The 72,089-nt window shown below is 34.9% G+C and overlaps 3 protein-coding genes across 3 annotated transcripts; 1 reads left to right on the top strand and 2 right to left on the bottom strand.

Moving 5' to 3' along the window:
* The first annotated feature begins 14,940 nt into the window (after positions 1 to 14,940).
* LOC132279155 (uncharacterized) lies at positions 14,941 to 17,123 on the top strand. Its single transcript, XM_059781086.1, has 3 exons — positions 14,941 to 15,753; positions 16,028 to 16,119; positions 16,634 to 17,123. Exons 1-3 carry the CDS (start codon positions 15,384 to 15,386, stop codon positions 16,757 to 16,759), a joined length of 588 nt encoding a protein of 195 aa, XP_059637069.1. The 5' UTR covers positions 14,941 to 15,383; the 3' UTR covers positions 16,760 to 17,123.
* Positions 17,124 to 21,019: 3,896 nt separating this feature from the next.
* Positions 21,020 to 24,519, bottom strand: LOC132277860 (uncharacterized). Its single transcript, XM_059779701.1, has 5 exons — positions 23,212 to 24,519; positions 22,942 to 23,110; positions 22,482 to 22,860; positions 22,077 to 22,385; positions 21,020 to 21,506 (listed from the first exon to the last, which is right to left on the bottom strand). Exons 1-5 carry the CDS (start codon positions 24,517 to 24,519, stop codon positions 21,020 to 21,022), a joined length of 2,652 nt encoding a protein of 883 aa, XP_059635684.1.
* A 6,314-nt stretch (positions 24,520 to 30,833) lies between these two features.
* LOC132277859 (uncharacterized) lies at positions 30,834 to 48,740 on the bottom strand. The gene is made up of 9 exons (XM_059779700.1): positions 48,539 to 48,740; positions 48,018 to 48,226; positions 47,435 to 47,933; positions 47,232 to 47,315; positions 46,992 to 47,117; positions 46,816 to 46,874; positions 46,575 to 46,716; positions 45,869 to 45,986; positions 30,834 to 31,008 (listed from the first exon to the last, which is right to left on the bottom strand). Exons 1-9 carry the CDS (start codon positions 48,738 to 48,740, stop codon positions 30,834 to 30,836), a joined length of 1,614 nt encoding a protein of 537 aa, XP_059635683.1.
* Between the last annotated feature and the right edge of the window lie 23,349 nt (positions 48,741 to 72,089).

The raw sequence follows: 72,089 nt of genomic DNA, 5'->3' as shown, positions 1-72,089 counted from the left end.
ACAATGCCCCAAAATTCTCCAAGCTATCATAGCAACCTAGGGATGTTGTGCATCCCAAAATAACTTTTCCTTACCTGAAAAATAACCCAAACCATTAGGTTGAGTAAACAAGTTACTCGTAGGAAATGAACATGCGTATAAACTAAAGTTTTACAAGTTTTGCAAATTGATATAAATCGATCCATGTGGTTCATGCCACCTAACATCAATGTTCCAAGGTGAACTGAGGGATCATCTTAAAATACATAAGCGGTTGAAATGAAATACACAACAAGCAAGCATACAAGGTACAAGCATGCTAAATGAAATTTAAATATACCCAAAGCAAATATATAAGGTACAAGTATACTAAACGGAGTAGAAAAACACACGAAGTGAGTATATAAGGTACAAGTATACTAAATGGAGTAGAAAAACACATGAAGCAAGTATACAAGGTACAAGTATACTAAGCAAAATTTAAATACACACAAGACAAGTATATAAGGCGCAAGTATACTAAATATAATTGAAAACGCAAGCATCAAATCACAAGTTACAAGTAATCAATGATTAACAGCTTAGAAATTAAATGCAAAATCAAGTAGTAGGAAAGACTAGGACATGTGGTTGCTAGACCAAGTAAGTATTTTCAGGTAATTACGACCCACAAGGTACCATCTAATGCGCACTCTAATGATGTAGGGAGAACTCGTATCTCTCGTACTAGGACCAAGCCCTAGCCGTATCATTTTTCAAGTCCTTACAAAATTTCCAAAATCAACAAGTTCAAGACATATATTCAACAACAATACATGAACTACCTACCAAGCACAAGTAGGGTGAAACCACACAAACCATGTCCTAAGGATTCAAGACTACAATGGCATACACCATATCGAATCTTCAATGTGTGATTCGTTACACATACAAATATATACAATATTGAATCTTCAATGTGCGATGCATTACACACTATAATGACATTATAATGCAACGAAATCAAGTCACCATTAAGCAAACTACAATTACTAAGCATACTACAACTTAGTAATAAGTTCTGAAGGTAAACATAATTAATATTCAACAAGAGCTTATCATTTCAACAAGACAAATCTCTAGAATTAAATAACTAGTAAATGAAACAATTAGAACCTCAAATCTGATCGAATATAATTTCTGACTTGCATATGCATATACATCATCGAACAGATGCCTACCCATGTAAATGTGGATGAATTAGATATATTAAATGATTATATGTTTTTCTTTAGTAACCAAATGTAGTCTAATTCATCCACATTTACATGGGTAGGCATCTGCACTTCAATAACCTCGTTGCTCGGGCTATAGAAGCTGGGATTTTTATTAGGGGTCTACTGGAGATGGATTCCCGAGTTGTTTAACTTATGGAGGTTTTGGATTATTGGGATTTAAGTATATTTAATATTAAACGATTTTATATTTTAGTTTCTTTTAGCTCTTAAAATTTTAATTCTTATTTCATTATGAAATCTGTGTTCGTTATAAATATTAATTGTTCGATATCCCTCGGGTTTGGGCCTGAGCCTGATCAACCGGTGTCTCGGATCAGAAGGGTATCACAAATGTAATACCCCTAATTTTACAAAGGATAGTCCTGGAATTTTCATTAATTAGTAATTGCAATTTTTAAATGAATAATTGTTTAATTGCTTTGATGGTTGTTACTTTATGTACTTGTTTTAATTATTGATTTAGTTGTCGTTAATTTGTTTAATTGCGTTACTATTTTACTTATTAATTTAATTGTATTAATTATTTAATTATTTTGTGGTACTTTGTTGTTTTAATTATTGCTTCAATGTTATGTTTTAATTATCTTTAATCAGTTTTATCGTGACTGTAGGATTGGTTGTATATAGGTTAGTCGACTTGAATTTAACGTAGTTTTCTATGGGCCGAGTAATTTCAATTAGGGTTTAAGGGAGCCTAGGATTAGTGTGGCCTATAAATATTCACCTAAGTTGTTTACCTAGGGTTTTTAGAATAAACTTACGACATTGTAAGGTTGAGAGAAATTTTGGAGACGGTTGGGAAAGAACAGAGAGCAAACGGAGGATTCGCCGGAAATTTGAGACGAACGTCGGTGTACGGCAAGTTCTGTCTTAACTCTCTCCCTTAGGCTTCATGTTCTTTGCATACGTAAATAGTTCCAGGAATGAGTTACATATTTTAAAACAAAAACGTTGTCTGTTTACATCTTTAAAATTTAAATTGTAGCAGTGCGTGTTATACTTGTTTAACTGGTTAAATTGTAAACTTTCTTGCATTATTTTCTATTTGAATCCCTGTTAGTAATTGTAATAAGGACTAAAACAGGGGTTGGAATCTACTGGGACTAAGTTAAAATCTCTGGGAACCTAAACTGTGAAGTGCCAGAGGTGTAGACGACGACTGAAGAAGAAAACGAGGCAGAGGAGGGAGAGAGCCGGCTCCTCTTTGGATTGGAGCCGGCTCTTCTTGGTTTGGAGGAGGCTCCAACACCTTTGGAGCCGGCTCCAAGGCCAATGAAGGCGGCTCCATGTTTTTGGAGCCTGCTCCATTTTTGTTTTTCTCAGTTTTCTACGTTCTGTTGGTTTTCTTTGGTTTTCAATGAGACAGGTGCTTGGTTATGGAATTTCTAAGTGTTCTAAGAGAATTAAACACTGTAATGGATGGTTTAACAATGGTCTGGAGTGGGATTAAAGTTCCAAGGGATTGAATAATACAGATTTAAATACCGAGTTTTAATCGTTAAAATTATATGGATTTTCTTATGTGCTTTGCAGACCTATTTGTTTTCGGGCATTTATATTTCTTAATTATAATAAGAATTTATGTGAGAGCTTGTCCATTGCTAATTACATATTCGTGGAATGAAAATACATGCTAGAAATCTATAGTTTGCTAAAGATTAATTGATGGTCAAATTGTAAAATTTAATGCATCATTTTGTTGAACAAGAGGTTAAAGGTATGATAAATTGCCTAAATTTATTATACTGGTTAAGGAACTAAGTAACCTAATATTTATTTAGGCTCTGTTAATTATGAATACTGGGAAGTAAATTTATATTTACAAACACAACTTCACGGGGTCAAGTATTAGTTCCTGTGATGTGTTTCGATGAGATGGTTTCTATATAACGGTGTTATATAAGCATGTAAATATTATATTTATTATGTTCTCATGCTTATCATGGAATGGTTGAAATTGATATTTATGTTGTCAATGCTCCATTAACTGCTGGATTTATTTAAGCATATGTGATAATGTATTCTAAAATGCTTAGTATGGAATTGTTGATATCGTTATTTAATTGTCAATGCCTTATCAACTGTTTGATGGATGGAAATGTATGCACTGGTATGAGATGGTGTCATACTAGGTTTGGAATAGCACAAGTTGCTAAAGTCCTACCTATTTTGGAATAAGGGTATGGGTTATTAAATAAAATCCTCCTTATATATATAAGTCAATGCGGTTGAATATGCCGTACGACTTACTGGATTTCTTGTGGATGGTTAGGAACGGAATTTAAATATATTTTTATGTTACCGTGACATGAGCTTAAGTCTCAGAGTCGATGGTTAGGGGGGTATATGCAGTTGGATGTGTAGCTGGCTGTGAGGGTTGAGGTATACCCTGTTTAGGTTTAGGTACTCATGCCCACTTAGGTGCGTTTTGTGTGATGCCTTCTATTCAGGTTGAGACCCTCCTCATAGTCTAGCGAGAGTCCAGTAGTGTGGATATATTTATGTATGGATTATTAGATATTGTTGAACTATTTAGTATGTACATGTGTATCGAGTCTCTGCTTGGATTGTAGTAGGATAGAACTTGTTAGTGGGCCTGACCCACTCCTATTTTCAGGTGTACGTCAGTTCTAGGCTTGAACTTGTGCGTGCTGAGCAGAGACGATCTTCCACTCTACCGACGATGTAGGACTTCTTTCCAGATAATAGATTTGGATTTTATCTTCAGCTTTACTTTCATTTCAGTTTGGGATTTTTATTAGGGGTCCACTGGAGATGGATTCCCGAGTTGTTTAACTTATGGAGGTTTTGGATTATTAGGATTTAAGTATATTTAATATTAAAGGATTTTATATTTTAGTTTCTTTCAGCTCTTAAAATTTTAATTCTTATTTCATTTTGTAATCTGTGTTCGTTATAAATATTAATTGTTCGATATCTCTCGGGTTTGGGCCTGGGTCTGGGCCTGATCAACCCATGTCTCGGATCCAAGGGGTATCACATTATAATGCAACGAAATCAAGTCACCATTAAGCAAACTACAATTATTAAGCATACTACAGCTTAGTAATAAGTTCTGAAGGTAAACATAATTAATATTCAACAAGAGCTTATCATTTCAACAAGACAAATCTCTAGAATTAAATAACTAGTAAATGAAACAATTTACTTACACATTAAATACATACTATACATGTTTTTCATTTCTAAACATTAATTAAACCAAGTTACTACCAAGCTAGCTATAATTACTAAATATACCACAATCTAGTAATATGCCTTCAAAGTAAACATTATTAATTTTATTCAAGACTTCATCATCATAACAACAAAATCTCTAGAATTTAGAAATCTAGTAAATGAAACAATTTACTATAATATGATATACAAATATATATATGATGAGTGCGGAAAAGTGCGCATTTAAACCCCTTAAGCTCAGGTATTTTAGGACCTTTATCTATCTTACTTTCCCGTTTTAAACTAATTTCGTGTTATTGTCCTTTTTAGGTGCTTATCCCCAAAATAAGCTAATTCAGCCAAATAAGAGCTTAAAAGAAGCTAACTCAAGCTGGATGGAAGAAAGAAGCAAAATGGAAGCAGAATGAAGCAAAGTGTGGAAATCAGCATATTCGATTGATCTCAAGAATACTTTGATCGATCAAAACTTCATCAATCTAGATTTTCCAAAATGGATCCAAGCCCTGTTGTCCTTATCCTAAGATCCCACAAAGTTCGATCGATCAAATAATTCTCAGATCGATAAAAAAGATTCCATCTTATCATGTTGTACCACCTTACCTACCACTTTTGTCTCTTTCCCCAAAATATCTCAGATCTGTCCTTATCCAAAAAGGTGCCGCCATGGGAGGATCGATCAAGGTTTGATAGATCTCAGCCATGTTCGATCGATCAAACTTCCTCAAGTCCAAAAAAAATATATTTCTAGCTCATTAAAAGTTGTCTCATTGTGCAATCATTGGAGGAGCCCTTGTGTACGAGCTTAGACCATTGAGTGTGACATTTGAGCTACTTATATAAGAATTATGAGCCACTTTTACATATAAGTTTTTTATATGCTTTTTAGAGTAGATAGATATAATTCTTAGAGGGGAAGAAAAGAGAAGAGGAGGCTAGAGACACATTCTTGAGAGGTTTTTCATCTACTTTAAGAAGAAGAGCATTTTTACCATGGAGATAGCCCTTGAAGGTTGGAGGACACCATTCATGAGTGGCTAGACATCCTTTTAGGGCTAGAGTTAGCCTAAGTATACTTTCTTTACCTTGATTTATGTATTTTTGAGGGAATTTGTGTTGTAATACATGTTTTGACATATTTATATACATAGATCTTATTTATTCAATAATTTGTGTGGTTTAATTCTTTCAATTCATCATTTCATTCTATCCGTATGTCTATGTATGCTAGAATAGATGTTCATGTATTTATCTTTATCTCTTGTGTTGTTGATGCATGTCTATGTGTGTTGATGCTATAGATCTAGAGATTGTCAAGACATAGTACTTAATAGAATTCTCTTGTGGTTTATTTGATGGTTCATGCTCATTTTTTAATAGATTGTGCCTTTCCCTTAGTTTAATTAGTTTAATTTTTATATCATTAGCTTAGATGTAGTGTAGTTACCTTAGTTGTTAAATAGGAGGACAATCCATGCTTGTTGTTTGATATTCCATACTTATTGATACAAGTAGTATATTTATCTAATTATGTGATGTGTTTGGATGGTGAGCTTAAAGAAGGATTAATGACTTAGTTTGATGTATTGTGTTATTCATTGTGTTGTTTAGACAATATATACTTAATTGGTCATCCATGCTTGTTAAAACAATCACACACACTCACTATTGTTGCAACATATGTTTTCCACTCATTAATTGTGAATTGAGTGTATAGAAAAGTGATGTTTAGTTGTGATCTCTAAGTCCCAAGACCTCTCTCTCTTGTTTTCTCTATCCTTTAGTTACTTGTTTTACATTGAGCTTGCTTAATCTTAATTGTAGTTTAATCAACCAAATAAACTACCTTTGATCATCGACCTACTAACCCTAAGCATTGTTCCATTACTAGTAGCCCTCTAATCCCTTGGGACGATCCCTACTCACCCTTGCTATATTTTTAGTTGGTGGTAGTAGTGGCATTTATAAATTTAAAACTTGGCCACATCATTTTGCAAACTTTTGGTGCATATGTGACGACACACACCAAGTTTTTAGCGCCGTTGCCGGGGATTTGAATTGGCAACGCCGTGTTTTGGAAACAATTAGGGATTAGTACTCTTTTGATCGTGTCTTTACTTTATTTTTATTTTTGGTTACTTATTGTGTTTGTTCTTATTTGGCTAGGTGAATTGAGTGAAGGAAGTTAAGCAAAGGAGAATTCAAAGCAAGGAGCTAAGCTAAGCACAAAAAGGACTAAAAATCTAAAAAATTGCAAAACACAGCAAAGTTTGGAAGTTGAAATTGAATTGAAGTTGTTTAAGGACCATTTGTGAGATCTTTCTAACTCAAGCTCTAGTTAAATCGTCGGCCCGTGTGGAGGCTTATTTTTCATTTCTTAAATAAATCGTGAGCCCGCGTAGAGGCTATTTACTTTTCTTTGCATATTGTTCAAGCATAGGAGCATGGGATTATTGTATGTGGAGATTTGTTGATTGATTTGTTATGGGGGCAAAGTGTTTGTTACTTGCTTATTTGCTTGTTATTTGTCTTTGTTAGTGCGTGCATGGTCGTAGGTGATTCAATCTTGCTCTTGTCCCTCTTAATTTTCATCTTGAATCGGTTGTTCGTAATCCTAGGGGAAGAGGTAGTTCTCATCACTCCATTTTACCAATGAAGAATTTAGTGACGACCATGTGGAGGACCTTGGTCACATAGACCAACAAGGCATCTTCCACCCTAATGTGCATCATGAAAATGTTCAAGTACCATTAGGCATGCCTAGACCATTCATTCCACCACAACAACAAGGCCAAATTCCATTGGGAATGCCTCAACCAATCTTTGCTCCATAACCTCCCATGGTTCAAGCTAATCAAGGTGTTCATATAGCACCACCAATTATGAATCCTCCTCTCGCATTAAGAGACCATTATGTGCCTAATGAATATAATGCGCCCATTTGCATTCAATTGCCTCCGTTTAGAGCACATCACTATGAAATCAAACCATAAATAATTCAAATGCTTCCTAACTATTCTGATCTAGGGGCATTATAGACCTTTCACCTCAGTTTTATTTTCTTCTTTCGACATGGTCGCTTAGAAAACGTGATTTTAGGGGGGGTTTCTTTTTTGTGTTTTTCCAGAAAATGTCGTCTTGGTATCGGAAATCCCTCGTGAAGTTTTAGCTTCCAGTTTTCATTTAGCAGCTTTATGACCCTCATGACCAGATTTCTTGGAGGGGCATTTTGGGCATTTTACAGTGATTTTTTTCCATTTCCGTCTAGGGAAACGGGTAGAAAACTCAATTTTAGGGGGGGTTTCTTCTTCGTGTTTTTCCAGAAAAACTCGTTTCGACCTTCGTTTCAAGCCTCAGTTTTGGAAAATCTGCTTTGGACCCTTGCTGTCAGCATATGCATGCCATTGGGTGCTGGCATGGGCGCCGGTGGGCTCGTGCATGGGCGCCGTGTGTGCCATGACCTTTGTCGGGCCGCCGTGACGTCTCAACTTCAAACCCTCGTTTCTCCCTCGTCCAGACTCCAAATCGATTGAATTTTTTTTGAAATTGACTAATTTTTCGCTCTCTTTCCAACGGTGTACTCAGTTGCACCCAGATCTTCCTAGATAATTACCAGTTTACCCTTTTAGCCTTAAGTGCTCGTTTTTCTTTGTCAGGCCGTTTCTCCTTCATCCGGACTCCGAATCATGCGATTCTTGAGTCCATCCTGATTATTTTTTTTATTGTCTTTCCAGTGGTGTGCTCGGTGGCACCGGAATCCATACTTTCAAAAATAACTATTTTGCCCCTGGTGGCTTATTTGTCATATTTTCGATCTTTTGCTTCCACATCAGTTCTCATTGAGTTCCACGACCTCATAGAAGGTCACTTTGACTTCTTAGGGTCTTAGAGGTTTGTTATGCCTTGGGAGACCGTTGTCTTGTTTCTAGCTTCTGCATCTTGGATCCAATTCGGGTCATCACAGGACACACTGGGTTGAAAAATCTAGGGTCGTCACAGCATAAGTCAGTTTTTGACATCTCTGTCCTCTCGTGGTGCATTCTGACCCGGGCAGCCTACGAGAACATAGACCGGAGGGGCATTTCAGCCATTCTAGCCCCTGTCACATCCCTAGTTTACCCGAGGCCTATTCGGATGTTCTTCCAGAACCTCCGGCCTGCCCCGAGTAATCCAGTGAAGCTGCGCACTACCGTTGATGGCCATCATATTAGCATTACAGTGGAGACTCTGGCCAGATCTTGCCAATGCCCACATGTTTGCCCTCCTAAGCTTAAGCTCGATTATCCCATTCTGGAGAGGAGGCCTTCTTATGTAGACATGGCTGTGGCACTTACAAGCCATTACAGTAAGGGTGAAACATTTGCTACTCGGACCTATTTGCCCGATGAGCTGTGGTTCTTTGATTTGGTCTAGTCCCAAAATATATGTATAACGGGCCATAAGGTCCAGAGGCGAGGCGACTATTTGACAGCCCTGTATGCTTTCTACACAGGGTACTGGGTTTCTATTCCGGCCTTATATTGGAGCGTCATAATGAAGCTCTACGCAGATTACATCAGTAAGGCCAAGCCTAAGTGGGTTAAGTACCTCCCTTTTGGCCACCTCATTACTCAGATCTTGCGAGATAAACGCTATCCATTCTATCCAGACGAGCGCCTAGAGACAGGAGCTTGCCACTTTGGCAAGAAGGACTGGAACAAAAGTTACAATGCAGCTGAGGAGGAGGAGATGGCAGTAGTGGACGACCCAATAGTTGATTCGGTTGCCATACATATGGATATAGACTTGGAGCAGGAGCCTCCAACAGAAGAGATCTTACATCACTCTCTAGCGGGGACACCATTACATTTCCAATAGCAGGCTCAGGATGCACATCATTTTCCTAATCTAGTTATACCTGAGGCTCCAGCACCGACACCCGGCTTTGGAGAGCATATCCAGGCCTTGGAGGACGCAGTTGTCTCTTTTTGGTTAGATATGGCATCTTTCCGCTCAGTTGTCATGATTGCGCTACAAGACATATCCTGAGATATCCGCGGAGCACGCCTTGCCCGTCCTACCTCCTCAGCATGATATTCCTGATCTCTCTATCTCTATACATTCATTTCATATATTTGTGATACATTCTTACTATTTTGATACTGTTATATTATTTTTACAGCCAGTCTGTTGGCCCAGACATTATGATGTACATTATTTTTATTTTTCTATACATGTTATATTTTGGATGTCATATCTTTGTATTGATATATCTGTCTGTGATTGACTCCATCAGGTGCATCTCAGTGACTTCAGTGAGAGAGAGTGCAGCCCAAATTTTCAGGACCACCCTTTTTCCTCTCTCTATACTTCAATTCTTGCCCCATTTACACTTGCATGTTCACTGTGCACTATTATTATCCCTTTTGTTATCTAATGAATTTTATCCAAGTGCCATCTTCTTAGGACCACAGTTAATCCTAAGTTTGGGGGGGTTATACCACCCACTTTGGATACTTGTATCCCGGCCATTCTTTGCCATAACTACACTAGTATAATCTTTCATTTGTTCTCTTTGCACCTTGAGGACATTGTGCCATTTAAGTTTAGGGGTAATGGTGTTAATTACAGTATTTGTTTTCAATTCAAATTTTAAGCATGACTTGTGTATTTGAGGGATTGTTTATGATTGGTCCATAACTAGCTATGACCTTGATCTTTTGAGACTATATTGCTTAAAATTTAAAAAAATTGATTAAATTGAGAGTCCAATACTCCTTGTATGCCTTGTGGATGCCATTTAGGAGTAAATTTTTTGAAAGATTAATATCTTAATTGCACTTGTGGTCTACACCATCTTAATTTTGTGATTGTTTTGAGATTCACTCTAGGATTCTACACTATGTTTAGACGAAAAAAATTGAGTAATCTCAAGAAGAGATGACAAAGTAGCTGAACCCCTGCTAGCTTTCTTAGTTATAGCCCCTGGTGGATTTAGACTTGTTACAAGCCCTAACATCCATTTAAGACATAATCTCAATATAATGAGCTTGGGGTGGAAGTGAAATCTCAAATTGCTGATACAAACCCATGATGATTATAGGGAATGGAGATGACTTCTTCTTAGTATTGTTCTTGTAGTATGCTACCATCAATCCATAAATAGAAACATCAAGATGTATCTGTGCATCAATAGTTAGAAGATATAATACCTCTACACAATCTGAGGAGATAACATCCTTCTTCCCGAAGTAACCAAGATTAGAGATGGCAAACAAATTTAGAAACGCTGCCTTATCCGTGGATAACAAGATGGTATATACTCGGGATATCTCGGCGAGTCTGGAACACACAAAGAATTACAAATATCTTCCCACTTCAGTCCTGACTTGTCAAGTGGAAGATGATAGCCTGTGTTTGTAAAACTCTTAGGTGTACCAAGAATTTTTCTGATCACCTCTTTATCAACCATATAGTCCTTGCCAAATAATGACACTTCAAAATATCCAGAATTGTGAACTTTTCGGATATTTGAGTAACAATAGTGAACCATATTTGGACTGTAGGTACTCTCCATCCTTGTGAAGAAAAGCCAATTATGTTTCTTAATGTAGTCATCGAGCTTTTTCCCTAGATTTTCTTTGAGCTTCTTCAAGTTCACATTGCGTTCTGACTTAATTGAACCATCTTTATACACCTTAGTGTATACCTTCCATGCATGCTCATTGTAGAAGTGGTCTTGAGCAAACTCAACCTTCCCGATGTCAAAAACTGAAGGATACCTAGGTGGTATCGCAGTAGAAGGTGAAGAAGAATGCATGGAAGAAGTTGGTTCATCCCTTGGAGTATGTGACCCTTCTTGTGGTTCCCGGATGGAAATCATTGTTCGGGCTTTCTTTGGAGGTGGAGAAATAGTAATTCCCTTTCCTTTGGCCTTTTTGGATAATCTTAGAGGCATCTTGTGTTCAGAAAATTTTGGTTTGAAGCCCTGGAGTTCACTCGGTAATTTTGTTAAACACTTGGAGTGCGCTGCAACTCTTGTTCTTGAACAAATCTTGTTTCAATCTTCAATAACCCCAAAAATCAACCCAACAAGACAAGCATAAATTTTTAAACAATTAGCCTCAAAGCTTTCAATGTCAACCCCAAGAATCTTCAAAAAAATCTCAACCAAATTCTTTAAGTTTCTTTCAACCCTAAACTCCTTAATCTCAATCTTCAACTTCCTTTAATATTTAAATCTCAAGATCAAATGAATGATTCCATGTTCAACATGTAATATATGATGAAGTGATGCAAGATTGATACAAAATATATGAAGGTATATATGTATATATGCTTGAGAAAATATAAAGAGAGAGAGTATGTATAGAGAGAGAGTATGCATCAATGCCCAACAAAAAACAAAATGGGTTCCTCTTATGCCAATTCATGCTACTAGGAACTGGTAGCTAAGTTGGGAACCGGTTCCCAAAAGGTAGTATGCCTTTGTAAAGTGAGGATCACTTTGGAATTGGTACCAAACTTGTGGTACCGGTAACCAAGCTCCAGTAAGGCACTACAAGAAATTAGGTTTTTAGTGACGGTCGAATCTGTCCCTAAAAGTCCTAAGACCTTCCCTAATGATCGAAGTCGACCATCCCTAATAGTTGTGTCCCAAAAGATTTTTAGGGACGGTAAAAGTTGCCCGTCCCTAAAAAGTTCAACCTTTAGGGACGGACTTTGTGTCGCAAATAAGACCGTCCCCGTTTGATTTATTAGGGACGGAGTTACTGTCACAAATAGGCCGATTTATTAGGGACGGACTTACTATCCCAAATAATACCGTCCCCTTTGATTTATTATTGGGGACGGTATTTACTGTCCCTAATAGTCCTTTTGATTCATTATTGGGGACGACATTTACTGTCCCTAATAGTCGATATTTTAGAGACAGTTTGTTATCTGTCCCTAATTACAATACTTATTAGACACAGCTTGTACTGTCCCTAATATGATTTACTGTCCCAAATATGATTTTATTATTATTATTATTAAATTTGTATTATTATTATTATTATTATTTTTTTTTTTTTGGTTTTTTCTCGGCTGAATTTGTGTTCTAGAAAAACTTATTAAACGAAAACATCCGGAACTAAAAAATACATACATCCACAACATCATTCTAAAAAGAAAAAAATTGATTATCACAATAATAAAGTGCCAACAAACAAGCTCTTAATCTCATGATGAAACTACAAATTCTCCAATTTTGTAAACAACTAAAAGTATGTACTAGCTGCTTTAACATCAAATGGTTCCAAACATCCTCAAAAATTAAAACATCATTTTAAACTGAATGAAATCATGAAAATGCAGGCCAAAAAATACACGTACCAAAATAGTTAGAAATCAGCTAGCTAGCCATCAAAAAGTTCCAAAATATATCTACCAAAACAATTGTCTTTATAGTTCATTCAGGTGCTTGTTGGTGGTTGCTGATACCAGCTTGGCGGCTATTAATACCAGTTTGGCGGGGTATGCTGCTGTTGGGAATGTGATGGAGAATGTTGATATTGGTGGAACCATGGTGGTGGCGGCTGTTGGTGCTGTTGTTGCTGCTCAAGGAGTTATTGTTGCTGCTGTTGTTGCTGCTCAAGGAGGTGTTGTTGCTGCTCGAGTAGCTTCTGAATTGTATCCAACTTCTCCTCTAAACTTGTAACTTTCTCCGTAAGTTCTGCATTTTTTTCTTCAACATTTTTCACCCTTTGTCTAGAAGCCTCTTCAAAAGATGAGGATGAATGCAGGCTTAGAGCTACAAAACCATTTCCGAACCCACGATGATATCCCTTTCTGATACCTAATTGGTTTTCCACTATCTCAACATCATTTACGATAAGACTGGTACCATCAGAATTGTGAGAAACTTCTGAAAACTTCTCTTTCATTGCTTCCTGAAATTAAGATTAATGTAGTGTTAAGCATCAATAAGTCAATAAAAAAGTAATATTGCAATCAATAACTGGACAACTTTTTTCATTCTAAACTAAAGAAAGGTTCTCAGTTCTATGGTCACCTTTTCTTCACTTTTCTGATTTTTTTGCATTTCTTTACTCTACTGATATTTCCTGCTTATTTTCCTCATTTGCAGTATTCTATTTTCATTTCAATACTGACAGTAGGAAAAAACACAAAATAAATGTGCTGTACTGGTATGTTGTTTAGCATTATTGTCTTCAATTTCACAAATAAGAGAATAGGTACTCCATATTAGTCTATGAGAGATATTTTTGTCATTTAATTAGTTTAAGAAATAAACAAATGATGTACATTTTTTCAAATACAAGAGTGGGAATCTGACTTCATTAAAGTAGAATATATTTTATATATCCATGCGAGCAAATTAATATACTTAGTCAAGCATTAATGTATTGATTAATTTATTAATCTTGGCTCCTAATTTATTAGACGACGTGAGTTTATTGTGATCGAGATCTGATAAAAACAGTCTAACTGTAGCTACATTAATAGTGTAATTAACAATAATAAAGCGCGCACACACACCCCAATTCATGGTTGCCAATTGCAAGAAGAACAGTTCAATGGTTTGCCAATATAGAGGAAAGGACACAACAGTCTCACAACACAAGACAGTCACTCAATGTGTAATTTTGTTTTGTGCATATATCTCTCTGAAACTTGTCATAAATTGATCACATTTCCATGATTTCACTTGAACTTTTGTTATAATAAGATTTAGTAGAAACACTATACAAGTTTTACACATAAAATCCATAATGTTATATTGAAGTTCTTAAATTTCAAGAGATTTCATAAATTTGTTATTGTGATCCAAGTCAACAAACCCTGCATGTTACTATTTGATAAATTTTATTTTTTTTGTTTCCTGTTTCATGACGTGGCGTGGTGGTTTTCCAGTAGATGGGGAAGCTCTGCATCTCAGTACATATTTTATGTTGCCAACAAACTTTCTGCCACAGCTTGTCCTACATTTTTTTGGACAAATTTAATCTCATTAAAATTGCAACATTATAAAAAAATGGACATTCATGTAATTTCATAAAAAAAACACACAATTTTTTTAAATTAAAATTGACCCTAAGAAGCCAAACTTTAGAATAATATCTCGGAAAACATATGCAACTAAATACCTTCAAAATATCGTGGTCTGGATTAGCACCATATAAAGGACAAATGGGTGTAAGTGCAAGCAACTAGAGCTGAAAATGAATGGAATTATTCATGAAAGCTCGTTAAAAGCTTAGCTCGATCTCATTATATACAAGTAGCCCAATTTCATTCATATATTTTATTGGCCCATTAAGTATTTAGAAGCCCATCCAACAAATAAAATTCAATAAGTAATCCAATCGCGATTTTAATAAGTGATCCGCTAGCCCAAAATATAGTTTCATCTCAGCCATTGAATTTTGTACGGTATATATCAAAGGATAAGATAAAAAAACCTAAAACACAGCCGCATACTTCTGTAACCGCGAAGGCTATATAAACGTCTTTTCCTCCGTCTCTCTTCTACCTGACACATTGGCTCTCCACCTACTCTCTTTAATCTCTTATTTGACTCTCTTCTCGTTTCATTCTAACATAGAACTTCATCTCTTCTTCTTCCCTCTTCTCTCCTCATTATTTCATTCCTTTCTCTCTACTTTCTGCCTACTTCTCTCTCCGTCCATATTTTCTCTTTTACCATCCATCTAAATCACCCTCGAAACATGAAAAAAAAAAATCATAATTCTATTTTCGTCCCTTTCTCTATACTTTCTGGTCACATCTCTCGCCTTATCACAATTTCTCTTCTACTACCATCTAAATCACCCTTTAAAATGTAGAATACCATGCGGCCCAGAATTTGTAGCCTTTGTCAAAGCAAAAGCTGAATATAAAAAATTAGCCATATCGAATAGTAAGAGAGAGTGAGTTGAGAGAGCTATGATAGGAGAGGGGATATTGAAATTCGTCCTTATAATGCAGGACCCAAGTATTGACTTAACTCTGGCCAAATTTCAGACGAACCATTTTCCAATTCTAACTCCCTCCACTTTTTCCAATTCAAGTTTTAAAATAAATAATTCAAACTACAATAAATTTCTCACTCAATATCTACATAGCCAGTCTTCTATCTCCCCCAGCCTCACGGCGCTCACCGCCGCTTGCCACCGCCACCAATTGCATTTTAGGTTCCTATCAGCGATAGTCTCCCATCTCCTCCAGCCTCACGGCCCTCGCCGCTGCCTCCCATCTCCCCTAGCCTCACGGCCCTCGCAGCTGCCGGCCACCAATCGCATTTCAGGCGAAACTGGTATATTGTTCTTTGTACTAGGGAGATTTTATTTTTTCAGTTTGTGTTCGGTGGATATTATTATTTTTTTTTTTCTTTTTCTTTTTTGTCTTTCAAATTGTTGGTAATTAGCTGCAGATTCTGAAGTTTGAGTAGCATAACCCTAAATTCCCCAATTTTGCTTCAGTTTTGGCTTTTTAGCCAGCCCGTGATTCGAATTTATATAAAGTATTATGATATTCTTAGTCTAGGAATATGACTGGAAGCATCTTACTTGATGTTATTACAATGGCAGACAAGGATAAGAAATTGAATGCAACTTACATTATCAGTGTTGGTCGAAAGCTTGGGTGCTCCATTTTCTTATTGCCTGAGGACATAATTGAGGTAAGAGTATAATCATTTTGAACTTGATCGCTCAGAGGTTCAGTCACTACACAAGTACATCTTGGAAATCACTTCATTTGGTAGGTGTTAGTGTTACAGTGGCACTAATGGTTGTAGTTGTCAAATACCAACTCCCTAGATGATATCAACTTTTAATGGTAGTTACCCAGCCTCTTGAACTTGTTGCCACCCTTCATCTGATTGATTCAACCCATAGTCTTCCTATTGATGGAAACTGGTGTCACTTGGTTGACCTCATCATTCTATCAATGGGTTGGCGAAGGTTTATAGTGTGCCCATCACTATACATATTAAGTGTTGGTAGAGATGTCAATCTGTCATCTGACATTTCATGGTTGGTTCTAGCCATCACCAGCTAAAATGGAATAATTTTGGTTGTGGTTTCCTAAATATGACCAGGAAGTTTGAGAAATAAGAAATTGGTACATTTCACATTGGATTAATACGTAAATTCAGTGTTAAAGTACACTGTAATTTTGATTGTGTTTGACAGGTGAACCAGAAGATGATCCTCACCCTAACAGCAAGCATCATGTACTGGAGCCTGCAACAAAAAGCTGAGGATTCAGAGTCAACCACACCTACAGAAGACAAGAAAGCACCGGAGGGCGACAAATAATAAAACCTCTCCAAAAAAGTTGAAAACAAGAAACCTCACCGCATAATCCAAAGGATAACTCTAGGTGGAGAATGACCAAGAATAGCAACTCCCAAAATTTTTTCTTCGAGCCCTTACTTTCCTTTCGAGGACAAGAAAAATGAAAATCCAGTTGCAGTTAGTTGATCTGTGAGATGGTACTCCTGTATGGGACAGGGCATGGTCAATTTTGTTCTGATCAACCACAAAAAAAGAGAAGTTCTTGTAAATTTTACCTTGTGTAATTATAGTCTACTGTTCTTATGTATATTCTTTCTCACAATTGTTATATTGATTATATAATGAATAATGCAACTGGGGAGAAATTATCCTCAGTGTCATACTCCATGGGAATCTCTTCTTTAATCCACTTTTTTCAGGCGTCTTACACTTGCATAGATTCTTATGAAGGTCGGAATTATGCCAACAAAAAGTAATAGAAAATTAAAACTAGAGAGTTCGATAGTCAGTATGCATTTTAGCACTTGCAACGCATATAAGGTCAGGGATTTTTTTAATTTATTTTTATTTTTATTTTTATTTGTCTGTGCAGGAAAGCTAGCAGTTATAATTGGGTCTTGTATAGGTATTTTGCAAAGTAATATCACAGGACACTCACGATTTCTCCTGTTCTCATTTCTCATTTCTGTTTTCAAAGCCTAATTCGCAGATGATGTCGTCTCACAGGAACCCTAATCAAAGCAAAAGACCTAATTCCCATCTGATTAATTCCCACTCTTAACGCCCCAATTCATATACATTGTACTGAAACCACTTTACACACGGATTCTTTACACACGGATTCTTTTAATTTGTAAAGTTTTTAATTTAGATATAACCTTTCTGCATATAAGTATATATACTGTAACTAATTGACTACACATACACACACACACAATCTTATTATCAAACAAGATGGCAATAATAACACATTAAGAAAAATAAAAAGAAAGTAAAATGGAGGAAAAAACTTACGTAGTTCTATTTAGCTATCTCGCTTACCCATCCAGTTTCTTCCCTAAAATGTGTGTCCTTGTACATGCGAATAGCGGGACCTTCCTCAGGACTTTCAACTTCCTCATCTTCTTCGTTTTGCCTTTCTTGCCTTTCTTGACTTTCTTTCAGCTGCAACACAAAATATGATTTAGATGGATAATAAATTGAAATTTTATAATAATTATTATAAATATTACGTACATAAACATTATAGCGTCTGGCGAAAGACATCGATCTAGAAACATAAGGAATCTTATTCTTCGAATGGTTGCCTTTATTTCTGTCACTTATTTTCTACATAGCAATTCAAACAATAATATAAGTTAAGAAACCTAAATAGCTAGTCAATCAATGCATCATAATCAATGATTTCAAGTAATTAAAAGCAAGTGGTTAAAAATCCGAACTTGAAATTCTGGTGACATCCACCAATCGCACATTTTTCCCCAAACATCAATATCAATAATACCATAAGGATGCAAGCGTGCATTCTCAATTGGAAGATGCTTGTCAAAATGATTCTTCAATTTATATCTATATTTCCTCAAGTGTTCGGACATTTCCTTAGTTACTCGCTTGAAATCAGTTTCATTGTCATGTGCATCCACTCCAAAGGTCACCTTTATAATGAACATTTAATTTAAGTTAAAAAGAGCACAATAATTCACAAAACAAATAGCATTGAAAATATGAAAAATAACTAACAAGTCAACAAAACAAGTATTTTAAGAGAGTGGTATCTCACTTTCTTAAACTAGAGTTCTTCCCTAGACCCCTCATATATGTGATTGATATCTTTATTTTATATTGTGTAACAGTAAAGAACCCTTATAATACACTGAAAATGATTAACGGAGAAAATTTAAATGCAAGGGTGTGCAGAGTATGCTAAAACTGTCCCTCAATATTACCCTCTTCTGATTCACCTTAAAAACAAATTCTATTGTAGCGATGTATTAGTAAAATAAGCAATGACAATAAAATCTTTTTAACAAAGTTGAGAACATGCTATAACCACGTGTTCTTGATCACATATATAGACTAGTAATTAAGTCATATCCCTGAGGTGCCTCAATGCCTTACATATATCGGCCATATCAAAAGTAGTGAGCCCAGAATCAGCATATCGAAGTATAGCATCAACTGCATTGTCCTGGTCAATTCTTCCCCAACCACCACTTGTCTGCCACATCCCGTTAACAACTCGGCAGATGTTCAATGAATCTTTTCCATTCTTAACAACAGTCCACCGTTTATCTTCAGTTACCGCACATTGGATTGGTCTTAAATGCAGTTTTTGTATCATAGTCCCCCTTTCAGATTTTATTTTGATTGAATTGAGGGTAAATTTGCTAAAAGATTGGTTCAGGAACTCTGCCATTGAGATGGAAGAGCTAGAATATAGATAGAGAGAGAGAGAAAGAGAGAGAGAAGGGAAATTAAGTCCTATAGGCTAGTATGTATGCATATGTAGATATATAGAGAGAGAGCTTAAGTCCTCAAGGGTGGGTTGTTACACACTTATGTTATGAACAAATAGTAGAAAGAAAAATAGTGACTGGTCCAGTTTAGAAGCAGTTTTATCCTATCTGCTTCTAATTCCGTGTCTCAGCCCACCACCATTTTCTTTCTTTTATTACTGTATTATTGTTTGAGAATCTTGTTTAAATGCATCATGTGTTTTTGTATCCTTGTGGTACCAAACTTCAGCTTGACTAAAATACCCTAAAGGGTTGTTACACACTTGTGTTATTGAACAAATAGTAGAAAGAAAAATAGTGACTGGTCCAATTTAGAAGCAGTTTTATCCTATCTGCTTCCAATTTCGTGTCTCAGCCCACCACCATTTTCTTTCTTTTATTACTGTATTATTATTTGAGAATCTTATTTAAATGCATCAAGTGTTTTTGTATCCTTGTGGTACCAAACTTTAGCTTGACTAAAATACCGTAAAGGGTTGTTACACACTTGTGTTATTGAACAAATAGTAGAAAGAAAAATAGTGATTAATATTACTGATTGCAACCTTAGAAGTAGCAAAATGGGCGTTCATTGAATTTAAGGGCAACACAACTGAACCCAATTAACTATTTGGTCTACTCTAATCAAGTTTTTAGTTCTTGAAAAATACTGTATAAAACAAAAAGTACATGTCTTGATAAATTCATTCCAAATTAGATTTTCTCTTCAATTAAACAGAGGGTGAATATGCAATTTAGGAAATTCCAATTCCAGATTTATGTTTAAAAGAAGAAAAAAAAAAAAAAAACTCCTAAAATCAAATACCCTTTAATTCCACTTTGTGACATGTAATGGAGATTTTCTCCTCTTGTAATTGTTCCTCTTTTGAATATTTATAAAAAACAAATACCCATTCAAGAAAAAAAAAAAAAAAGATATAGAATATAAAAGAACTCATTACCTTAAAATGGTCATAGCAGACCTGTCTCTCATAATATGGAATTTCCCTCCACGTTTTATATTTCAATAATGCTTCTTTATCTCTCGCATGGATGCCAACCTCAGCCGTCCATAAATTGTGATTTTTGCCAACGGGTTTAATATAACCCGTCCCAAACTCTACCGGAATTGGAACATCCTTTCCATAGAGGTCCTGAGCTTTGTGTAGGGCTATATTCTTTGCTTTTCCACGCCCTTTTCGTACTGGGCCTGAAAAAAAAAAAAATTATCAACTTAATTAAAACATAGTCATTCTACAAAAATGTTGTAGTTAATTTATGATGAAGCATAATTATCACCTCCACTTGGTTGTGGCCTCGTCTGCGAAGTATTACCATCACCTTCCATAATAGGCTATTGACTTATTAAATTACTACCATCAGCTTCTCCACTCGGTTGTGTGGCAGCTGAACTTGTAGATGGTGTCTCAGTTCGAGTTTGAGTCACGCTGGACCTTAATATTCTACGCATTAGTGCCTCTGAAGTGTCTATAATTCTGTTTACAAGCTGATATGAAGAATCAAGTAATATTAAATCAAAATAAACAAGCATATGCATAATACATTCTGAGTCATTATTTGATATTGGCTACTTCAGAACATAAACAGAAAATAAATCAAGTGATCTAAGATTAGTTTAAATAAATCAGAAAAATAATGAAGCACACAACCAAACTAAAAGATAAATATATTGAAAAAGAGAAGGAACTCAATTCTAGATAAAGTTCACATAATGTATTAATCATAATTCCAAAAAAATACAGCGCATGCGTAACAATACAAAGCTTCATATGTTATCCAAATCAGTATCATCTTCGGACAACAGTTCTGGTTCCTCATCTAAACTATACTGAACGTCATCTCTATCATCATCCTCGTTAACCCAAAAGTCGTCATTAATTGCTGCTTCACCACTACATTTTTCAATCACTTCAGCATTAAGGGTTTCACCCTCTAAATCGTCCCTGTTCAAAGAGAGTGGATCCATGTCCAAGTCCACTTCAACAATCCTATCCACAATGCTTGGTTCATTCTCTTGGTACGCTGCAGTGTTAAGCATTTCATCCTCTACTACTGTTTCACCCTCTTTTTCAGGTACATCAAATGAGCTTCTATTTGTTATATCTTGAACTACTTCCCATGTCCCTTGAAATTTGTTGTCTTTGACGTAGAAGCATTGTTTTGCTTGATTTGCTAACACAAATGGCTCATTTTTGTAAGCTCTACTGGCTACATTTACGCTTTTAAAATAGGTATCCTTATGTATACCAATCCTAACATCAAACCAATCACATTTGAAAAGGAAGATTTGTCTACCCAGTGGATATCGTAACTCAATGATATCTATTAGTTTACCATAGTAATCTTCACATTCTCCTTTCACTAACACACCACAATTCTGCGTTCATCAGTTTTATTCCCTTTCCTTAGTATGGAATCTAATCCCATCTACAATACAAGCAGAATATCGACTTACTAGAGATCCAGGTCCACACGCTAGCGAATACAAATCATCACAAGTTGTTTCCTTTTGATGATGACGTATTTTCAAGATCTATTGAAAAAATTGTAGTGTTAAATAAATGATGACACATCAATTTCGTTAAATAAAAGAATTTGATTAATTAAGTCCAATTTATACATGATGAACTTACTTGTGTTTCGAACCATCTAGAAAATTCTTTTGCATGTCTTTGAGGAACATTTCACGGATCTTGTCTCTCAAGTTCCACCTTGTGTTTCCTAAATAATTAGATGGTGTTAAGATAAAATTGTGTACATGTATTAAAAAGACTATATATTCACATAGGCTGACATGATATGACATGTAATAAGTTACTTACTCTTCGTATGACTCAACTACTCCAGAATTTTGTAACACGTACAATCGAGCCATTTCCATGTCCTTACGAGACAATATCTCCAAACTTTGCGCCCCTAGAGGTCGAACTACTTGCTTTAGATCTGAAATAGTGGTCCAATTATTGTTGCAATCCCCCTCATTATTTCTTTCTTCTCGATTGAACCGTGTCTCAATCCCTCCGAGAAATTTTGAACAAAATGTCAAGCATTCATTATCTAAGTAAGCTTCAGCAGTAAACCCTTCAGGACGTGCTTTGTTACGCACGTACAGTTTGAGGGTATGCAAAAATCTACATAACCATTAAAACTATTACAAATATTAAATCTAACAGACCATTAGAACTTGTCATAAAAATAATGTTTGTGTATTAAAAAAAGTACAGTACCTTTCAATGGGGTACATCCACTGATATTGTGCGGGGCCAGCAATAATGGCTTCACGCGGCAAATGCAGAGCCAAGTGCACCCTAATGTCAAAAAATGACGGAGGAAATATCATCTCCAACTTGCATAGTATAATAGCAATGTCCCTTTCCATTGCCTCTAAGACATCCACTTTAACAGTTCGACAACACAATTCCTTAAAGAATAAACCAAGCTCTGCTATTGCGTTACAAATATCTGAATCTAAGAATCCTTGTATAGCTATGGGGAAGAGGCGCTGTAAGAGAACGTGTGAATCATGACTTTTCAATCCAGATATCTTACAATTATTAACATTCACACACCGACTTATGTTCGAGGCATAGCCATCTGGGAACTTAACTGATTTTAGCCATTAACACAATTGCTTTTTATCATTCTTTGACAATGTGTAGCGCGCTTGTGGCATCTCAAATTTTTCACCATTACGCTTGAGGTGTAGTTCTTTTCTAATCTTCATTGCTTCTAAATCCAACCGACTTTTGAATGTATCCTTCGTTTTACCTTCAATGTCCAATAATCTCCCGAACACATTATCGCATATGTTTTTCTCTATATGCATAATGTCTAGGTTGTGCCGCAACAAAAGGGTCTGCCAAAAGGTAGTTCAAAGAAAATACTCTACTTTATCTAGTTAAGTTCAAAATTTTCACGAGTTTGCTTTTTGTTATTTGGTCCCTTTCCGAAACTAACTTCGGGTATGCGGTTAAGTTGTTCCAGAATATCATCACCTGTCAACTGCTTTGGTGGCCCTTTATCTTGCTTCTCACCATTAAACTGCTTGTACCGCTTCCTAAAAACATGATTTAGTGACAAAAACATATGACTTCCCAAATAACATAACTTCCTTCCGTGTTTCAAATAACAAGAACATGTTTCTTTGTTACAATTTGGACATGCTAGATAACCCTTCGTCATCCATCCAGAAGCCATCGCATAGGCGGGAAAGTCAGTAATGGTCCAAATCATTGCCGCATGCATTTTAAAGTTACATTTACTGTAGGTATCATACGTCGTCACACCATCCCTCCACAATTCTTTTAACTCTTCAACTAAAGGCCGTAGGTACACATCAATATCATTACCAGGTGAGGTTGGACCAGGAATAAGCAACGACATGAACACATACGGTTCTTTTATACATATCCAAGGTGGCAAATTATAAGGCACAATCATCACAGGCCACATACTGTAGGAATTGCTCATGTTACCAAATGGATTGAATCCATCAGTTGCTAATCCAACACGAACATTATGAGGATCAACAACAAACCAACTATGCTTATTATCAAAATCTTCCCAAGCTTTTGAATTAGCCGGATGTCTTAACTCATTTGCCTCCTTCACACGTTTCTCCTTATGCCACCGCATATCTAAGGCTGTATCCTTCGACATAAACAACCGTTGAAATCTTGATTTCAAATGGAAGTACCGAAGAACTTTTTGAGGGATTTTCTTACCCTTACCTTTGTGAGGTTTATACCTCGACTCACCACATTGTGGACAATTTTCCTTACCTATATTCTCTTTCCAGAATAGAACACAATCATGTTTACATGCATTGATACACTCATATCCGAGACCCAAATCTCGCAACAAGCTTTTAGTCTCGTAGTGAGACTTTGGTAACACATTGTTGTCCGGAAGCATCTCCTTAAATGCCATAAGCATCATCTCAAATGATTTATTGCTCATTCTAGTCATAACCTTCACATGTGACAACTTCGAGAATTTTTGATATTCTGGCCACAATTCACACTGTGCATCATTTAACAATCTAGCAAAATTTCCTCCTCCCACATCAACTTTAGGCGAATCTTCTTGTTGTTGTGCATTATTGAAGTTTCCCATTTGTACGTTATCCAACAACTCAAATACATTATCTACATTTCCATCTTCATCATGGGCACTTTCCCCACTAACATTAGCATCAATATTAACATTATTATTGGCTTGAGGAACCTCCCCGTGATATATCCAATTGGTATACCCCTTGTCCATCCCATTACTCAAGAGATGTTGCTTAACTTGTTTAATTTCAAGATATTCCTTATTTTTGCAACGACGACATGGACATCAGGTAATACCGCCTATTTGTAAATGACGACTAGCCACCTTAATGAAGTTTTCTATGCCATCAAAATAGGTTCGACTACCCCTAGTGTGATGATGAATCCAAGACTTATCCATCTAACTGGCATTTTACATAAAATAAAAAATAAAAAAGTTAGAATATCAATTATAAACAAGTCATTTGACCTTAAAAAGAAAAAACATACAGATGGCGAATATTGAAAAAGAAGCCAATCACAAAAAGTTATATTTCAATATTCACAGTTACAATCACTTTGGCGCGACAAATATTCCACCATCATTTTAAAATCACGTCAATCACAAAAAGTTATATTTCACACACAAGAAAACACTTTTACCCTGCAAAATCTCCAAATCTCTATTACCCAAAAAGGAAAATAATAGGACCTACTTTCTACTGAAAAAATGACTAAGATTAACCTGTTGATATAAGATTAGTTTAGGTCTCCCTTGCTCAGATGATATAAAAGGGTAGCAATATAACCTATTTAAATGAAATTATTTAAAGAAACTGAAAATATTCTGCGAAGGAAAGAGGGAAAAAAAGAAAAGAAAAGAGAAAAGGCTTAGAAAACAGTCCATGGGAAGGTTTGACCACAATGATTGGATAATGATTCATGATAGGTTAAATAGCCAGTATTTTACAAATTATGTCAGGCATGAAAGAGTTCAAGCACTAAGAAATTTGCATGTTCACTCATGTGAATGTGTGTGAGTGCAAGAATGCGTAATTGTGTCTGTTAGAAAGAGATACATAATAACCATCACCAACCCCATGAGAGGTAATAATTGTAATCAATCATAAGTCATAACATAACAAAACAGAACAAGCAACTCATAAAACATGAAAAGCATCTGGGACCTTTATGGTAAAATTAAAATTAACATACACAGACAACAGAGGAGGTGGTAATACAAACATAAGTTTCCACTAACCTTGTGCAAAACAATGTCAAAACGACCTTGATTTGAGAGAGGTCTATTTTGGTCAATAGCAACAAATAAAATTCCTTTGTTCCTGCATGGAACCATTTATGCAATTAGCTTCTTATTGACGATTGAAAACAAAGAGAAATATAGTGAATATGCTAAAGATGGATTGAATTATACAGGCACCGTTATCTTAATGTATACAATGAAAATCTTTAAAAAAAAATAAAAAATAAAAAATAAAAAAAAACCCAAAATCATAGAATAAAACAAGAATCAATAGCACAGGACAACAGCATCCGAGGAAATTATACTATTTCAACTTTTTTTACAATCATTAGTGCCTACCATATTATATGATGATAGTTTCATTTTAAATAATCAAGATGCCAACCCCATTGACAATAGCAAATTAGTAAATAGACAAAATACAAGACAATTCAAATTCCACATACATCGAAACATGCCAAAAGCTTCTCCTTTCACAGTGAACTAGTAAAGAGGTATCAGTTTTATAACCCATAAAACAACAGAATAAAAACTCAATCAACTGGCCCATACAAACTGAAATTCAATCATTCCAATGAACATCTCAAAGCTGTTGGAATGGGACAAACATGTAGTCCAATATAGTGATTAACAAACAAACATTGAGAGGACATGACAGAAGAATGAGTGGCAACATGTTAGTGGCCGGTACCACAAATAATTAAGATGGTGGGTATCAAGGTTGAGCAAAACCTATTTATGAATTTGATGCAGACGCTACATGTCACCAGCGGCTGCACGTATGCAGACGCTACATCAGCAACAACGAAGGCAGCTTTGAGGATGTTGACTTGTATTCGAATTTGATGGGAGCCATTTCTGTTGTAGATCATATATTGTATATACAATTATTTTCTGCACAAAACCTTGCAGATCATTTCAATATCTCAATGATTGCAAATCTTGAGATTAATGTACAATTAATTATAAATCACTAAATTATATCTGGTTCACATATTTAAGAGAAGGAACTGAAAAGAAAAGCCAATAAAAATGAAAAGAAACAATTTTGTCATATTTCATTTCATGCTAAAATTTGATGAAATAAAATTTTTTTTTTCTAAAAATAGTCTCAAATAAGCTGAAAATAAATGACACATAAATTCAATTTTATAAAATAATTAATTAAATATATTCAAAGGCACATATAAATTTTTTTTTTTTCTTTGGGGGCTTCAACGGCCAACCTCTTGTTCTTAAACATGTAGGGAAAATATCAATCAATCAATCAATCTCACCATTTGATGATAATATAAAATTAAATATTTCTCTCTTACTGTATGGTGCCTATATTTTCTTTTTCCTGCGTACTTTCTATAATAAAAACAAAGGAAATTTTTTATAAAGACAACATCAATTTTGAAAACTACATAATCTCTTAAAACCAGAAACAGCTAATTCATAATAGAAGTGCAAAAATTAAAACTAAAGGGATACATTATTAATGCATAATAGTAGTACACATGCACTTATGTGGTGAGTCCATTAAAATGGCATTTTTCCATTGAGCTAGGCTTATGTTATACGTCCTGCGACTAGAACAAAAAAGATGGAGTTTCAATAATTCATCGCTCCTCAGCAAAAAATAAAAAAGGCACATAAAATAAAAAATAAAAATTGGAACCAGCAGAAAATCAATAATTCATCGCTCCTCAGCAAAATCAAATCCACTGTAATAAAAGATGGAGTTTCAATAACAACTTTTTTCCAAGATTGGGTCACGCCATATCCCTCCATCACCATTAATATTACGACGACTCAGCACACAAAGGCCTCCTCTAAACACCTTAATTCTATTGGAAACTTGTAATGTAATATGTGATTTCAACTAGATTATTTTTTTTGAACAAATGTTCATCAACTGTCAATCAAATTACATGGTGTAAGTTCACATGGATAATTAAAACCTTGGGATTTCATTTTAAACTCAAAATAGCCTACAGGTTAATATCATTTCTCAGAAAAGATGGAAGACCATGTAATTATGGTAAATCATTATACTTTGAAAAAAAATATTTTCTTATAACAGTACCATGTACCCACACTACGATTATTATTTTGGTTATGAGAGAGAAGCTTTGTCTGATTTTGTGCGAATTTTTGTCACAAGAACAAGAAGGGAAATTAGGGTTTAAAGTACTTACAACTTACAAGAGCCCAACCCTTCAACCACCACTGTCCAAACCTCCGATGCACCACCAATCGACCACCAACGCACCACCCGCACCACCAATCGACCACAGCCGTCGTGCTCTTCCCTAAGCCACACCTCGCACACCACCAAGACCTGATGTCGTGGGTAAGAAAGAAGAAAGGAATCACGATATGAAATATAACCTAAACCCAAAACCTGCTATATTAGGGAAAAATAATAATAAATAAAATAATAACAATTAAAAGAAGGATGCTTATTGGTTCAGATGCTTATTGAGAAATTCCAAGGATATACCTATCTGAGATATTTAGAACCAAGATCGAAACAAAAGAAGGAAAAAAGAATTAAACCACCATGCAAACATCTTAGACATCAATTTGCCAACAATCATTCCAACTTCGGAATACAAATTCAATCAATATTCGATTCACAGCTAAAGACACTTTAATCATCACCAAGAAGATTAGCACATCTAACACTTACAACACCGGAATCCATAAGAAGAATATTCAAAAATGAAAAAGAAGGGTTTGTGAGAAGATAATGGACCTGTTGATGGACGGACTTTGCTGCCTCTCAATTGAATTGAATTAGAGCGATTGGGGAAGACCAAACCAGTTTGAGTGAGAGGACGGAAGGAGAAAATCGACCTAGGGCATAAGAAATTTAGCAGAGTGATCCCTCATGGATTACATATACAGATCTATACTTAATTGAAAAGAAAGATATCGGTTGGGGAAGAACAAACCAGTTTGAGAGAGAGGACGGAAGAAGAAATCGAGATAGGGCCGGCTAGGAAAAATCTTCAGACAAATCGAATAAGAAATATATATATAGATATATACTTAACTTGACAAAAACTACGGCGTTTTTATATATGTACAGTTAATTAATGAGGGTAACTTACCGTCCCAAAAGCGTATTTGATAATTTTTTATTAAAACAATATAATTTCACTTAAATATCCTTTTGGGACGGTAACATTACCGTCCCAAAAGGCTATTTTGATAATTTTTTATTAAAAAAATTTATAATTTCACCAAAATTGGCGCTAAGGTTTGCCGCCAGCAGATTGGAGGGGGCGCTAATTTTTTTTTGGTCTTTTAGGGACGGGAAGGAATATAGTGTCACCAAAAAGGGTGTCTTTAGGGACAGTTTTCCTATTGTCCCTAAAGGACTGTCACCAATAACCCAAATTCTTGTAGTGAGGTATATAACCTTACTTCTTGGCACCTTGAACCGATAGGGATTATGTGGAACTGGTAGGGACATGGCAAAATGCTAAAAGACTTAAAATTTTTCCAGAAAAATTTCTATCGGACTTTTTGAATCACTCAATGTCCAAGCGAAAAAAAAAAAAAAAAAAATCTATAAATTAAAATCAAAAATCTTTTTGAATTTTTTACAGTTTATCCATTTATTTAAAAAAAAATTTATATATTTTTTTAAACAAATTTAAGAAAAAAAACATTGAGAAGTCAACCAAAGTCTTTCAAGTCCACATATGATCCAAATTTCCAAAAAATTGTCAGAGATACCTATGAATGAAAATTTTGATTCCACATGCAATTCAATCAATTTCAATTCTCATGAAATAATCACTACACGAATTTTAACTTGCAAATTTTAATAAAACATTTAGAAATCAATCTAGCAATTTCAAGTATGTGTTTGCAATCCATCTCATTAATTCTCAATCAATTATCAATAAATCATTGTCTAAACCATATTGATCGAAAAATATCAAGATAAAATTGTCTTTGAGTAATATTTGTAAGTAAGGTGGCTTTCACTCTAAAGAGCAGACATCAATTCCCCATTTCAACTTGTCTTCACCTTTCTTTTTACTCATTTAGCTCCACTTCAAAATTTAATGGGAGCTTTCGAACACATCTCAATAGGTAACCTTTTCCTAAACAAAGAATTCAGGATTTTTCAAAATTTTCTTTTCTTTTTCAAGTTGAATTTATTCATTTTTATTTTTTTTTTCTCTTGATTTCAAGCTCCTATTTTTTCAAACAATAACCTTTATAGCTTTTATGATCAATATACCCTAGTCAACAATTCAATGATTTTCAATCAAATTTTTTCAGATTTGGACTAGTGCACAAAAGGTTATGAACTTAATAGATTCAAATCTAAAAATTTTCATTGTATAGATTACAAACCAATAATCTATTTTTAATAAAAAATCATGTGTCCAAATTTGCATTCAAAGATAGATCATAAATTCAATGGAAGAATTTTCTCAAATATATCATGAAAACTATGATTAAAGACTCAAACCAAAACCAAACCCTTGCAAGTGATCCAATGGCTACAAAATTTTCTATTAAACACAAGCCATAATCACTGAATTTCATATGACTCAGTTTGAAGGTGAAGTCCTTTTGGAAACTTGTTCCATGGACTCAACAGGCACATAGTTGATCAAATCAAACTTTTTGATCCAAACAGTTCTCACTCTCATTTTCTAAAATTCTCTATCTTTCTTTACCTCTTTCTTAGGCAAATTTTTCGCTCTAGAAATATTAGGTGTCACAATATTCTTTTTCTTCCTAGAACACATCTTTTTCTTAGTATGAGAATTTTGAGAATGAATTTTAGAAAAGTCTTTATTTTTCCTGTGATGGCATGAGTTATACTAATGTCCATTCTTTGCACAAAAAATGCAATGCAACAATTTAGGCATATAAAACATATTAGAATGTGATGCATCAAGCAAACATGAATCAAGCATATGATAATCAGAAGGTTTAACAAAAGTTATTTTACCTTGACTACAAGATATACCTTTAACAAATCCAAACCCAGTTTTATCATTCATATCCTTACCCATGTTGATGATCTTATTCAAACTATTTTTGCTTATATTGAATCCATTCAATTTATCTTGTTCAGATTTCAATTCAATTTCAAGATAATCATTTTTCAAAGCAAAACATTCCTTCAATGAGTTAGCAATACTTACATTATCCTCAAGAATGATGATCTTCTTCTCAAGCTCAGTGATGATATAATTACTTTCAAAAGCTTTCCTTTTGCCTTCATCAATCTGTTTCTTTAGATCTTCATTCTCTCCTTTTGTTTAGATAAGCTTTTTTACTAGCTTATTGATTGTCTGTTTGACTTCAATGGTTTCTTCGACCATCTTCTTCAATATTTCATCGTCCTTTTCAGCCTCTTGTACCTGTTCATCATGAACTTCATTGTCTTCATTATCCGAAATATCAGAGTCAGATAAAGTAACAACATGAGGACCTCTATCAAGAAAAACGACATAAAAAAAGTCATTAGAATCATCATGAGGAGAATCATTATCACTTAAAATAGAATTTTCAGTTATAGAAACTTTCATTACTTTTCCTTTATTCCTATCCTTTTGTTCTTTCCTATGACTAGGACAAACATTGGATGCGTGACCTTTGCCACCACAATTCCAGCAAGTGAATTCGGTTTCTTTAGATTCCTCTACTTTATTTTCATTAAACCTAAATTTTGATGTCTTGTCAATATTTTGAGGATTAGCCATGTTGTTATTCCTTCTCCTCTGTTGTCTTTGCAAGATCTGATTAAATTGTCTTGACAGAAAAGTAAAATCATCATCAGAGTTATCATCGATAGAATTCTCAACCTGTGTTGATTTTAAAGCAAGATTTTTCTCCTTCTGATTTAAATCAAAGTTCTGCATCTCAAAAGTTTTCAATGAACCTACCATCTCATCAACTTTACAGGAAGTTAAATCCTAATGTCCAGTGATGGTTTCAACACTAATCTGGAATCTTTCAGATAGAGACCTTAAGATTTTTTCACAGATTTTCTTATCACTAACTTTTTTATCTAAGTAACGTAGTTTAGAAATTATTTTAAGAAGATTAGAATAAAAATCAGAAAAGGATTCATCTTCTTTCATCACGATATTCCCAAAGTTATGAGAAAGCATTTCAATTTTGGACAACTTCACTTTTGAAGTTCCTTCATGAGTAACCTGCAAAGTATCCCAAGCTTCTTTAGTAGTTTTACAATCAGAAATTCTAGCATATTCAGATGAAACAACAGAATTAATAATTGCATATAAAGCTTTGCTATTAGCATCATTACGCTCAATTTCAATAGCAGTAAAAACAAAAGCATATTTTAACTCTTTGACTTCTTTAGTATCCATAGTTTTATCTATTGTATGTGGTGTATAACCAGATTCAACTATTACCTGAGTTTTACCAACAGAATTTTGCAAATAGGCTCTCATATTTGATTTTCAAAAATTGTAATTATCGTCTTCAAACAAAGGACCACGTTGATTAGAACCACCTTCTTTCAACTCATAAGACACGATTAAAAATCAAATTTTGAAATCAAAACAAAAATTTCCAACAAGGATCAACTCAATGTGTAGAGATTGGCTCTGATACCAATTTGTAAGTCGTACAAAGTGGAATATTTAGAAAGTTTTGATAATTTTAAAATAGATTTGTGTCTTTTCTAACATTACTTATTTTAGCAATTAAACAATTAATCACATGCAGATAAAACAAAGCAAAGTATAAAGTTAAAGATGACACCACGATTTTTAGTGAGAAAACCCCAGTTGATAAAATATGTCAACTATTTGTATGAGAAAAACCTCGTGGACTGTGCATTCTAAAGTAAACCGATCCACTATGCTTAATATAAAGTACACTATACTTTGAGTCTGGCTCACACCCCATCGTTTTACTAAACACCAACTGCTGACAATTCTCTAGCTTTGCGACTCCCCGTCCAATAATAACTTGATCTGAGGCTTATGCATGATATTTGTAGAATAGTAGCAAGTAGATTAGACAACACTCCTCGAATGCTCCAACCCTTTCAAAGTGTGATCGCTTTTACTTTTGTTCTTCAATCGTCTGAATTCGATGTAAAAGTAGATCTATTTTTGTTTGATCAATGTAAATGAAACTGTATGATCACGATTAGGATTTGAACACCACAAATCTAAACTCACTATGTGTTTGTGTATGTATTCTAGAAAGATGACAGAAAAATCAACTCTGATTTTCTGCAAAAATAATCTTCCTAAGGCTTTTAAGAATAATGAATTTGTAGAATAAAAGCCATGAATAAACCTATATGTATGACATCATTTATATAGAGGTTTGCAAAGTCTTATTCCTTTTGAAAATAGAGGAAATTTCATGCATAGGACTTGGAAGGAAAGTTGGATCAAAAAGGAATCAAAACAGAACAAGGTAACTGAAAAACTGTTGCAATCAGGACTTCTAGAACTGGTTCCCAAATCATGATAGCGGTTCCCAAAAGATAAAATAGAGTTCTTGAATCTCAGCTTCTGGAACAGTTCCCAAATTTAGGTACCGGTTCCCACTTGACAGAATCCAATTTGAACTTAGATTTTCTGTTTTGGAAACTCTAAAAAATATACCATATAGGTATTTGTATCCTAAGTGGGAAACGATGTCCTAACATGTTGCTTTTTCCTTTTCGATGATCAACAGACTTTCCTCTTTTGAACAAACTTCTAATTCCGCAATCGATGTCGAATCTGATATGGTAATGAAATTACAACTTGACCAGGACTTGTTTTGTTATCGAAATATGCCAATTACAAAAATATATCTCACACATTCTATTCCACTTTATTTCATTCCATTCCCACTTACCAAACTAGCCCTCACTGTATTACTGCTCAACTCAACCATGACAATTTTCTCACATGGAGACATCAAATGGTTGCCTACTTGAAGGGTTAAAATGTGTATGACTTTGTTAAAGGGACGACATCACGTCCTCCAGCACAAACTATTTCTAATCCCACACCTTCGGCTGATTCTCCTACTACTGTTGCAAATCTAGCTTTTCTCACCTGGATTCAGCAAGACCAACTGGCACTTAGTACGGTTACCATTTTATCCTCTATATCTGAGAGTCTCATCTCTCAAGTGCTTGGTTATTCCACATCCTTTAAAGAGTGTGAAATGCTCTTGAGCACATGTACTTCTCCAATTCACGAGCGAGGATCATGCAAGTCCACTTTCAACTGGCCATGCTCGGGAAATGAGGCTCCATAATTTCTGAATCATTTCAGAAATTCAAAACCATTGCTGACACACTTGTTGTAGCCGACTAACCTCTTAATGATTTTGAGTTGGGATTAGTTATTCTTGCTGGGTTGGGGTCTGAATTTGATACTCATGTCACGTCAGTAACCACCCATGTGGACCCAATGTCCACTAAAATTATATGCCCATTTTCTCACGCATGAGATGCGACTTAAGCACAACACTACTATGACATATTCTATATTACCTTCAGCTAATAAAAAAATAAAGGTCCTCACCGTCGCTCTCACGCTTCTACTGGAACTAATTCTCAGATTCGATCCGGTGGCAACAATTTTAATAGGAACCATGGTAGAGGTCGTGGTAAGGGCCCACTTCATCATTCCAATAGCAATAACTCAAGACTGGTTTGTCAAGTTTGTAATAAAACCGGTCACATTGCTCTCAGTTGTTATCACAGGTTTGACTACTCCTTCCAAACGGATAACTCACCTAATATTAGGTGGCAAAGTTTGACACGATCCGCTAATACGATTCGAACATGACACAAGTTAAATGGGTTTGGGTTGACTTTAAATGGGTTCGGGTCATAAACAGGTCGACATGATTGACCGTTTAGTTAATCGTGTCGTGTTTGGGTTGAGGGTTCAACCCGTATAACCCATTTATACCTATTTAACTACACGTGTTATAAGTAAATTTCTATTTAAGTTTCAAAATAACTATCTAAACTTGTATATTATAATTTATTCTTTTGTAGATTAAAAATTATTTAGTAATTTGATTGGATTGAAACTTATATTTTTCTACTATTTAATGTTTGATCGAGTATTATTAATAATTTAAATAATAAAATATTTGATTTTATTAAATAGGTTATTAAATGGGTTACACGTGTAACCCATTTAATAAACATATCGGACTAGTATTGAGGGTTCCTAACACGATTATTAAACAAGTCGTGTTCATGTTGAGTTATTTAGTAGAATACCCTTATATCGACAAGACACGATTACGACCCGCAAACACAAATTGCCACCCCTACCCAATATGTAAGCTTTTGTAGCTTCCTCATCTCCAGCTGATAGTGTTGTCAATTGGTACCTAGATATAGGGGCTATTAATCATGTTAAGATAGAACTTGTTAAGCTTAATCTTCACGCAGATGACTATGGTGGTACTGATCAACCCATGTTGGCAATGGGCTAGGTTTGGCTATATGACATACTAGATCTTCTAAATTAATCACTCCCTATGCCATTTTTTTGTTAAAAAATCTTCTTCATGATCCACATATTAAAAATAATCTCTTATCTATTTCATAATTTACTCGTGACTATAATGTCTTCTTTGAATTTCACCCAACTTTTTCCTGTGTTAAGGATCCACTCATGGGCAATATTCTACTTCAAGGCCAGAGTAGAGCTGGGCTCTCCATGTTTATCTCAAGTCCTCCTCCTCCTCGATTAGCCTTGATGGGTGAACGTGCTTCCATGGATAGATGGCATTGTAGACTACGTCATCTTTCCCTTGGAATTGCTAGCCAAGTTATTCGTGCTCATCACCTTGCTGTTAACCAAAATAAAATCTCTGGTGTTTGTCCGGATTTCGTATGTGTAAAAGCCATGACTTACCCTTTCATCTCTCCCCATATATTTCAAATTATCCTTTGGAATTGCTTTTTATCGATGTATGGTTCCTTCCCCATTTTCATCTATTAATGGAAATTGGTATTGAGTGTTTTGTTGATGATTTTAGTAGATTTATGTGGTTATTTTCCATTGCTACTAAATCTGCTATTGTCCTTGCATTTTTTAAATTCCAAACACATGTAGAAAATTTCTTTGATAGAAAAAAACAATCCAATCAGTGAATTTCAGGCCCTCAAATCCATTTTATCAAGGCAAAGCATCTATCATAGGATCTATTACCCTCATACTCATCGCAAGAAGGTTTCGTGGAATGAAAACACAAAAACAATTTCGTGGAAACATGCCTTTCTTTGATGGCCTCAACTTCCGTGCCATTAAAATTTTGGGATGAAGCCTTTTTAATGTAGGAAACGGGGCATACAAAACATAAACTTTGGATGAAATTTGGAGTACATTCCACTAAGAATTTTTGCGAATCTATAGACAAGCGTGTTCCTTTCCGCAAGGAGATGAACATAGTATATTTATTTTCTTAAATCTGTTTATGGGTGAATAAGAAATTAGCTCCAAAGTGACGTGTTTGATAAGCCTAAATGGGTATGCAAAATGTGGGAAGTGCTTGTCTCACATGGAAATAAATAATAAAACCAATTGGAGTTTAAATAAGCTAAGTTTGGGATTTGGGTTTAGGCCCAAAGGCACACAAGTTTTTAAGAGGAGGAGGACCTAGGCAAGCTTGGGTCCAAACCGTTTACCACACATGCGCATGCCCTTGATTGCAAAGTGTGGTTAATTTTTTACTAAAAGAAATTGGGCCTTTATTTTTGGGCTTGGCTTATTTAAATGTGTGGTTGGTTTTTGAATTTAAATTAAATGTTAGTTTTTTCCAAAGGGTTGCATTTGTTTCCAAAGGGTTACATCTGTTTTCCAAAGGGTTGCAACTTGAATTGAATCAACATGACCCATACCCGAAAAGGCACTTTGCTTCTTATAAATAGCCCCCTTTGGGGTCATTTGAAATACACACCATTCCGAAATAATTCTTCTCCTTTCTGAATTTACTTCTTCCTCTCTCTTCTTCTATAAGTATCGGTGGGTTCGAGCTTTAGTTAGAAAATTCAAGTCCGAGTTTGAATCAGATAATACTACACCGAGCCGATTCGCCTATTCCTTTGGTTTACAGTGCTACTACCGAAGGAAGTAAAGTCATTGTATCTTGGGAGATAGACGCCACTGAGTCCGTTAGCACCGTAGAGGGATGAATCTGTCTTACGGATATAGAATCAAATTATATCCTCGACTTTTGATCAAGTTAATTTATTTTATAGGTTTTATTTTATTTTATTAAACTATATATTATAAGAAATTATATATATAGATTATTATTTTATAATAATAAATATTTATATACACATTATATTTTTAGATAATATTTAAATAAATAATACTAAAGTATATGGTATAGTTATAACACATATTTTTAAACAACAATCTTAAGACAGATTTCGCTTTACTATAGTACTTCTTATTTAAATATTATTGTTGTTATTATATCACTATAAAGTGACTTGTGGTCTGTATATCTAATATATTCAAACGAATGGCAAGTACGAGTACTACTATGCCTAATGCTCCCGTCAGTCATGGGGAGAAGCCCGAAAAATTTAATGGGGTAAAGTTTAAAAGGTGGCAATAGAAAATGATGTTCTACCTTACAACTCTAAATCTAAGCAAGTTCCTAACTGAAGCTACTCTAGTGCTAGAAGTGGGTGAGACTGACATTACAAAGTTAGGAGTTGTTGGTGCATAGAAGCATGGTGACTACTATGCAAGAACTACATCCAGTAGACTCCAAGACAGTCATGAGCCAAGTGTAGGAGCTCCAGCTGATCCTACATGAGATACATGCTGAGAAGATGACATTGAGTGAATCTTTTCAAGTGGCTTCAATCATTGAAAAATTGTCACATACTTTGAAAGATTTTAAAAATTACTTGAAGCATAAACGCAAGGAAGTGGGGCTCGAAGACCTAATTGTCAGGCTGAGTATTGAAGAAGATAACCGCACATCTGAAAAGAAAGCCGGGAATTCTTCAATAGTGCCAAAGGAAAATGTAGTGAAAGCAAAAATAAGAAGAGAAAGAACTCTGAAGAACGTCCCAACCAAGGAAACTACAAGAGGTTCACTAAGAAGTGCTTCATATGTGGCAACCTAGAACACCGAGCTAAAGAATGTCATAGCCGTAAAGCACAACATAACTACTCTAAGAAAAAGACCACTAAGGTGCACATTACCAAGGAAAAAAAGTTGACAACTGATGTGTCAGAGCTAAATCTTTCAACTGTGGTTTCTGAAATCAACCTTGTGACCAATAATAGAGAATAGTGGGTAGACACAGGGGCTACTCGTTATGTTTTCTAAGAAAAGAAGATGTTCACTAGCTATGAAGCTATAGATCATGGAGAACAACTTTATATGGGAAACTCTTCTACTACAAAGGTTAAAGGACAAGGAAAGATTAAGTTGTTGATGACCTCAGCAAAAAAGATCACTTTGAATAATGTGCTGCATGTACCAGACATCAAGAAGAACTTGGTATCTGGATCATTCCTAAGCAAGAATGGGTTTAAGCTGGTCTTTGTATCTGATAAATTTTTGCTTACTAAGAATGGGGTGTATGTGGGCAAAGGGTACCTTAGTGATGGATTATTCAAATTTAATGTAATGACAATTGTATCCAAAGCTATTAATAATAATAAAGCTATTGCTTCTGCTTATATGATTGAGTCATTTGATGTGTGGTATGGTAGGTTAGGACACGTTAATTATGATATGATTCGTAAATTAATTAACATGGATTTTATACCTAAAGTTAGTATTGATTTAAATAAAAAATGTAAAACATATGTAAAAGCAAAACTGACTAGAACTTATTTTCTCTCTATAGAGCGAAATACTGATCTAGTATTAATTCATAGTGATATCTGTGACTTTAAATTTGTGCCAACCAGAGGTGGAAAAAAGTATTTTATAACTTTTATTAATGATTGCACAAGATACTGTTGTGTATACTTGCTAAGAAGCAAAGATGAAGTCTTGGAAATGTTTAAACATTACAAGAATGAGGTTGAGAATCAACTTAGCAAAAAGATAAAGGTGTTTAGAAGTGATAAAGGTGGTGAATATGAAGCATCATTCGCTGACATTTGTTCAAAACATGGTATTATTCAACAAACTACCGCTCCTTATTCACCTTAACAGAACGGTGTTGCTGAACGTAAAAACTGTACCTTAAAAGAAATGATGAATGCTATGTTGATAAGTTTTGGTTTAACCCAGAATTTGTAGGGGTGAAGCTTTGCTTTCTGCTAATTATGTTCTTAACAAAATACCTCAAAAGAAAACAAATGTGACACCTTATGAATTATGGAAAGGTGGGAGTATCTAGCTAATTAAGGTTGTAGTTCTTACTCTTAAGAAAGTTAAGATATGACCAAAAACCTTTGATGGTATTTTCATAGGCTATGCATAGAATAGTAGTGCATATCATTTCCTTGAGCATAAATTAGACGTTCCTAACATCCATGTCAATACAATTATTGAGTCAAGGAATGCGTATTCCTTTAAGGATATATTTCTTTGTAAAAATCCTCTTAAAAGAAATTATGATATTGTTAATAGTAATTTACAAGAGAATATAGACCAAGACTCTATAGATGATGGAAATAAGGATGAACATAGACGTAGTAAAAGAGGTAGAACATTTTAGTCATTTGGTCCTGATTTTCTGACATATATATTAGAGAATGAGCTATAAAGCTATAAGGAAGCTATGTCTTCTCTCGAAGCTCCTTTATAGAAAGAAGTCATAAATAGTGAAATTGAATATATCATGCAAAATCATACTTGGGAGCTGGTGGGTATAAGTGGATTTTCAAGAGGAAGATGAAGCCTGATGGTTTAATTGATAAATATAAAGCCAGGCTTGTTGGTAAGGGATACAAGCAAAAGGAAGGCTTGGATTATTTTGATACATATTTACCAGTAACAAAAATAACATCCATTAGATTGTTACTTGCTATTGCAGCATTGCAAAATTTAGAAATATATTAAATGAATGTTAAGACTGCGTTCTTAAATGGTGAATTAGAGGAGGAATTTATATGGAATAACCTAAAGGTTTTATAATTCCTGGGAAAGAAAAGAAAGTGTGCAAGCTTGTAAAATCCTTATATGGATTAAAACAAGCACCTAAACAATGGCATGAAAATTTTGACAAAGTGATATTGTTAAATGGTTTTAGAATCAATAAGTGTGATAAATGAGTTTATGTGAAAAACACTTAAAATGGATATGTCATTGTGTGCTTATATGTGGATGATATGCTAATAATGGGTAGTAATGATGTTATAATAAAAAATACGAAAAAGATGTTGACCAAAAATTTCGATATGAAAGATTTAGGCATAACTGATGTCATATTAGGAATCAAGATTTCTTGAACATCAGATGGTTTAGTATTATCTCAGTCTCACTATATTAAGAAAATATTTAAAAATTTTAATAAAGAAGATAGCAGTCTTGTAAATGAGTTGTTGTAAATATTCATTTATCAAAAAATACTGGTCCTAGCATATCACAACTTGAGTATTCTTGCATTATAGTAAGCTTAATGTATTTAATGAATTGCACATGACCAGACATAGCATACTCAGTCAATAAATTGAGTAGATATACAAGTAATCCAGGAAAGAACCATTGGACTGCAATAATCAGGGTTCTAAGGTATTTAAGATATACCATAAGTTATAAATTACATTATTCTAGATATCCAATAGTACTTAAATGATACAGTGATACTAATTGGATATAATATACGAATGATTCTAAATCCACAAATAGCTATGTCTTTACTATTGGAGGAGGTGCCATATCTTAGAAATCTTCAAAACAAACTTGTATTGCTAGATCCATTATGGAATCTGAAATCATTGATTTAGATAAAGTTGGTGAAGAAATTGAGTGGCTTCGTAATTTCTTAGAAGATATTCCAAATTAGCCTAAACCTGTGCCCACTATATATATACATTGCGATAGTCAATCAGCAATTGGAAGGGCACAAAGTAATATGTATAACAGTAAGTCTCGACATAGACGTCAATGATATAATACCATGAGACAATTGCTCTCAAGTGGGATAATCTCAATAGATTATATCAGGTCAAAAGATAATTTAGCGGATCCATTTACAAAAGGTTTGACAAGAGAGCAAGTGTATAGTTCATCGAGGGGAATGGGATTAAAACCAAAAGCTAACGAGTCATCTTAGTGGAAACCCAACCTAGTTGACTGGAGATCCTAAGATCTAGGTTCAAAGGGACATCAGAAATTCTGAATGGCTTACGAGAAGTACTGAGAAGATTTAATCTTCTACCCATTTCTATGATGAGATAATGTTACCTACAATGATGATTAGACTAAGCTATGCTTTTAATGACTCTTATACCTTAAAAATTTAAGTAGGGTATGGTAGGATACTCTTAATAAGAAGTCACCTATATGAGTGTGAAGTGGGGCCGCTTCTAAAAGAACTTCTAAGGCTAAGTTTTCTAGAGCACTCATGAAATACCAGGAGTTGTTCAGGTGAGAACCGACTTTATGTGGAAGGGAACTGTGTGTTTGCTATTATCTTGGTTTACATCAACGGCTGAATAGTTCAAGACATCATGTTCACTTGTTAGCTAGTAAATCCAATAATAATACACTAGGGAAGGTTCGAGGCCAAAAGCTACCTATCCTGATGCAGTAACTTTTCAATAGTACACTCGCTAGTGTCTGCATTTTCATCATTTGCAACTGACGCTAATTTCCATTCCTGCGGGGGATTATAGGAAATGGCACATACAAAACATAAACTTTGGATGAAATTTGGAGTAGATTCCGCTAAGAATTTTTGCGGATTTATAGACGAGCGCGTTACTCTCCGCAAGGAGAAGAACGTAGTATATTTATTTACTCAAATCCGTTTTCGGGTGAATGAGAAATTAGCTCCAAAGTTAGGTGTTTGATAAGCCTAAATGGGTATGCAAAATGTAGGAAGTGCCTGTCCCACATGGAAAAAATGATAAAACCAATTAAAGTTTAAATAAGCCAAGTTTGGGATTTAGGTTTGGCCCCAAGGGCACCCAAGTTTTTAAGAGGCCAAGGAAAGACCTAGGCAAACTTGGGTCCAAACCATTTACCACACACGTGCGCGGACCCCTTACCCGACCTGACCTGGTCTAGGCTTAGGCTTGGGCTTGATTTTAAAGTGTGATTAATTTTTTACTAAACGAAATTGGGCCTTTATTTTCGAGCTGGGCATATTTAAATGGGTGGTTAGTTTTTGAATTTAAATTAAAAGTTAGTTTTTTTCCAAAGGGTTGCATCTATTTCCAAAGGGTTGCATCTGTTTTCCAAAGAGTTACATCTGTTTCCAAAGGGTACAACTGGTACTGAACCAAAATGATCCATAGTTGCACACATACCTGAAAATGAACTTTGCTTCATATAAATACGCTCATTTGGGGTCATTTGCAATACACATTATTCGGAAATAATTCTTCTCCTTTTTGAATTAACTTCTTCCTTTCTCTTCTTCTGTAAGTACCTATAGGTTCGAGCCTTAGTCTTTGGGTTCGAGCCTTAGTTAGTAAGTTTGAGTTCGAGTTTGAGTCAAAGAATACTACACCGAGCCGATTCACCTATTCCTTTGGTTTGCAGTGCTACTACCGAAGGAAGTAAAGTCATGGTATCCTGGGAGATAGACGCCACTGAGTCCGTTAGTACTGTAGCGGGGTAAATCTATCTTAAGGATAGAAAATCAAATTCTAGCCTCGACTTTTAATCAGGTTCATTTATTTTATAGGTTGTATTTTATTATATTAAACTATATATTATAAGAAATTTTTTTTTTCCCTAAATGAAGAAATTTTTTATAAATAAAGCAATATAGTACAAAGCATTAAGTGAGGAAAAACCTCACTCAAACAAAATCAAGATAATAGAAACAAACTCATATTCTCCTAAATCAAGTAAGCATATCTTGAAGACACATTCCAACAACATCTAAGACATCCCACACAATACTTTTAACAAGATTGGAGGGAGATCTCAAAATATCTCTATGAAGCCTGCCATTTCTCTCATTCCACAAGTAATACTTAGTAGCTAAGAAAACCATCCTAGAAATCTTGTTCCTCACAAACTTCACTTTAAAAAGCTGTACCAAGACAACAGCAAAGTTGTGATACCCTTCGATTCTAGAGCCACGAGTGATCAAGTCCGAGCACAGATCCGAGGGATACCAACTGTCAATATGTAAACAAGCAAGAATAAAACTGAATTAAGAATAAAATAATAATGCGCTGAAAGAAAACTAGAATAAAACTCCTCAAATTTTAAATAATAAATTAAACCCATTTAAATCCTTCCAATCTGTACAACTCGGGAATCCATATAGTGGACCCCTAATAATCCTAAACGATACATAAGATTACAGAATTTAAATCCAAAACTAAAATAAGAAAGAAAATCCTATGTAGTCGGAAGAGTGAGTGTCTGTATTTGCATCAACATAATCAAGCTTTACGCCTGGTACTGATGAGCACCTGAAAATAGGAGTGGGTCAGGCCCACATGCAAGTTCCATTCTACCACAATCCGTACATAAACCCAATACGCAGATACATCCTAGATTGTTCAGCAATATCTAAAATAGTCCATATAGATATAGATACACACTATAGGATATTCATTAACCTATAGTCATCACACCTGAGTAGAAGGTAACACGTAAAATGCCGTAGCGTAGTCATGCACACCTAGACCTACCACGGAATGTCATTAGGTTCAGTTATCCATCCAAGCGATATACGCACCCTAACCATGATCAGGAGACTCAAGCTCGTACCACGGTACCATAAGTATATATATAAATTCCTTCCTAGTGCAGAAAAAATAAAATAAATATCCATTATGTCGTTCAACTATTTTAGTTGACAAGACATGCTTCCATGTAAGATTTAACTGTTTTAGTTAATCCATTCCGTATGTATGAATAGGTAGGGATTAGCGTTTTGATCTAATCCGTCCCTCCGTATGCCACCGTCCCATATCGGTGCATATCATGTAAATGATCCGTAACTGATGCAACATTTTAAGTAGTTCATCAAATCAAGTCCACGTAATCCAAATAGTTGATAAATACAGATTTAAGCAGTTCATCAACTAGAAATCCAGAGTCCATCTACGTAACTAATGAGACAAAGTTTAATAGTTCATCAAGCTTAAATCCAGTATCCATCCAGGTAATTGAAAGAAAATATACCTAATTAATTCGTCAATTAATTACAGGCCAACATCCAATTAGATTAACAGAACCTAAGTATTGGTTCAACAATTTAGATCCAAATCAATAACACCAGTGTTTGCAGAATAGTGCTTAATATTACTGTAATTACATCCCAGCTTAAATCCATGTATTGCATAACAGAAATAGCATTTGAACAATTTAAACCCATGGTATGCATAGAGCAACTTGATAAATAAACTACCCTAACATGCAACCAAAACAAGATTTATAAATATATATATATATATATATATATATATATATATATATATATTCCGTTAAATTGCTAAACTTAAATTAAACAATTAAACTTCTTCCATCGGTTAACAGCCTGCACTGATGTATACCTTCATACGGTTAAATCCATGAGTACTAAGACACTAATTTATTATGAGTGGCTCTAATATAACATGGTAATATTATTTGGAATCCATGTTCCAACCCTTTTTAATTTCTAGATACAGTTTGCACAATTAAATCCTTCCGGTCCGTTAAGTCCGTAAACAACCTGCGACTTGCTTTAGATTTTCCTACGGTTTAAAACATTAGCATATAAATAAATTAAAGCATCCTAAGGCTTTAAGATTCCATGAATTAATGTTTAAAACCATCACATTAACCTAAACACAGTGGAGGAAAAACACAGTTTGAACCAAATAAGGCGTACACAGCTCCAGAACATCACAAGATTGCAGAGCCTACTCTTAAAACCATAGAACAGGCTCTTAGCAGCCTAGAGCCTACTCTCCCACAAGGGGATCTGGCTCTCCTTGCCCTAGAGCCGGCTCTCTCCTTGGGAGAGCCGGCTCTCCCCCTTTTGAGAGTCTTCTCTGCTCTAGACTTCTTCTCTGCTTCGTCCGGTTGCCTTCTGTGTTTCCGGTGAAGTCCAGTGTCTTATTCCAGAACTTTTTAAGATTATTGGGGTTTAATTATAGTTCTTACATCCCTAGAGACTCCTCCTATTCTAGTGTGAACCGATTGACAAAAAGCTAAAACAACACACAACAGTTTATGCAAGAAAAACCAACTTCAGTTTAACTAAGCATACGAACAGTTTAAAGTCTAAAACATGTATGAACATTCCATTTTAAAGTTTTTAGTGTTAAATTATAGTCCAAACCATCCTAGAAACTCCTTGGATTCCCTTACGAATTAATTTACAGAAGTTTAAAACCATAATCAACACAGTTTTATGCAAGAACCAAACCATAAACAGATTACAATCTGATACATTATGCGTCAACCATTAATTTTAAAAGTTGAATTAGTCCCTGGAGACTATAAAGAATGCATAGAAGACAGGTTTATAAGAAGGAGAGAATGAAACTTGCCTTTAGGTTTCGGTTTGAAACCTTACAAAGCCGTCTATGGAGTTTTCGACAAACGGGTGACTACCGGCCACCTTCCTACTGCTCAGTTCTATCTCACAGTAAACCCTTCCTTCCTCCTTGACATGAGCTTCCATCCATGGTTGGAAACCTCTCCCTGTTTCCCTTCATATTTTTCCCCTCACCTCTCTCTATTTTCTAATACGTGAATAAGGTGTCTCACCACAAACCCTTGCCGACATATAATGTTCCATATATATATAAACCTATGAACAACCCTAATCCTAATCCAGTCTAACGATCTATCGGCTAATCTAATTTCATAAATTAAAACCCTAAGCTAAATATACAAACCTAATGTAACACACGTTAACTAACACCAACAAATCAAACAATTAAATTTAATCACAATTAAACGATTAAATAAAACAAATAAAAATTACAATTAACCAATTAATTAACAAAAAAATAATTACAACTAACCAAATAAATAAAACAAATAAATAAGTAATTTAAAACAAACACAAATTATCAATTAAGAAAACACATAAGTCACGTAAGCCATAAAAATACAGTAAAAATTAATATTAAATTCCCATTTTATCCTTTTGAAAACTAGGGGTATTACAAAAGTCCCCACAATTTATCTTCTGAACCCTCCAATTAAGCATACCATTTAATTCACTCCATACCTGCCAAGAATAACTACAATAGATAAAAACATGATCAACTGATTCCTCATTATTTTCATACAAACAACATCTAGAAGCAAGAGAAATTCCCCTTCTCTGTAAGTTATCCCAGTTAGAACTGTATTTTATAAAATTAATGCAGAAAACACTGACCATCTCGGCCTACCACCATTCCAAACCAAGAAAAACCAAGGGACATGTGGTGTAGGAGTTCTGCAAGCCTCCCACACAGCTTTATATGTAAACTCCTTATGCTACCACAAAATCTGATCACACCTTCCATAAATACTGAACTGGTGAAAGAAATTTTGAACCTCCAAAGATATGTCAATATGCTACCACTGATTCTGAACTGTACAAGTGCATAAGTCACTTTGCTTGTTGGTCGAAATACTTCTCAAAGTCCTGAAATTAAAAGTTTTTGACAAGAAATGTCCATCACACTATGGATCCAAAAATAACTTCAGCTTCTGTCCATTACCTATATGAAATTTGCAATTGTTTTTCAGTATTTCGCTAACTGAAATAATGCTTTTCCAAATGGCTGAATGAGCCTCTCGAGGCTCTACCAACCAGAAATTTGAATGATTAATATAACAGTGCTTATACCAAGCAACCCACAACCTGTCCTTGGATAAAAGAAAATCCCAAACTAAGGCACATTTAGCCGCCTTATCAATATCCACAAGTTTTCTTAATCCCATACCTCCCTCTTGTTTAGGAGCAGTGATTTTCTTCCAACATAATCCATATAACTTAACAGTGCTATCCTCATGCCCCCAAACAAAATTTATCATCCGTCTCTTAAGAACATTAATGACAGTAGATGGTAATATGAAAACAGATGCCTAATAGTGGACCATAAGGGTAACAACAGATCTAATAAACTCGGCCATACCTATAATAGAGAGATTTAAACCAACTCATCTAGTGGTGGCAGCCATTACTTTATCTAACAGAGGCTTGCAATCAATCCTCTTCAGTCCTTTATTAGATATAGGTAAACCTAAAAAAGTGAAAGGAAGAGTGCCCTGCTTACAACAAAGAACTCTTAAAATGTTAGCTTTCCTTTTGACAGAAGAAGTAAAAAAGACTGCTGACTTATCTTTATTCACAAACAAACCAAAAGAGTCCTCAAAATTCTGCATTATTCTTCTAAGAGTTAACACTGAAGCCATGTTAGCCTTAACCACCACAAGCAAATCATCAGCAAAAAATTGGTCAGAAACTATGAGATTTGATTTCCTAGCTGCATCAGAAATGACCAAATTCCCTCTTCTACACTCATTCTCAAACATAGAGAAAATATATTATGTGATAAGGGTAAATAGCAAAGGGGACAGTGGACACCCTTGTTTAATACCTCTAGATGGTTGGAAAAAGCCACAAAGGCTTCCATTGACAAGAATAGAGAACCAAACAGATGTAATACATGCCTTAATCCAACCTGTCCACCTATCACCAAAACCAAACAATTTTAACAAAAAATTTAAACTAACTAAATCATAAGCTTTCTTGAGGTCCACCTTCCAGGCCAATGTAGGTTTAGTATGCTTGGAACCAAACCTTTCAGTAACTCACTGGCAAGAATCAAATTATCTTGAATTTTCATTCCAACAACAAAAGCATTTTGCTCTTTTCCCACGATTTTGTGTAAAACTGATCCAAGCCTATCAGCCAAAATTTTGGTTATAATCTTGTATAGTACATTACATAGAGAAATAGGTATGAATTCCTCTACCTTAGTAGCCTCCTTAACCTTGGGAACCAATGTAATGAAGGTACTATTCAACCCTTTGCCTAAAGTAGGATAGTTAAAAAACTTCATCACTGCATTTGCAACCTCAACTCTAATGATATCCCAGTAAACTCTAAAAAAATGAACTGTAAAACCATATGGTCCAAGGGCTTTGTCTATTCCCATACTGAAAATAGTCCTTTTAACTTCCTCCCTAGTAATTAGAACTTCAAGAACTGCAGCATCTTCACAATTAAGAGTTTTCCTTAAATAAACTGCTAAGGGAATACTGGTTTGGCCTTTAGAAGAAAACAGCTCAATATAGTACTAGAGCAGTAAATCATTAACCCCATTAGCATCATGGATCATGTTGCCTACATTATTTTCCAGTCTTGTAATATTATTGTGTACCCTACGATCCTTAATTTTCTGATAAAAATATTTAGAGCATCTGTCCTGCTCTTTAGTCCACTTCAATCTAGATTTTTGAGATAAGAGGATTGCTTCATTTGATAAAGTAGATTCATAACCTTGTCTAGCATCAACCTCCCTTTGAATACTGTCCTCACACAAAGGATTGGAAGATAAAGCAATTTGACTATTTTCAAGCTCAACCATTGCTGCCAAAAGATGTTAAAAAACATAACCAAATTTAGTTTTGTTCCACTCCTTCACTACCTTTTTCACCTCCTTGAGCTTCTTTAAAACTTTAACAACAGGGTCTCCTGAGACTGTAATACTCCAAGCCTTTTCCACAACCTATCTAACAATAGGTTCTTCATTCCTTAACCTTAAGAATCTGAAAGGTTTAGGTCCAGTAGCAATCTAGAATGGGCATTTGACAGATATCCCCCAATGATCAGAGAGGAAAGAAGTTGTTAATTCAATTTGAGAAGATGGGAAAACATTGTACCATTCTTCATTCATCAAACCATGGTCCAACTGAACATAAATCCTCTTAGCAACCCTTCTATTATTGCACCAAGTATAACTTCCATTAATAACAGGTATATCAGTGAGAGCTAAACTGTTAATAACTTCATTAAATTCTTTGAGCACCCTTATTGGCACATTGTTTCCTCCCAATTTTTCATTGTTACTTCGAACCACATTCCAATCCCTAATAGAATCCATGCCCTAGTGATAGTATTGGCTATATCAACCAAACACCTCCACAAATCTCTCATTTCCTCCACAGTATTCTCACCATAAACACAACTGATCCAAAACCAACTGTCAGAGCAAATAATCCTAGCCTTCAGCAAGATAACTTGAGCTTTAACTTCCACAATCTGTATATCAATCACCAATGGATCCCAACCACACCAAATCCTACCACCATCCACTACATCATAATTATTGCACCAATGCCAATTTTGCTTTATCCTTGTACTTATTCTATCAAACTTAGCTTTTTGAACTCTAGTTTCCATTAAGCAAACAAGAGACAAAGAAAATATATATATAGATTATTATTTTATAATAATAATAATTATTATTATTATTATATATATATATATATATACATTATATTTTTAGATAATATTTAAATAAATAATACTATAGTATATGGTATAGTTATACCACATATTTTTGAACAATACTCAACAGCATTATTTTTAATCAATCGCCTCCCTTCTCCAGTGACCAAACCTAAATCTCCATATGAGATATTGTTTTACAAAGTTCCTAATTACTAATTCTTAAATGTTTTTGGTTATGCGTGTTGGCCTCATTTACGGCAATATAACACATACAAACTTTATTTTTAATCTCAACTGTGTGTCTTTATAGGCTATAACTTCCAACACATGCAAAGGTTATCGTTGCCTTCATGTTCCTTCAGGTCGTGTATATATTTCACAAATTGTTATTTTTGATGAGAATATATTTCCGTTTTATGATCCATCTTTACCTACAGTATCGACCTCTTCTCAGCACGTGACTTAGCCTTCTAATATTCAACTTTTGCCTTCTTCACTTATCACGGGTTTTTCACCTATAAGGTCTCCTCCAAACTCATCAGATGCATCCATTGTCTCTCGGTCCCTGTCTGCTTCAATATTGCCTACTGTAGAGCCCTCCACCATGCCTCTGTGAGTCGTACGCAGTGGAATGTATTAAGGAAAGTATTAGATTTTGTAAAACAGATCAGTGTCGTTACTAACTTTACTTATTGTAGCAATTAAACAGTTAATCACATGTAGATAAAATAAAGCAAAGTATAAAGTTGGGGATGACACCAGGAATTTAGCGAGGAAACCCCAGTTGATAAAATACGTCAACTGTTATAGGAAAAACCTCGTGGACTATGCAGTCCAAATTAAACCAATCCACTATGCTTGAAACAAAGTATATTGAACTTTGACTTTGGCTTACACCATATCATTCTACCTAACACCAACTGCTGACGATCCTCTGGCTTTGTGACTCCCCGTCCAACAGCAACTTGACCTCAGGCTTACACTCGATATTCATAGAAGAGTATTAGGTAGATCAGACAGCACTCCACGAATGCTCCAACCCTTTCAAAGTGTGATTGCATTTATTTATGTTCTTCAATCGTCGAAATGATGTAGAAGAAAATCTGCTTCGTCTGATCAAAGTTAATACAACTGTATGATCACGATCAGGATTTGAACACCACAATTCTAAACTCACTATATGATTAAGTGTATGTGTTCTAGAAAGATATCAGAAAAATCAACTCTTATTTTCTGCAAAAATAATCTTCCTAAGGTTTTGAATAAAATCTGAATAATAATGTAAAATTCGTAAATAAACCAATGTATATGACATGGTTTATATAGAGCTTAGACTGACCTAATCCTTTTGAAAATAAGGTAAAATTTGTGCATAGGATTTGGTACTATTCTAGACCAACTGGGAAACAATTCAGAATAAGGAAACTGAAGTTGTATTGCAAATAGGACATCTTGAACCGGTTCAAAGACGCTGAACCGGTTCAAGTTTGGCAGAGAATTTTTGAAGCTAAACTTAAGCATCTTGAACCGGTTCAAAGGGGCTGAACTGGTTCAAGGTTGGCAGATCTGAACTTTTGGTTCCTTCAGGCTAGATTCGTTCTATGGTAAGTTCCAACCAAAATGTTAAGTGTAGAATGTGTCCAACCTTGTTTAGAATCCTTCCTAAAGCAGTGTTCTTACCTAGTTCTTTAAAAATCTTCAAGTATGGTAAGTTTGAACGCCTTCCCAGTTCTGTAGTCCCTATAGAACTTGATAACTTATAGAATAAGTAATTTGAATTACAACTCAACTTGGATTTGTTATGTCAACGATAATTGCCAAAAATAAACTAATATCTCACAATCTCCCCCTTTGGCAATTTCGTGACAAAACCCTAAAAAAATTTTTTTGCAATCTACCCAAAGCAAAAAAGTAAATTACATTCATCGTTAAAAGGCAAAAATTAGATATATGATCACCATTCTTCTTGGATACTAGACTTGGCCTGATTCCTGCACACTATCAAGTAATAACTATTAGTGAAGTTTAGTAAATACAAATTTATAAAAACTCCCCCATAAGTATATATCAAAAAAAAATTGATTACCTATTCTCCCCCCCCCCCCCCCCCCCTTAATATCATACTGTATTATCTCCCCTTTTTTGTAACAAATTGACAAAGAACAGTAGATAAACATGAGAGCAGAAAAAGCATATTCCAAATAAGCATATACCAAAGTCATTGAAAGCATATTCCAGGAATATCCAAAAGTAAAGACAAGATGTGCAATAATTAAACAAAACATGATGTCGTGATGCATGAGAAAATAACATTAAAACCAACATCATGTCATCTCAACCACTCAAAGACAATAAACATCATCCATAGTCTTCACTACTCTCCCCCTTAACCTCATTCTCCTTATCCTCATCTGTATACTTATCCCCTTCCTCATCTTTTTCCTCATTTTTAGCTCTTAGAGATAGATCTGGAGGTGTAGGTCTGTATACATCTTCATCTAGAACTTCTAATGGTTGTCCTCTCAGCTGAGTTATCTATAGTTTAAGATCTCGGATCTCAACCATCATCCTATCAAACAATAAATTCTGATGCTAAAGTAGATAAGAATACATGACGTTGGCATCTGCTCTCGTGAATTTCCTTTTGGAGGAAATAGCTAAGTAATCTCTGAAATAAATGACGACCCCTCATCTACAGATCTCCTGGTTTTTCTAGCATTCTCCCGAGCAATCTTTGACTTGTTCAAAGCACGAGGATCCAACTTAGTCATGATAGGCTTATGATAAGCCCTTGGAGGAATCTGCACATTCTTCTGTTTGAGAATTTCTATGATGATCATTGGAAACGGAGAAGAATACTTGCGAGAATTTTTCTAGTAATGAGCTATCATAAGCTGCACAATAGATTCTCCAAGCAGTATAGTCTCATTATTAGCAAAAAAATAAAGCACTTGTGCTCGCTCAAGAGATAGTTCATTTATTTCCAAAGTAACCCAGATTAGCCATAGCAAACAAGTTGAAGAAGGCAGTTTCATCTGTTAGAAACGAGCTGGAATACTATCTTAGTTTAAAGAAGAGTTCGGCACACATATCTTTGGAACAATCTTGGTAAAATCAAGACCCGTGACTGTCAAAGGCAGAGTATGTCCACTAAAATGATGACTGTCCTGAAGACTAAGGATAGTCTCAATATCCTCCTTTTCAACAATATAATCAACTCCAAAGAGAGAGACAATAAAGTAAGTGTCATGAACTTCACGGATATTAGCATAGAAATAGCTAATCATATTTGGACAATAATAGCCTTTGCCAAGCTTAGTGAAGTAAAGCCAATTATTCGATTTGATGTAGTTCACTAGATTGTACCCTGCTGTATCTTGGAGTTTCTGAAGACTAACATTCCTCTCAGTCTTTATTGGGCCGTCTCGGTAAATAGAGAGATACATCTTCGAAGCTTCTTCATTGTAAAAATAGGACTCAGCAAATTCAATCTTACCAATGCTAGAAACTGATGGATATCCCATTGGAGCCGTGTTAGGTGCTTATGAACCACTTTGAGGTTCTTGAATGAAGACCTTTTTGGTGGTCTTGGATTTGCAATTCCTTTCCCCTTTGCTTCTTTAGTCAATTTAGGAGCCATGTTCTTTAGAAAATATTTCACTTTAAAGCTTGTAACTCTTTCAAGAATTTTATCAAACAGTTGGTGTGCAACCCAAAAAGTGTTGATAGAATAGCTTGATTTCTTCTTCAATTCGCCTAAAAATTAAACAACAATCTGAAACATGTATTCCCCAAGCATAATGAAGCTTTAATCTCTTCAATCAACACAACAACTTAACCAATCCTCTAAGTTTAAAACCCAAACTTCATGAAACTCATTGAAACCTATTTTTCAACTTTTAATATTCACAATCTTCTATTCTTGTCTTGAATCCTATATTATCATGTAATAATCATTTGTATAGCATGAATGAATGACAAAAATAAATGATATAATGCATATGGATATATATGTGTGAGTTGTGTAATGATATGGAGTGAATGAGAGCAAGAGAGATGAAGAGGCTTATGCAAAAATAAGGCCTGAAGCATTTTTTAAAACACAAACCCGAGCCCTTGAACAGGTTCAGCCCTCTTGAACCAGTTCAAGAAGGACAGTGCACATTTGTGCACAAGACTTGAACCGGCTCAGCCATCTTGAGCTGGTTCAAGAAGGACAGTCACTTTAGGCTTGTCCTAATGACTTTCTTGAACCAGTTCAACCTCTAATAAACCGGTTCAAGACTCCCAGTCTTGAATCCTCAGAAAAATTTTATATAAAATATTTTAAATTATTTCTAGACAAAAAATATTTTAAATTATTTCTAGACAAAAAATATTTTAACACATCGGTGAATAAAACTATCAACAAAAACAAACTAAAAACCTAAAAATCAAAATCTTTTTGAATTTTCCAAATTTTTCATTTTATTTTTATTTTTTTTTATAAGAAAAAAAAATCTAAATCACCAATCATTAAAATCATCATGTCAACACATGATTCAAAACCCTTTTAAAGAATTTTTAAAATATCTCAGAGAACAAATATTTGACTCCACTAATTCTTCAAATAGTTTTAAATCTCAGAAAGTAATCACAACATGAAATCAAACTTACAAATTTTACTGAAAAATTTAGAAATTAATCTAACAAGTTCATGTGTGTGTGTGAAATCCAATCTAATCCATCTTCAGTTGAATTTCAACATATCAATCTCTAAACCTTATTGATCAAAAAGCATCAAGATAAAATTGTTTTGAGCAATCTTTCTAAGCAAGGCGGCTTTCATTCTAAAGAGTAGTCAACAATTCCCCAACTCAACTTATCTCCACTTTTAGCTTCAATTCACAGTTTAATGGGAGTTTTTGATCAAATCTCAATAGGTAGCCTTTTCCTCAGCAAAGTATTCAGCAATTTTTTCTTTTTTTTTTCAAGCTGAATATTTTTTTAATTCTTTTTAAGCTCCTTTTTTTATTTTTTTTTTAGACAATAACCTTTATAGCTTTTGTGAACAATAAACCCTGGTCAACAGATCAGAAGATTTTCAACCAAATTTGTCAAAGATGGACTAGTACACAAAAGTCTATGAACTTAAGAGATTCAAGCCTGAAAAGTCCTTAATCAATGCAAATCATCTTTCATTGTATAAATTACAGACCAAGAATCTATTTTTATCCAAATTATCATGTATCTCAATTTACATTCAAATAATAGATCATAAATTCTTTAAAAGAATTTTCACATGTATATCAAGAAAATTATGATCAAAAATTTAAAATCCTAACCAAACCCTAACAAGTAATCCAATGGCAACAGAATTTCCTTTTAAGCACAAGCCATGATTACTGAATTTTATAGGACTTAGTTTGAAGGTAAAGTCCTATGGAAACTTGTTTTAAGGACTCAATAAGCACATAATTAATCAAATCAGACTTTTTAATCCACACAGTTCTCACTCTCACTTCCTAAAATTCTTTTTCGCTATTTACCTCTTTCTTAGGCAAAATTTCAGTTCTAGAAACCTTAGGTGTCAATTTCTTTTTCCCTTTAGAATGCACCTTGTTTTTAGTATGAGAGTTTTAAGAATCAATTTTAGAGAAATCTTTTTTTTTCCTGTGAAGGTATGAGTGATACTTATGCCCATTCTTTCCACAAAAAGTGTAATGCAACAATTTAGGCACATAAGTCATATCAGAATGTGATGCATCAGGCAAACATGGTTTAGGCATATTAGCAAGTTTAACAAAATTTGTTTTACCTTGATTATTAGAAGAACTTTTAACAAATCCTAACCCTGTTTTATCATTCACATCCTTACCGATGTTGATTATCTTAATCAAATTCTTTTGACTCATATTGAATCCTCTCAATTTATCTTGTTTAGATTTCAATTCAATTTCAAGATAATAATTTTTCAAAGCAAGACATTCCTTCAAAGAGTTAGCAACATTTACCTTATCCTCAAGAATGATAATCTGTTTCTCAAGCTTAATGATGACAGAATTGCTTTCCAAAGCCTTTTTTTTTCCTTTATTAATCTATTTCTTTAGATCTTCATTCTCTCATTTTGCTTGGATAAGCTCTTTTGCTAACTTATTGACAGCATGTTTGGTCTCTATAGTTTCTTTGACCATCTTCTTCAGTCTTTCATCGTCCTTTTCAGCCTCTTCAACTTGTTCATCATGAACTTCACTATCTTTATTATCTGAACTGTCTGAGTCAGATAAATTAATGACATGAGGACCCCTATCAAGAAAAGCGATATAAGAAAAATCATTAGTATCATCCTGAGGAGAATCACTATCACTCAAAGTAGAATTTTCAGCCTTCGAAACTTTCATTGCTTTTCCTTTATTCCTATCCTTTTGTTCTTTTCTAGGACTAGGACAAACATTGGATGTGTGACCTTTGCCACCATAATTCCAGCAAGTGAATTCAGTTTCTTTTGATTCTTCTACTTTTTTCTCATTAAACCTAAATTTTGACGTCTTATCAAAATTTTGAGGATTAGCCATGTTACTATTCCTTCTCCTCTGTTGTCTTTGCAAAATCTGATTGAATTGCCTAGACAAGAATGCAATATCATCCTCAGAGTCATCATTCACAAAATGCTCAACCTGTGTAGATTTTAAAGCAAGATTTTTCTCTTTATGATTTAAATCAAAGTTCTGCATCTCAAAAGTTTTTAATGAACCTACCATCTCATCTACGTGACAGGTAGTCAAATCCCAATGTTCAGAGATGGTATCAACCCTAATCTGGATTTTTTTAGGTAAAGACCTTAAGATTTTCTCACAGATTTTTTTATCACTAACTTTTTTCCCTAAGTGACGAAATTCAGAAATTATTTCAAGAAGACTAGAATAAAAATCTAAAAAGGATTCATCTTTTTTTATCACAATGTTGCCAAATTTATGAGAAAGCAACTGAATTTTGGACAACTTCACTTTTGTAGTTCCTTCATGAGTGACCTATAAAATGTCGTAAGCTTCTTTAGCGGTTTTACAATAAGAAATTCTAGCATATTTAGATGGAACAACAGAATTAATAATTGAATATAAAGCTTTGCCATTAGCATCATTACACTCAGTTTCAAAAGCAGCAAAAGCAAAAGTACCTTTTAACTTTTTGACTATTCTATCATCCACAGTTACATCTACTGTAGGAGGTGTATAACCGGATTCAACTATTGCCCACATTTTACCACCAAAATTTTACAAATAAGCTCTCATCTTAGATTTTCAAAAATTGTAATTATCTCTTTCAAATAAAGGACCAGGTTGATTAAAACTACCTTCTTTCAACGCATAAGACAGGTTTGAAACAATTTTTGAAAACAAAACTAAACTTTCCAACAAGGACCAACTCAATGTGTAGAGATTGGCTCTGATACTATTTTATGAGTCATACGTAGTAGAATGTATTAAGGAAAGTTCTAAATTTTGTAACACATATCAGTGTCGTTATTAACTTTACTAATTGTAGCAATTAAATAGTTAATCACATGCAGATAAAATAAAGCAAAGTATAAAGTGAAAGATGACACTAGGATTTTAGCGAGGAAACCCCAGTTGATAAAATACGTAAACTTTTATGGGAAAAACCTCGTGGACTATACAGTCCAAAGTAAACCAATCCACTATGCTTAAAACAAAGTATACAAAATTTTGACTCTGACTCACACCCTATCGTTCTACCCAACACCAACTGCTGACGATCCTCTAGCTTTACGACTCCCCGTCCAATAGTAACTTGACCTCAGGCTTACACTTGATATTCTTAAAAGAGGAGCAGGTAGATCAGACAGCACTCCATGAATGCTCCAACCCTTTCAAAGTGTGATTGCATTTACTTCTGTTCTTTAATCATCTGAATAATGTAGAAAAAGGTCTGATTCGTCTGATCGAAGTTAATACAACTGTATGATCACGATCAATATTTGAACACCACAACTCTAAACTCACTATATGTTTAAGTGTATGTGTTCTAGAAAGATATCAGAAAAATCAACTCTAATTTTCTGCAAAAATAATCTTCCTAAGGCTTTGAATAATATCTGAATATAATGTAAAAGCCGTAAATAAAACAATGTATATGACATGGTTTATATAGAATTTAGACTGACCTAATCCCTCTGAAAATTAGGTAAAATTCGTGCATAGGATTTGGAACTATTCTAGACCAACTGGGAAACAATTCAAGATAAGGAAACTGAAGTTGTATTGCAAACAGGACATCTTGAACTGGTTCAAAGATGCTGAACCGGTTCAAGTTTGGTAGAGAATTTTCAAAGCCAAACTTGAGCATCTTGAACCGGTTCAAAGGGGCTGAACCGGTTCAAGGTTGGCAAATCTAAATTTTTAGTTCCTTCAGCCTAGATGCATTTTACGGTAAGTTCCGACCAAAATGGTAAGTGTCGAATGTGTCTAACCTTGTTTAGAATCCTTCCTAAAGTGGTGTTCTTACCTTGCTCTACAAAAATCTTCAAGTATGGTAAGTTTAAACGCCTTCTCAGTTCTATAGTCCCTGTCGAACTTGATAACTTGTAAAATTAGTAATTTGAATTACAACTCAACTTGGACTTGTTATGTCAATGATAATTGCCAAAAATAAATTAATATCCCATAGCCTCATGTCACGTATTTTGCTCCTAACAATCAGAGTTCTCTGCCACTTGTCCATCACCTGATGCAAACACGGTCCAAAAGAAGGGTTTACAAGCTATGTGAGTTCAAGGATGGGACTATTCCTTTTCCTCCACCAAAGGCGATGTTCACTGTTATGGTTAATTCTCCTGCCTTAGCTCAAACGATTTCCTAGAGCATGGTTCTCCTGCCTTAGTTTTTGTCTCATTGAACTTTATTTTGAAGGTTCGCGGACTGATACTTTGTTATTTTTCTTTGGTCAAGCTGTAACTACTATTTTCATCCTCATCTAACATTATAGTTATATGACCACACTGTGGGCAAATTGCACACCTACTATCTACACTTTAAGAAGACTTTCCCATCAACGATCTTGGCCAGCTTAATTACTTCTTAGGTGTGGTGGTAATTCATGATGCTCATGGTATTTTTATTTCTCAAAAGAAGTACATCTTAGATTTACTTAAGAAAGCAAACATGATTTCTGCTAAGATAGTGTCATCTCCGATATCTTTCTCAAAATCCTTGTCTCGATTTGATGGAGAAGCTTTTGAAGATCCTTCTCTTTATCAAAGCATTGTAGGATTCTTGCAATACCTTTCTCTAACTCGGCCAAACATATCTTTTATAGTTAATAAAGTGTGTCAGTATCTACAAAAGTACAATTTGTATAAAGGCCAACTATTCCTCATTGGATTGCCATGAAGAGAATTTTGAGGTACTTGAAATATACTTTTTTTCATAGCTTACTCAGTTGCAGAGCTTTTGCTCATCAATTACATACTTACTTCGATGCCAATTGGGCTAGGAGTCCTGATGATAGATGTTCCACTGCTAGTTATTGCATTTTTTTTTGGTCTAATCATATTTCATAGAGCTCTCGAAAACCAGCAACTGTCTCACGTTCAAGTATAAAGGCCGGGTACCGGTCTCTTGCTAATACCATAGTTGAGCTTCAATGGATTCAGTCTCTTCTTAAAGAACTTGGTATTTTTTGTCCACACCTCTTACATTATGGTGTGACAATCTTGGAGCTACATACCCTTCTGCCAATCTTATGTTTAACATACGCACAAAACATATAGAAATTGATTTCCATTTCGTGGTGACTTGTAAAAATTTATTGGTTTTCTTCACCAAAGATCAAAAGGTCAACATTTTTACAAAGCCACTGGTCTCCAATCGCTTTGCTATTCTACTTGATAATCTCAGCATCATAGAAATTCACTTTGCTTATAGGGGCCTATTAAGACAATATATAATATATAGCAGCAACACTTGGTCTTCCCAAGATAACAAGAGCAGTGATATTTCAAAGCTCAAATATAATATAATGCAAAGGATAAAGATAAAGCTGAAATGTTAGTTACGTAGATTCAAATTTAAACTTTTGTAATATGTACATTTGTTCTATAAATAGAATACAATCTTTCTATAGCAGAATTAAGTAAGGGAATTAAAACCCAAAACATTCTGTCTTTTTACTATAGTTAGGTCTTGTTTGCTCAAAGTTTTAGCTTAGGAAGCACGGACATTTCTATGAAGGAGCCGTACCCGTGTCAGACACCGATGATGAGCACTGAAAAGTGCGCATTTAAACCCCTTAAGCTCAAATATTTTAGGACCTTTATTTATCTTACTTTCCTGTTTTAGACTAATTTCATGGTATTGCCCTTTTTAGGTGCTTATCCCCAAAATAAGTCAATTTAGCCAAATTAGAGCATAAAAGAAGCAATCCCAAGCTGAATGGAAGAATGGAGTAAAGTGGAAGCAAAGTGGTGGAAATCAGCAATCTTCAATCGATCAAGAATACGTTCAATCGATCTCACATTGATTGATCTCACCTCACCAAGATGGATCAAACCCGTTGTCCTTATCCTCAAAGAATTTCCATCTTTGATCGATCCAACTTTCTTCAGATCGATCGAACTTCCTTAATCTTATCCCCACTTACCACTTTTGTCTTTTTTCCAAAATATCCTAAAAAAATCTCAGATTTGTCTTATTCTAAAAAGGTGCCACCAAAGATTAATCGATCTGGTCTAACTTCGATGGATCTGGCCACAATTCGATCAATCTTATCTAAACTCGATCGATCGAACCTCCTCAAGTCCGAATTAAAACAGAGTCTAGCTTATTAAAGATGACTCGTGGTGCAATCATTGAAGGGACCCTAGTGCACGAGACCTGACCATTGGGTGTCACACTTGAGCTACCTATAAAAGGATTTTGAGCCATTTTTACATGAGAATCTTTATATCATCATATCTAGAGAGAACATAACTTAGAATCAATATCTTGGAGAGGAGGCTAGAACTTAGAGAGATATACACTATTTTGGGAGTTCTTCCATTCTTCTAGGGTTTCCATCAAGGAGAAGAGCATTTTTACCATGGAGATGGCCCTTGAGGGTTGGATGACTACATCAATGAGTGGCTAAACATCTTCTTGGGGCTAAAGTTAGCCCTAAGCTTGCATTCTAGACCTTAATGCTTTGTATTTTGAGGGGATTTGCGTGTAATGTTGTCTTGACACTTGATTTATATATGAATCTTGTTCTTACAATGATTTGTGTTAATTAATACTTTCAATTGATCATTTTATTCTATCCATATGTCTATGTATGTTAGAGTAGATGTTCATGTATTTATCTCTTGGTTTTTGTGATATTGATGTATGTCTATGTGTATTGATGCTATGAATCTAGAGATTGTTAAGGCATAATGCTTAAATAGAATACTCTTGTGGTTTGTTTGATGGTTCATACTTATTTTTTAATGGATTGTGCCTCTACTTTAGTTTAATTAGTTTAATTTTCATGTCCTTCTTAGATGTGAGGATAATCTATACTTGTTGTTTGATGTTCTATACTTATAAATGCAAGTAGTATAATTCTCTAACTTATTAGTGTGTTGATTGTGTGCTTAAAGGAAGGATTAATGGCTTAGTTTGATATATTATGCTATTCACTAGGTGGTTTAGATAATGTATACTTAATTAGTTAATCCATGCTTGTTGATTCAATTAATCACACCTCTTTGAATTGCAATACATGTTTCGCCTCATTCATTACACATTGAATGTCTAGAATAGTGATGTTTAGTGGTGACCTCTAGATCCCAAGACCTCTCTCTCTTGTTCTTTACCATTTTATTTACTTTAGTTTTTTAGTATTGAATTCATTTACATCATAGTTTAATTAACCAACAAACAATCTTTTGATCATTCGACCTACTAATCCGATCTTGTTTCCATATTAACATAGCCCTCAATTCCTTGGGATGATCCTTACTCACCCTAGTTATATTAGTAGTTAGAGGTAGTAGTAGCTCTTTATAAATTTAAACTTGGCCACACTTTCATTGCAACTTTGGTTGATCGATACGACTAAAGACACACCAAGTTTTGGCGCCATTGCCCGGGATTGAATTGGTAATGCCGTGTTTTGGAAACAATTAGGAATTAATATTCTTTTGATTGTGTCTTTATTTACTTTATTTTTAGTTACTTATTGTGTTTGTTCTTATTTGGCTAGGTGAATTGAGCAAGGAAGTTGAACAAGGGAGAATTGAAAAGTAAGGAGCTAAGCTAAGCACAAAAAAGGCTAAAATCTAAAAATTGCAAAGCTAAGCGGAAAATTGAAAAATGAATTGAAGTTGCTTAAGGACCCTTTGTGAGATCTTTCTAACTCAATCTCTAGTTAAATCGTCGACCCGCGTGGTGGCAAGTTCTTACATTCTTAGATAAATTGTGAGCCCGCGTGGAGGCAATTTACTTTTTTTTTGCATATTGTTCAAGCATGGGGTATGGGATCATCGTATGTGGAGATTTGTTGATTAATTTATTACGGGGGTAAAGTGTTTGCTTTGTTGATTTTGTGATGCTTGATTTTTATGTGGTCGTAATCAACCTTTCTTCATTCTCATGGAAAATCTAGAGAGTCATCTTGTTTATTTAGACTTGAATTTCATGGAACATCTGCCTTTCAACCAATTTCCTCCCGGAGTTTAAGCTCTAATTCCTCCAATGATCCTTCGTGATCATTACAATCTTCATGAATATCTTTCACCAACTGGCATCTTGTTTCTAACTTTGGGGCTAATCATTATGAAATTAAGCCCGAGACTATTTAAATGTATCCACTTTTCTATGGCTTAAATGATGAGGAACCTTACAAACATCTTAATAAATTTCTTGAGATATGTTCCACCGTGAAATATAGGGGTGTTCAAATAATCCGTTAATCTATCAAACTGATCCGAACCAATCCGATCCGTGTGGTTCAGTTTGGTTTTTTGATTTAATGGTTCGGTGATGGTTTTAAAAATTAGCAATCCGCAATGAGCGGTTTGGTTAACAGATTGAACCTTGAAAAAACTAAACCAATCCGTTAACCGATCCGATCCGATCCGTGAATTATATTATATAATATATATATATAATTATATGTATACTGTAATATATTATTTCTATTTATTTATTTTTTATTCATTATTTGCTTTTAAATTTTAGCCCTACATAAGCGTATCTAACCGTAGGTTTTCTACTCTCAGCCTCTGACTCTCTGCATGTCTATCGACTCTCTCTTCGTCCCCCATCTCCAAAAGAAACTATATTATTAATTTATTACCATAACATGTGAAAAATTCTTGCAAATCTCCATCACTTACTTTCTTACTATTTTTTTTAGATTAAATGTGCTACAACACATTGTTTTGACAGATTTATTGTTTGGCTGAGCCATAACTAAAACAGTAAAATATAATCATATATTGGGTTGGGCATAACTATAATATAATTATATTGGGTTATTTGAAAAAGCTCAATCCGTGGGAACCGAATCAAACCAATCCATTATTTTATGGTTCAGTTTGGTTCGGATTGATAGTCTCCACGGATCGGTTCGGTTTCAGATTTAGCTAATCCGTGAGGACCAGATTGGTTTGAATTTTATCCAAAATCGAACCAATCCAATCCATGATCAGCCCTAGTGAAATACATGAATGTCCCAGAGGAAGTTCTTAGATTATTTCTCTTCCCATTTACTCTTAAAAATAAGGCGAAACATTGGTTCAACAATTTGGGGGCAAATTTAATAACTTCTTGGATACAAATGCAAAATGAATTTTTGAAAAAATTTTACCTCGTCAGTTTGACCAATTCAATGAGAATCACCATTACAAAATTTTCTAAAGGGGAAGGAGAACTTTTACATGAGGCTTGGGAAAGATTAAATGACTTGCTTAGGAAGTGTCCACACCATGGCATTCCTAAATGGCAAGTGGTCAATATTTCTATGAAAGTCTATCCGATATTCATAAGAACATTGTTGATACGTCATGTGGAGGTTCATATTTCGAAAAACATGAGGATGATGTTTGACACCTTTTTGAGAAAATGAGTGAAAATTCATTGTATAAGTCTCACACTTCTCAGTTAAGTCATGATTCTAATAGCAAAAAAAGAAATTTGAAAGTATGTCAAATTGAGAGTCCAATGGAGATTGTTGCCAAGGTCAAAACTCTCACTCAAAAACTTGATCAACTTTTATTGAGTCAAAAATCGGTAAATTAATCATTTCCTCTTCTTAATCATCATCTTCACCATTCTTGTGAGCCATGTATGACTTGTTCAAATGTATTGCATACTAATTCCAATTGTCCCCATGGACATGTGCTTGATGAACATTATGAATAAGTCAATGCCGCATTTACTCATCTTCTTCCAAATGCTTATGTTCCGGTGTGGAATGAACATTCAAATCCTTTTCAAACTAAAAATTTTCAAAACCGATATATTCCTCCTCATCAAAGAAATAAAGGCTCAAAAGGATTTGTTTCATCCTCTTCTTATTATCAAAGAATGAATCATTTCTCTCATCCTCAAGTTTACAATTCTCAAAGTAACTCTAATCATCCTCATGCACTTTCTATCAACTCCACATTTGAAGATAAGGTTTTAGTGGCTTTGGATAGTTTGGAAATGAACACCAATTTGTTACATTCTCATTCTCAATCGATATCAAAGCTTGAGTCTCAAATCGGGATGATAGCTAATGCATTGAATGCGAGAGAAATTGGTAAATTGCCTAGCCAACCCGAAAGGAATCCAAAAGCCCAATATCTTGTGGAAGCAAACTCTAAATCGGGATGTCCCTCCCAAGAACAAGTGCAAGCCATTACTACTTTGAGAAGTGGTAGGCAAGTTGACGATAGGGTTGAACAACCAATTGAAGATAGTGAACCGGTGTAATCAAAAGTTAACACCCATCTCGTTTCCAATCCTACTCCTACTTCCTTGGATAAAAGTGTCATCATTAAGAATTCTCAACCTTCTTCATCATCCCCTCAAGTTGCAAGGTCTTATGAGCCAAAAGCTCTATTTCCTTACGCATTGAAAGAAACTTCGCATTTCGGAAGGCAAGAAGGAAAAATCCATGACATGATGGAGGTCTTTAAACAAGTTAACATAAATCTTCCTTTCTTGGATGTAATTAGGCAAATTCCACCTTATGCAAAAATTTTAAAAGATCTTTACACGCAAAAGAGGAAGAGAGTAAGGGACAAGGCCTTAAAAAAAGTGTTCCTGATGGAGCAAGTGAGCTCCATCATTTAACGTAACACTCTACCTAAGTACAAAGATCCTGGTGCTTCGACCATTTCATGTGTAATTGGAAACCATGAAGTTCGTATAGCTCTTCTTGACTTAAGGGCGAGTGTCAATTTGATTCATTACTCTGTGTATGTCCAACTAGGTTTGAATGAGTTGAAGCCAACCTCGGTGGTGCTTTAATTAGCCGATAGATCCATTAAAAATCCTAGGGGCATGGTTGAGGACATTCTCATCAAGGTTGACAAGTTCTATTTCCCGGTTGATTTTGTGGTCCTTGATACTGAACCGGTTGCTAATCCTACCAATCACATCCCAATCATCTTGGGAAGGCTATTTCTTGCCACCATAAATGCAACTATCAATTGTAGATCCGGGGTTATGGACCTTTCTTTTGGTAACATGATGGTTAAGCTTAATGTATTCAATACAAGTCGACATCCCATAGATGAAGACAAATGTTGTCTCATAGATGTCTTGGATGAGATTGTGGAGGAGTCCATTCCTTCTATGGTTATAAAAAAACCAACCGAGGACAATCTTTCATCTCCTTTATCCGAGGATCCTCTTGCATCATGTCTCCTTGAAATGTATGAAAGTTGTGGGTTTGATAATGAAGGATCAATGAGCAAGGTTAATAACTTAATGGAATCCGTTGCAAGTTTTGGATTTTCCACCTTGGAAAGCTCTAAAAGAACCTCTCCCTCCACTCTTTAGCACTCCACCGGTCCCATCCTTGGTATCTCTACCCACTCTTGAGCTTAAAACCCTTCCTCTCGATCTTAAGTACGTCTTTCTAGACCCGAAAGTGACTCTTCCAGTCATCATCTCTTCAAATCTTGAAAAAGATCAACAAAGTTTTCATCTCATTCATCATTTCCGCTTTTATCTCATTCATTATTTCAGCTTTTATGTCATTCCTCATTTCATCTTTCATCTCACTCATCATTTCAGCTTTTATCTCATTTCTCATTTCATCTTTCATCTCATTCGTAATTTCTTCCAATCTTTTGGCTTGCTCCCTTTGAAAACCACTTGCCTCAATTTTGGAAATTGTTGCTCCAAAACCAAGGCCTCTAACTCGACCTCGATGTTCCACACCAAGTACGTGAGTGACTGCTTCATCTCAAAGTGAGCTTGTGCCTTCAAGTTGGGTTTGGGTGTAAGCTTTCATTTCATTATGAAATTCCAAAATTCATCAGTGTTTGTAAATTAATGGAATTAATACATAAAAATAACCATGTACGTGCATAATATATATTACCACTGCAACTCCTACAGCTTCATTATATGGCTCCTTATTTTTCTTTAAGTGGCCTTTTATCCATACATCGACTCTTGATATAGAGTCGGGCGCATCGCTTTCTTTTCTCTACAAAGAACAATAAATAATACAAAAGACATAACTTTTTGCTCACATAATATTCGTGAGAGGAATAATGATACAGAATAAGCACTTATAAAACTTAATAATGAGTCAGTACAACGTACCATTTTATGCTCTAGATGAGCATACCCTGTACACTTGTTGTGTGTGGCAAATTTTGCATACTTCGCGTGTCTTGGCATTTTTGTCTCTTTTTTTATAAACAAAGAATATAATTACTATTTTTAAAAAAAGAATGTTATAAGAGAACATAATTTAATCAACATTGTACTTACTTTGTGATCATTAGAGAGTCGATTACTCACAAACTGTTGCCACTCTTCCAGTGATTTTACATTGCCAGGTTTTAATGAATTAATGGCTTCTGTGTCACCTTCCAACTCAATTATTTTGGTTGTAAGGCGTGATTTGTTATCACACCAACTCTTTCCCATGCTTTGAAATGTCGCTTTTCTATGATACTCAAGGACTTGAAATAGTTTCTGCATTGAGTGTAAGAGGCAGATGCTTAGATGGCTGGAAAGATTCCAAATATTTTCAGATCAGTTGAAGGACAAAAAAGTCTAGTGAATTTCAAACAATTGATAACCATTTTTCTTATTATCTTTTTTTTTTTTAACCAAATTTTCAACAAAATAAACCACAAAATCAAAAGAAATTTGGGGAGAAAGTAAATCCTAATATTTTAAAAAACATAATAATAAATAAATAAAAGAGTCTATAGAATATTTTGTTGAAATAAATTTAGTAATTCAAGAAGTACAGATTATATGGTAAAATAAAGTTGGGTATGTTTTCTCTAGCTAAAAATAACATACCTTTATAGCTACCCACATGATACCTTTTTTATCTTTCGAAGCATCTTCCCATTCTTGACACGAGATTGGTATGAATTCATTAACAACATCTATGAATGTAACTGGAAAATGGGGCATGGGGAATAAACCAAGTGTAAGAATCAAACAAATAAAGTAAAAGAGCTAGAAATAAAAAATTCAGAACTGATTTTCTATTTGCGCGACACAACTATCAGCATAGATAGAAAAAAAATTCCCTGTTCTACAATTTAAAGTTTGGCCATGTAGAGTAGCAAAATGCCCATAATGAGAGAGAGAGCGTTACAAAATAAATGTGTTCCATCCAAATCTTAAAGAGACCCAAGACACAAAGACTACTCAAACTATCTAAGGACCCAGAAACCAAAAGCCTAAAAAGACTGATGAGAACAAAATCTAAGAATGAGGATACAAAAAGAGACTTGAAACTGAAAACAATGAAGATGTTGTGTGTTGATAATATTACGAAATAGATAGACCCACACGTGTGCATCACCAAAACTCAGACAATGTATGCCCCAGCTCTCTCAAACACAAAAAACCTAGCTCTTCAGGGGACCATTTCAACAGTCCATCAATTACTAGTAGGTAATAAAAAATAGTACTATGAAGAAGCGCGGTCTCTACGCATTTCAAACTCACAGTTCATAATATATGCTCTAATTAAATACTTGACAAAAATCATAATATAAAATTTGAAATATATATACATGCATATAAGGTCACATGAAAAAAAAAAAAAAAAAAAATCATTATTGATCCAAAAATATACCCATATATATAAGGACATAAAAATAGTGCAATTGATGACTTCATTAATACAGTATATATAAAAGGGGTTGTGATCTTTTTCATTTCATTTTGCACGGATGATGAACTTTATATATGATTGCATATGTGTGTATAAGACCAATCACAAACACGTATATATATATATATATATATAGACTTATATATTGATACTCTAATGTCTAGTGGCATAGTACTCGTATTATTTAGTCTTCTTAATACACTGATGGCATGTGTGGGTCGAGTTTGGGGTTTCATTTTCCTGGTTTGATTTGTGGAGGACACGAACAATCGACCAACAAAATAAAATTGAAGAAATAAGATAGGAGAATTTCAATCTAATATAGAGAAGACCAAAATGTACCTATAAGAGAGGAGAAAATTGGAGACTATTTAACAATATATATATATATATATATATACACACACACATATATACATAAGTATGTTTTTAATTAGAGAGAGAAAGAGAGGGTACCGGATAGATCTCTAACTAAATTTCGTTCATAGGTCTAACGCTGGACTAGAATCAAGAGATGATTATATATAGCACAAACAATACATATATACATATATATATATGTATGTATGTATTTTGTACAGAATACAAATAAAAAAGAGAAACCCAATTAATTAGGAAATAGAAAATAAAAAAACCCAAATCCAGCGAAAAACAAAACAAATTCAGCGAACACAATTTACAATAAAACCAGAGGAAAAAAAAAACCATGCGTTAGTCCTAAAAATGTTTGAGAAGTTGGGATTGAAGAAAACCCTAAAAATGTTTGAGAGAGAGAGATTGAAAAAAGCCCTAAAATGTTTGAGAAAGAAAGATTGAAGAAACCCCTAAAATGTTTGAGAAAGAGAGATTGAAAAAAGCCCAAAAAATGTTAGAGAAAGAGGGATTGAAGATTACCTGAAGATTACCTGAAGAATGCCTCCGGGGGCATAGCTATGATGGTTGGAGTTTGGAGGCAGGTTTGAAATGGCTGGTGTTTGACTCTTCCCAAGCCATCTATTCCTCTCGATTGACTGTTGCGTGTGTTGAGGGGCCGGTGCGCGTGGCACAGGTTTGTAACTTGGAGTGGGTCCCTAAGGGGCCCTGCCTAGGGGAGTTCCTGTTTCCAAAAAAAAAAAAAAAAAAAAAAAAAAAAAAAAAGAAGATTACCTGAAGAATGAATGTGCGTTTAGATCCTTAGAGGGTAGAGAGAGGGTTGAAGATATAACTCTGCCTTGGTTTGGGTCGGAATAGGTTAAGATGTTTTCTCTCTCAACTCTTTGACCCTCCTCAGCAGAAATAAAGGAAGAAAAAAACTTATTAGAGCCTTGGTCTGGGTCAAATTTGTCAGCCATTAGGGAAATTTGAGTAGGAAGTTTTAGGTTGAATAGAAACGGGTGTAGATTGCTCCGTTGAAGCTCAATTTCTCTGGTGGGCGTGGTGGGTTCAGAGGCTGTTGATGTGAAAAAAAGACAAAGGCCTTTGTTTGGTAATGAGGACTGGCTGCCTCTGGAGAGCAAATACAAATAAAAGCCTAGGGTTCATGTGAATGAAAAGGGAATTTTTTTTTCCATGCGCACTTTGGCTGATTATCAAGTTTAGCGCGGGAGTGGGAAATTTTGTGGGCGGGAAAATGAGAATTTCCGTGAAATTTTACCCTATTTTTGTCCCCTGAAATTTTGTGGGAAGGTGAAATTTTAGCCTCCTTCATTAACGAGGTGCTTATATCCCATTAAAGTGACCTTCATTAACAAGGCACTTATACCCCGTTAAAGTTGAAGTTGACCATTATTAACGAGGCGCTTATACCCGTTAAAGTTGACCTTCATTAAAGTTGACCTTTGACACCGTGAAAGCATTGTTTTACGAGGATTCTATTTCCAACCCCGTGAAAGCGTGTGACAACTACAAGGAACCCCTTATGAACCTCGTCAATTGTAGTTTTTACGAGGCAAAATAAATAAACCTCGTAAATACTGGTCGAAAAAACACATTTTTCTTTTAGTGACTCCATCTTGAGAAATAGGAATCCATGTTATCAAAGGATTTCCTGCGATTATTTCTAGTACTATGTGAAATCTTCGGTTTTTCCTCTTCCTCATGGGATTTTTCGATAAATAGGAAATAAAAAATGCTTCGGGATGGGCAAGCTTACGTGTATGCCCTAATGTAAGTCAACCTTACCGTAGAGAAGAAAGTCAGTGGCTCTGCTGGCACTTTCGTCGTTCAAGTCTCTTTCATAGGTTACTAGAAGTCAATTATGGGGTTTTGGTGTTGGTGGTGGTCTGCTATGGGAATGGTGGCGGTGGTTGTAAGGTGACTAAAAGAAAGGCAGAAGCATAAATTGACATGGACGAGTATGACTGCTTAAGCTTTATTGATGTGCTAGGTTTTGATGCCAAGTGGACTTGATCGGTGTGGCGCGCGGCGGTAGTGGGGGTGAGTGGTGGTTGGGCAGCGGGAACAATGACGGTTATGTGGATGGTGCGCTATCGATTTTGCTGGTGGTTATGGAGATTGGTGGTTCATTCGCTGAAATTGATTTGCAGCAGCAGTAACAATCTGCAACGACAGTGGCGATGGTGAATACTTGCGGCTATGATTTGCAGACCTACAACACCGGCAGTAAAGTTCTGTGGCATTGGTGGCGACGGTGATGGCAGCAGCAATCTTCCATTCAAGCACTTCACCGTCGAACAGTATACAACTTTGCTAAGTGAAGGAGAGAACTCCTGACCAGATCACCAACAGGCTCAATGGTCCGGACGTGATGATAAATAGGGCCAGAGTTGGAGAAACTTCATCCTCTTTTCATGATCGAAGGCCTCTTGAGTGTTTCACTGCTATTAATTATTGTTGGGTTTGGAGATTTGGGGGGAAATGCTTCAGAATCTGGTATGGGACGGAAAAGAGGCGACACAAGATATATTTATATATATACATAATATATATAGACGCATATTTGTCTTATGTGAATTGAAACAACAGGAGAAGAAAGGCGCTGGTGGCCGATGAGGACTTCACGGGTTGGTCAGATAGTGTATCGATAAACCCTTCTTGTGAGGTATTAACCATGTGAACTTCTTTCCCTTATTTGAGCCAGTTGACAATGGTGATCATTTCTGCACATCAAACTTGTAAAAGTACATTGGAGTTATGAATGGAATATGCGTAAAAATGGTGGTATGGGTAAAAGGCCATTTTAGTTACTTAATATTTTAGAATAAATAGAATTAAAAAATTAGGGGCAAAGTTATCTTTTTACACGTTTTTAACGGTGTTAGTGATGGAAAAGTAAAATTGGACCAAAGTGAAAGTAATTTTTGAAAAGTGTTTCAATATATGTGATATTTGGCCAGACCTGATGCATGTCAGTGAAATTAACCCTAAATTTTTTTAACATTAACATTACGGAATTAACTCGAGTCATTGAATTGTGGGAGAATTACTAATTTGTCATACTTTTAAACTCTAAAGACAAATTGGTCCTAATTTTTTTTTTTCGGGAGATAAAGAAATCCTATTTTTAAAAAATATTTTCAAATAAGTTCTACTTTATAAATAATGATTTTTTTTTTCCAATATTGCCCTTCAATCAAAAAAAAAAATTTGTTTACAAGAGCATCCACACCGGTGCTAGCCAAGCCCAAGTTTGGCTAGAGAAAAGCCCATTTTACACTATAGCAGCCTAGCGGAAATGTACTAGGCCCACAACAGCTAGCAGGCTATCTCACGGAAAAGCATGAACTCGAGCCCGATCGGGATTTTTTTTTTTTTTTTTTTTTGCCTTTTCCTTTGCCAAAACTCCGTCATTTTGGGCAATGCTTTTTTAAAAATAAAAAATAAAAAAAAAAATTTCCAGGCTGCAACGGCCAAGAACAGTGCCTTATGGCACTGTTTGGCACGATGATTTTTTTTAAAAAAAAAACAAAAAATATGTTATTTTGAACTCATTTTTTTTTTAAAATAATAATTAAATTCATTAAATAAAAAATATATTGTTTAGGCTATAATGACCCGGTTATTTTCCTTCATTTCTTTTTTTCCAATTTTTACGGATTTTCTTTTTCCATCATTTTTAATTTCCCTTTTCGAGTTCGGGTTTTGCTCTTACGGATCGTATGACGGCCTTGGTTGTTCAAGCCAGTGCGTCCTATGATGAACTGAAAGGTTGACCTAATAACGGATACAGATGCGGAAATAAGAAATAATACAAGGATCTCCTAAGGCACAATACACCTCTTAGACCTTAAGATGACCTTCCATGAGGTCACGGAACCCAAAGGAATAAAGTGCAGAAGCAAGAGATCGAAAAAATAACAATTAAGCCCCCAGGGACAAAATAGTCATTTCAAAAAATATGGATTCGGGTGCCACCGAGCACACCGATAAAAAGACAACAAAAAACTAATTAAGATGGACTTAAAAATCGCATGATTCGGAATCCGGATGAAGGAAAAACGGCAAGACGAAGAAAAACGAGCACTTAAGGCTAAAAGGATAAACTGGTAATTATCCAATGATATTCGGGTGCAACCAAGCACACCATTGGATAGACGACGAAAAATTAGTCAAGTTCAAAAAAAAGATTCATCTCATTTGGAGTTTGGACAAAGGAGAATGAGCAAAAACAAAAATCGACGTCAGGACGTTAAGACGGGACACCATGGGCCCCCATGGGCAACCCCTTGAGCAT

The sequence above is a fragment of the Cornus florida genome, unplaced genomic scaffold (assembly GCF_030987335.1).
Source record: "Cornus florida cultivar Cherokee Brave unplaced genomic scaffold, ASM3098733v1 CherokeeBrave_3.0.0_Hap2_Chr10, whole genome shotgun sequence".
Classification (NCBI taxonomy): domain Eukaryota; kingdom Viridiplantae; phylum Streptophyta; class Magnoliopsida; order Cornales; family Cornaceae; genus Cornus; species Cornus florida.
The sequence above is the reverse complement of the archived record's forward strand: the minus strand, read 5'-3'. Positions and strand labels throughout refer to the sequence as shown.

What these genes read in the sequence shown, in the direction of transcription:
- LOC132279155 (XM_059781086.1), top strand. Translation starts at nt 15,384, where the DNA reads ATGATAGGAGAGGGGATATTGAAATTCGTCCTTATAATGCAGGACCCA. An exon ending in TCGCATTTCAGGCGAAACTG is followed by an intron (nt 15,754 to 16,027) that starts GTATATTGTTCT and finishes TTACAATGGCAG; the next exon opens with ACAAGGATAAGAAATTGAAT. An exon ending in TGCCTGAGGACATAATTGAG is followed by an intron (nt 16,120 to 16,633) that starts GTAAGAGTATAA and finishes TGTGTTTGACAG; the next exon opens with GTGAACCAGAAGATGATCCT.
- LOC132277859 (XM_059779700.1), bottom strand. Translation starts at nt 48,740, where the DNA reads ATGGATTCTATTAGGGATTGGAATGTGGTTCGAAGTAACAATGAAAAA. An exon ending in TTATGTTCAGTTGGACCATG is followed by an intron (nt 48,227 to 48,538) that starts GTTTGATGAATG and finishes ATCTTTTGGCAG; the next exon opens with CAATGGTTGAGCTTGAAAAT. An exon ending in TGCTCCTAAACAAGAGGGAG is followed by an intron (nt 45,987 to 46,574) that starts GTATGGGATTAA and finishes TATAAAATACAG; the next exon opens with TTCTAACTGGGATAACTTAC.
- LOC132277860 (XM_059779701.1), bottom strand. Translation starts at nt 24,519, where the DNA reads ATGGACAAGGGGTATACCAATTGGATATATCACGGGGAGGTTCCTCAA. An exon ending in ACTACACCTCAAGCGTAATG is followed by an intron (nt 22,861 to 22,941) that starts GTGAAAAATTTG and finishes GGCTAAAATCAG; the next exon opens with TTAAGTTCCCAGATGGCTAT. An exon ending in GTAGTTGAGTCATACGAAGA is followed by an intron (nt 21,507 to 22,076) that starts GTAAGTAACTTA and finishes GTTTGATGTTAG; the next exon opens with GATTGGTATACATAAGGATA.